The sequence below is a fragment of the Salmo trutta genome, unplaced genomic scaffold, assembly GCF_901001165.1.
Source record: "Salmo trutta unplaced genomic scaffold, fSalTru1.1, whole genome shotgun sequence".
NCBI classification, from domain to species: domain Eukaryota; kingdom Metazoa; phylum Chordata; class Actinopteri; order Salmoniformes; family Salmonidae; genus Salmo; species Salmo trutta.
This window is the reverse complement of record NW_021822696.1, coordinates 104,160-176,086: the sequence shown is the minus strand read 5'-3', so window position 1 is coordinate 176,086 and position 71,927 is coordinate 104,160. Positions and strand designations below refer to the sequence as shown.

The window sequence follows — 71,927 nt, the reverse complement described above, 5'->3', positions numbered from 1 at the left end:
TATAAAGACAAGGATGGTGATTTACTGCCCCCTGGAGGGTGTTGTCTGAACAGGTATAAAGACAAGGATGGTGATTTACTGCCCCCTGGAGGGTGTTGTCTGAACAGGTATAAAGACAAGGATGGTGATTTACTGCTACCTGGAGGGTGTTGTCTGAACAGGTATAAAGACAAGGATGGTGATTTACTGCCCCCTGGAGGGTGTTGTCTGAACAGGTATAAAGACAAGGATGGTGATTTACTGCCCCATGGAGGGTGTTGTCTGAACAGGTATAAAGACAAGGATGGTGATTTACTGCCCCCTGGAGGGTGTTGTCTGAACAGGTATAAAGACAAGGATGGTGATTTACTGCTACCTGCAGTTATGGTATGTTTCCTCACCAGTATAATTCATTGGCTGATCCCTCCTGGTGACCTGGATGGAGTTGTGTTCCTTCCTTAAACTTTCAGATGCATGTAATTGTACCACCGCTCTCAACGCCTGTGTGGTGCACCGGCACAATCTCATGAGTCTGATCGTTCCACGTTGTAGCCCCTCCCACCTCAAAATAATTGACTTTGTTTGACTTCCGGCTTGTCGCGAAGAATCACTTACTCAGGGAGGGAGGAGATGTTTCTAACAATGGATCAAATTGTTCAAATTAGTCAATCACATTTACAGAATGTAAACGCTACAGCAAATTATTGGTGAGAAAAATGAAGGAAATAATATAAACTACTTTTTCCACATAGCATTAGAACAACTAGCTGACGCTGGCTAGCAAGCTTCTTTTCATTGAAATAGTATGGCTGGTTAGCTAGCTAGCAATAGTCTTCTGTCTAGCCTCTAACTAATGGTTGTTACGTTGTGGAACAGAATAGTTATTTGTACTTGTAATTTGGTTGAGACTAACATTAGTTTAGAAAGTCATTGTTTACTTTGTGTATATTTGTTGTTTAATTGGTTGGCTTTTCCAGTTAGGAAGCTGAGATGTATTTGCTCAAGTTGGCTATCTTAGCTATTAGCTAATGTTTTAGTAGAACAGGCTAGCTCCCTGCAGAATCTAGACAATGGAGAATAAGATCTTAAAAAGTTATTCTGCTGTCCCCATTGGATAACTTTCTGAAGAACCCTTTTGTTTCCAAGTAGAACCCTTTTGGTTCTAAGTAGAACCATTTTGGGTTCCATGTAGAACCCTTTCCACAGAGTGTTCTACATGGAACCTAAAATGGTTCTACCTGGAACCAAAAAGGGTTATACTATGAGGACAGCTGAAGAATCCTTTTGGAACCCTTCTTTCTAAGAGTGTATCTAGTTGTTGTTCTGATGGAACGTCCATATGACAGCCACAACATGATGATCATGTATTCAAGCATCTGAAGTGGAGGACAAAAGCCTGCTTTGAATGAGCAAGCTAGAACAATAATAACTAGCTATATCAAATAAACATGTTCAGGAAAAGCAGGGAGAGGGCAAGCTAGTAGTAGTAACATTATTTGAAACCTCACATGCTCATAATCTGTATCTGTTATGTTTAAGCAATAAGGCAGCTCAGGGGTTTGTTGTGTTTGAACAATATACCACGGCTAAGGGCTGTTCTTAAGCACAACACAACGTGGAGTGCCTGGATACAGCCCTTAGCCGTGGTATATTGGCCATATACCACAAACCCCCAAGATGCCTTATTGCTATTAAAAACAATTGCTATTGCTATTACAACAGTAAACAAGTAATATTGACTCATACCCGTGGTATACGGTCTGATATACCGTGGCTTGCTATCTGTCTCATGTTGTAACTATCATCAACATGAACAAGACTTGAGTTCTGTTGAATTGTCAACTGGTCTAAATTCTTATTAGGAAGATGTTGCTGTTCAGAATGACATGTTTATGACTGTTGATTTTCACAGGAATCTCCAAATGCTATGTTGAACGAGCACAACGGATGACTCACTTATTATTTTATGTTTGTGAAAATAACGTGTTGTGCAGTTACTTTTTACATACTGAAACAGTCTCATTAGTTCTGAGCTAGACTGATCGAGGAAATGTCTACTGTAAATGTCTACTACCCTTTTTAAAATGTTGAATGAAATCAGCACCGTTTTTTAATAGTTTGTTGCTACTGTCTAGTGACGAAGTGGGCAATATGGAATACATTGGAGGAGGAAGAGAGAATTAATGAGAAATCAGAACTTGGACAATGTCAAGGAATGAGTAGGTAAATGTACATCCTATCAAAAGAAACGGTGCATAGGTAGCCTTAAGATAACATTAGATATGTGCATGTTATGTACTGGACAGACAGCTAGCTAGCTATTCTCAAAACATTGGATTACCAACTTGAGTGGTGACGTCTCAGTTTGCAGCACATTGTCACATGGACGTAGTAATACACTGAACAAAAATATAAATGCATCATGTAAAGTGTTGGTCTCATGTTTTATGACCTGAAATAAAAGATGGCCGACATTTTCTATGTGCACAAAAAGCTTATTTCACTCAAATGTTGCACCCTGGTCCTTCCTCCGCTGCCTCCTTAACAGTTTATAAATTCCTTTTAAGAAAACATTTTAATTCAGCCTTTGTGGTTTGGAAAGTTTAGTGACTATTATTGCTTTATTTTATTTATCAAACAAATGGGGTTTTGGAAAAGTAGGTACTTTTCTCATCTGTGGATGGGAAGTGTCACAATTTTTCATGGACTTAGTGCTTGATACTTCAGACAAGGAAAAATTATGGATAGCTAATTAAAATAAGAAAATACCTTTATGAACTATGAAGCCTTTATGTGAGTTTTTCCGATTACATCAATTTTTTTTTTAAATCACAAAATGTGACATTAGCTACAAAAAAAATTGTTTTCGGCAATTATCCAAAAACAACTCCAAAATCGCCATTCCTTACCCAACAGGCTGAACAGGTGTAATGAACGCGTGTAAAAGTGACCACATGCGTTCTAATCACCTGTACATGAACACTGAACAGGTGTAATGAACACTGAACAGGTGTAATGAACAGGTGTAATGAACACTGAACAGGTGTAATGAACACTGAACAGGTGTAATGAACACTGAACAGTTGTAATGAACACTGAACAGGTGTAATGAACACTGAACAGGTATAATGAACACTGAGCAGGTGTAATGAACACTGAACAGGTGTAATGAACACTGAACAGGTGTAATGAACAGGTGTAATGAACACTGAACAGGTGTAATGAACACTGAACAGGTGTAATGAACACTGAACAGTTGTAATGAACACTGAACAGGTGTAATGAACACTGAACAGGTATAATGAACACTGAGCAGGTGTAATGAACACTGAACAGGTGTAATGAACACTGAACAGGTGTAATGAACACTGAACAGGTGTAATGAACACTGAGCAGGTGTAATGAACACTGAACAGGTGTAATGAACACTGAACAGGTATAATGAACACTGAACAGGTGTAATGACCACTGAACAGGTGTAATGAACACTGAACAGGTGTAATGAACACTGAACAGGTGTAATGAACGGTGTAATGAACACTGAACAGGTGTAATGAACGGTGTAATGAACACTGAACAGGTGTAATGAACACTGAACAGGTGTAATGAACACTGAACAGGTGTAATGAACACTGAACAGGTGTAATGAACACTGAACAGGTGTAATGAACGGTGTAATGAACACTGAACAGGTGTAATGAACACTGAACAGGTATGATGAACACTGAACAGGTGTAATGAACACTGAACAGGTGTAATGAACACTGAACAGGTGTAATGAACGGTGTAATGAACACTGAACAGGTGTAATGAACACTGAACAGGTGTAATGAACACTGAACATGTGTAATGAACACTGAACAGGTATGATGAACACTGAACAGGTGTAATGAACACTGAACAGGTGTAATGAACACTGAACAGGTATAATGAACACTGAACAGGTGTAATGAACACTGAACAGGTATAATGAACACTGAACAGGTGTAATGAACACTGAACAGGTGTAATGAACACTGAACAGGTGTAATGAACGGTGTAATGAACACTGAACAGGTGTAATGAACACTGAACAGGTATGATGAACACTGAACAGGTGTAATGAACACTGAACAGGTGTAATGAACACTGAACAGGTGTAATGAACGGTGTAATGAACACTGAACAGGTGTAATGAACACTGAACAGGTGTAATGAACACTGAACATGTGTAATGAACACTGAACAGGTATGATGAACACTGAACAGGTGTAATGAACACTGAACAGGTGTAATGAACACTGAACAGGTATAATGAACACTGAACAGGTGTAATGAACACTGAACAGGTATAATGAACACTGAACAGGTGTAATGAACACTGAACAGGTGTAATGAACACTGAACAGGTGTAATGAACTGAACAGGTATAATGAACACTGAACAGGTATAATGAACACTGAACAGGTGTAATGAACGGTGTAATGAACACTGAACATGTGTAATGAACACTGAACAGGTATAATGAACACTGAACAGGTGTAATGAACACTGAACAGGTGTGATGAACACTGAACAGGTATAATGAACACTGAACAGGTGTAATGAACACTGAACAGGTGTAATGAACTGAACAGGTGTAATGAACACTGAACAGGTGTAATGAACACTGAACAGGTGTAATGAACACTGAACAGGTGTAATGAACACTGAACAGGTGTAATGAACATGTTTAATGAACACTGAACAGGTGTAATGAACACTGAACAGGTGTAATGAACACTGAACAGATGTAATGAACACTGAACAGGTGTAATGAACACTGAACAGGTGTAATGAACACTGAACAGGTGTAATGAACACTGAACAGGTACAATGAACACTGAACAGGTGTAATGAACACTGAACAGGTGTAATGAACACTGAACAGGTGTAATGAACTGAACAGGTATAATGAACACTGAACAGGTGTAATGAACACTGAACAGGTATAATGAACACTGAACAGGTGTAATGAACGGTGTAATGAACACTGAACATGTGTAATGAACACTGAACAGGTATAATGAACACTGAACAGGTGTAATGAACACTGAACAGGTGTGATGAACACTGAACAGGTATAATGAACACTGAACAGGTGTAATGAACACTGAACAGGTGTAATGAACTGAACAGGTGTAATGAACACTGAACAGGTATAATGAACACTGAACAGGTGTAATGAACACTGAACAGGTGTAATGAACACTGAACAGGTGTAATGAACACTGAACAGGTGTAATGAACATGTTTAATGAACACTGAACAGGTGTAATGAACACTGAACAGGTGTAATGAACACTGAACAGGTATAATGAACACTGAACAGGTGTAATGAACACTGAACAGGTGTAATGAACACTGAACAGATGTAATGAACAGGTGTAATGAACACTGAACAGGTGTAATGAACAGGTGTAATGAACACTGAACAGGTGTAATGAACACTGAACAGGTGTAATGAACACTGAACAGGTGTAATGAACACTGAACAGATGTAATGAACACTGAACAGGTGTAATGAACACTGAACAGGTGTAATGAACACTGAACAGGTGTAATGAACACTGAACAGGTGTAATGAACACTGAACAGTTGTAATGAACACTGAACAGGTGTAATGAACACTGAACAGTTGTAATGAACACTGAACAGGTATAATGAACACTGAACAGGTATAATGAACACTGAACAGGTGTAATGAACACTGAACAGGTGTGCATTTACCTTAGAATGCTTTTTTACTCTTTTAGTTATAAAATTGTAATACTTTTGTTGTTTTTATATCCTTTTATGATTCTAGTGTAGTAAATATTCCGCTTTTATTTTTATTGTTTTTTCCTATGAAGTGCATTGTGTTTCATTCATGTCTGAAATGTGCTATATATTAAAGCCTGATTTGATGTATTACTCTGTTCCAGAATAAATTGCCTTTGGAATGACCCAGGTTCTTCCTCCTCTGCAGATTCCTTAACAGTTTATTAATTCCTTTGTAGAAACAATATTTTCATCCAGGCTTTGTGTCTTGGAAAGGGAAGTGACTATTAATTGATGAATCTAATGATCAAACACATGGGGTTTTAGAAAAGTAGGTACTTTAGTCAAAACACCCCCATCTAGTGGATGTATTGTGTCTCTAGAATGAGTAGGTACTTTAGTAAAAACACCCCCATCTAGTGGATGTATTGTGTCTCTAGAATGAGTGGGTACTTTAGTCAAAACACCCCCATCTAGTGGATGTATTGTGTCTCTAGAATGAGTAGGTACTTTAGTCAAAACACCCCCATCTAGTGGATGTATTGTGTCTCTAGAATGAATAGGTACTTTAGTCAAAACACCCCCATCTAGTGGATGTATTGTGTCTCTAGAATGAGTAGGTACTTTAGTCAAAACACCCCCATCTAGTGGATGTATTGTGTCTCTAGAATGAGTAGGTACTTTAGTCAAAACACCCCCATCTAGTGGATGTATTGTGTCTCTAGAATGAGTAGGTACTTTAGTCAAAACACCCCCATCTAGTGGATGTATTGTGTCTCTAGAATGAGTAGGTACTTTAGTCAAAACACCCCCATCTAGTGGATGTATTGTGTCTCTAGAATGAGTAGGTACTTTAGTCAAAACACCCCCATCTAGTGGATGTATTGTGTCTCTAGAATGAGTAGGTGCTTTAGTCAAAACACCCCCATCTAGTGGATGTATTGTGTCTCTAGAATGAGTAGGTACTTTAGTCAAAACACCCCCATCTAGTGGATGTATTGTGTCTCTAGAATGAGTAGGTACTTTAGTCAAAACACCCCCGTCTAGTGGATGTATTGTGTCTCTAGAATGAGTAGGTACTTTAGTCAAAACACCCCCATCTAGTGGATGTATTGTGTCTCTAGAATGAGTAGGTACTTTAGTCAAAACACCCCCATCTAGTGGATGTATTGTGTCTCTAGAATGAGTAGGAAAAACACCCCCATCTAGTGGATGTATTGTGTCTCTAGAATGAGTAGGTACTTTAGTCAAAACACCCCCATTTAGTGGATGTATTGTGTCTCTAGAATGAGTAGGTACTTTAGTCAAAACACCCCCATCTAGTGGATGTATTGTGTCTCTAGAATGAGTAGGTACTTTAGTCAAAACACCCCCGTCTAGTGGATGTATTGTGTCTCTAGAATGAGTAGGTACTTTAGTCAAAACACCCCCATCTAGTGGATGTATTGTGTCTCTAGAATGAGTAGGTAATTTAGTCAAAACACCCCCGTCTAGTGGATGTATTGTGTCTCTAGAATGAGTAGGTACTTTAGTCAAAACACCCCCGTCTAGTGGATGTATTGTGTCACTAGAATGAGTAGGTACTTTAGTCAAAACACCCCCATCTAGTGGATGTATTGTGTCTCTAGAATGAGTAGGTACTTTAGTCAAAACACCCCCATCTAGTGGATGTATTGTGTCTCTAGAATTAGCAGGAAATCACTGTTCAAGACGAAGGCTGGAGGAACATATTGTTTCTATAAAATAATGAATAAATGATGGAAGGGATTTGTTTTCACATGGACTCATAGAAACAATGCTATACATCAAAATAGTATAGAATGTTGATGTATAGAAATTTAAAAAGATAAACTGCATTTGTGGCATTGAGCTCTAGAATGGCTTTTGTTTGTCATCACGGGAAGTCTGTGTAGCATCAGTCAGTCAGTCAGTTTGACCCTTTTCTGATATCAATGACGTTTAAGTCATTTACATTTAAGTCATTTAGCAGACGCTCTTATCCAGAGCGACTTACAAATTTGTGCATTCACCTTATGATATCCAGTGGAACAACCACTTTACAATAGTACATCTATATCTTTTTTGGGGGGGGGTTAGAAGGGTTACTTTATCCTATCCCAGGTATTCCTTAAAGAGGTGGTGTTTCAGGTGTCTCCGGAAGGTGGTGATTGACTCCGCTGTCCTGGCGTCGTGAGGGAGCTTGTTCCACCATTGGGGTGCCAGAGCAGCGAACAGTTTTGACTGGGCTGAGCGGGAACTGTGCTTCCTCAGAGGTAGGGGGGCCAGCAGGCCAGAGGTGGATGAACGCAGTGCCCTTGTTTGGGTGTAGGGCCTGATCAGAGCCTGAAGGTACGGAGGTGCCGTTCCCCTCACAGCTCCATAGGCAAGCACCATGGTCTTGTAGCGGATGCAAGCTTCAACTGGAAGCCAGTGGAGAGAGCGGAGGAGCGGGGTGATGTGAGAGAACTTGGGAAGGTTGAACAACAGACGGGCTGCGGCGTTCTGGATGAGTTGTAGGGGTTTAATGGCACAGGCAGGGAACCCAGCCAACAGCGAGTTGCAGTAATCCAGACGGGAGATGACAAGTGCCTGGATTAGGACCTGCGCCGCTTCCTGTGTGAGGCAGGGTCGTACTCTGCGAATGTTGTAGAGCATGAACCTACAAGATCGGGTCACCGCCTTGATGTTAGTGGAGAATGACAGGGTGTTGTCCAGGGTCACGCCAAGGTTCTTAGCACTCTGGGAGGAGGACACAATGGAGTTGTCAACCGTGATGGCGAGATCATGGAACGGGCAGTCCTTCCCCGGGAGGAAGAGCAGCTCCTTCTTGCCGAGGTTCAGCTTGAGGTGGTGATCCGTCATCCACACTGATATGTCTGCCAGACTTGCAGAGATGCGATTCGCCACCTGGTTATCAGAAGGGGGAAAGGAGAAGATGAATTGTGTGTCATCTGCGTAGCAATGATAGGAGAGGCCATGTGAGGATATGACAGAGCCAAGTGACTTGGTGTATAGCGAGAATAGGAGAGGGCCTAGAACAGAGCCCTGGGGGACACCAGTGGTGAGAGCACGTGGTGCGGAGACAGATTCTCGCCACGCCACCTGGTAGGAGCGACCTGTCAGGTAGGACGCAATCCAAGCGTGGGCCGCGCCGGAGATGCCCAACTCGGAGAGGGTGGAGAGGAGGATATGATGGTTCACAGTATCAAAGGCAGCAGATAGGTCTAGAAGGATGAGAGCAGAGGAGAGAGAGTTAGCTTTAGCAGTGCGGAGAGCCTCCGTGACACAGAGAAGAGCAGTCTCAGTTGAATGACCAGTCTTGAAACCTGACTGATTTGGATCAAGAAGGTCATTCTGAGAGAGATAGCAGGAGAGCTGACCAAGGACGGCACGTTCAAGAGTTTTGGAGAGAAAAGAAAGAAGGGATACTGGTCTGTAGTTGTTGACATCGGAGGGATCGAGTGTAGGTTTTTTCAGAAGGGGTGCAACTCTCGCTCTCTTGAAGACGGAAGGGACGTAGCCAGCGGTCAAGGATGAGTTGATGAGCAAGGTGAGGTAAGGGAGAAGGTCTCCAGAAATGCTCTGGAGAAGTTAGGAGTTGATAGTGTCAAGCGGGCAGGTTGTTGGGCGGCCGGCCGTCACAAGACGCGAGATTTAATCTGGAGAGAGAGGGGAGAAAGAGGTCAGAGCACAGGGTAGGGCGGTGTGAGCAGGACCAGCGGTGTCGTTTAACTTAGCAAACGAGGATCGGATGTCGTCGACCTTCTTTTCAAAATGGTTGACGAAGTCATCCGCAGAGAGGGAGGGGGGGGGAGGGGGAGGAGGATTCAGGAGGGAGGAGAAGGTGGCAAAGAGCTTCCTAGGGTTAGAGGCAGATGCTTGGAATTTAGAGTGGTAGAAAGTGGCTTTAGCAGCAGAGACAGAAGAGGAAAATGTAGAGAGGAGGGAGTGAAAGGATGCCAGGTCCGCAGGGAGGCTAGTTTTCCTCCATTTCCGCTCGGCTGCCCGGAGCCCTGTTCTGTGAGCTCGCAATGAGTCATCGAGCCACGGAGCAGGAGGGGAGGACCGAGCCGGCCTGGAGGATAGAGGACATAGAGAGTCAAAGGATGCAGAAAGGGAGGAGAGGAGGGTTGAGGAGGCAGAATCAGGAGATAGGTTGGAGAAGGTTTGAGCAGAGGGAAGAGATGATAGGATGGAAGAGGAGAGAGTAGCGGGAGAGAGAGAGCGAAGTTTGCGACGGCGCAATACCATCCGAGTAGGGGCAGAGTGAGAAGTGTTGGATGAGAGCGAGAGGGAAAAGGATACAAGGTAGTGGTCGGAGACTTGGAGGGGAGTTGCAATGAGATTAGTGGAAGAACAGCATCTAGTAAAGATGAGGTCAAGCGTATTGCCTGCCTTGTGAGTAGGGGGGGAAGGTGAGAGGGTGAGGTCAAAAGAGGAGAGGAGTGGAAAGAAGGAGGCAGAGAGGAATGAGTCAAAGGTAGACGTGGGGAGGTTAAAGTCACCCAGAACTGTGAGAGGTGAGCCATCCTCAGGAAAGGAACTTATCAAGGCGTCAAGCTCATTGATGACCTCTCCAAGGGAACCTGGAGGGCGATAAATGATAAGGATGTTAAGCTTGAAAGGGCTGGTAACTGTGACAGCATGGAATTCAAAGGAGGCGATAGACAGATAGGTCAGGGGAGAAAGAGAGAATGTCCACTTGGGAGAGATGAGGATTCCAGTGCCACCACCCCGCTGGCCAGATGCTCTTGGGGTATGCGAGAACACGTGGGTAGATGAGGAGAGAGCAGTAGGAATAGCAGTGTTGTCTGTGGTAATCCATGTTTCCGTCAGCGCCAAGAAGTCGAGGGACTGGAGGGTAGCATAGGCTGAGATGAACTCTGCCTTGTTGGCCGCAGACCGGCAGTTCCAGAGGCTGCCGGAGACCTGGAACTCCACGTGGGTCGTGCGCGCTGGGACCACCAGGTTAGAGTGGCAGCGGCCACGCGTGTGAAGCGTTTGTATGGCCTGTGCAGAGGGGAGAGAACAGGGATAGACAGACACATACTTGACAGGCTACAGAAGAGGCTACGCTAATGCAAAGGAGATTGGAATGACAAGTGGACTACACGTCTCGAATGTTCAGAAAGTTAAGCTTACGTTGCAAAGATCTTATTGACTAAAATGATACAGTACTGCTGGCTGGTGAAGTAGGCTAGCTAGCAGTGGCTGCGTTGTTGACTTTGAAAGTGTAGCTGGCTAGGTAACCTCGATAGTTTCAGTACTACACCTTATCATGATACAAAGGCAACTATGTAGCTAGCTAACATAACACTAGGTCATAACACTAGGTCATAACTGTATGCATTGTGGGGTATATTTATGAGACAGAATGGGCAGCTCTTTTATGTGCTTTATTATTCCATTGTACCATAGATGATAACTACAACAAACTTCCCACAGAACAAGGAGACCCATTGGAAAAGTTTCTTGTTCGACCTCAGCCCTCTCCCCTCATCTACCTGGTGCAGGGAGCTGGCTGGATGTACTGGTTCCCCCTGGTGGCCGTGAGCGGAGGTGCGCACACACACGTTTGGAGGTTGCGGTTGCACTACCAAGAATGAATAATTGGAGCGAATTCTGGACTCATGTTCTACCAACAATGAAACACTCACAGACGCCGACCCAGTATGGAATCCTGACATCAGCTGCTGTATTCACTCTAAAATCATTAATTGTATGCTTCTTTTTTCTTACCATGTAAATCTGGCAGGAGAAAACATCAGGTTTCTACCTATCCTCGCTCCTCACCATGTAAATCTGACTGGACAAAACATCAGGTTTCTAACTATCCTCACCATGTAAATCTGACAGGAGAAAACATCAGGTTTCTAACTATCCTCGCTCCTCGCCATGTAAATCTGACAGGAGAAAACATCAGGTTTCTAACTATCCTCGCCATGTAAATCTGACAGGAGAAAACATCAGGTTTCTAACTATCCTCGTTCCTCACCATGTAAATCTGACAGGAGAAAACATCAGGTTTCTAACTATCCTCGCTCCTCACCATGTAAATCTGACAGGAGAAAACATCAGGTTTCTAACTATCCTCGCTGCTCGCCATGTAAATCTGTCATTGTCATCCAGACCATAAATTCTGATATAAACCCCTCTATTTTTCTCATTCCACTCGTCAGGATTGGAACTTCACACGTTATACCCAGAAGGGTGAAAGTGTTAACAGGAGTTACGTTTGGTACTTCCCAAAGAGAAAGGGTTTGATCTATTCATTTAAGAACAGGTTTACATAGAAACCATAATGTTAGCCAAGTTGTTTTGATTGTAAATCCAGGAAAAAATTAAAGACAGAATTTGAGGAAGACGTGATAGGGACAACTATTGTCTAATTGTTTGAAATCGATGGATCCAACATGAATATAAAACATGAACATAGGAAAAATACAATAGTTTATACAATGGAGCATTCAAAAACTGGTCCACTGACAGTGGGGCAATCTTAGCTTTTTCTGATTGGTCAATTCTTGGAAGCAATACCATCTGTTTATTGGCTAGCCAGAGCAATTCTTCTGATTGTGGAAGAGCACAGCAATGTGATTATCTGTGTAATATTCATATTGCAACACCCATAAGAAAATACAGTTTTACATTTCACGCTGTTTCATTCTATGATTTTATTACCTAAATAGTTTTTTATTTTATTGTAGCTCCTTTGTTGACAATTATTAGATGTGTACATTCATTCTGTTTTTGCATTAATACAGTTTAAACAGTAGTTGTTGGGGGGGAAGTTTCAAACATAAAAGTGACATATTGGAATATGTCTGACAAGAGGAACAGTCCTGCCCAGTGTGAAAGCCAACACACACAGCCATACACACACAGCTCCCTGTATTCTACAGCTGCACTGCTACAGCTTCACCTAGAGAAGAGAGACAGAAACAAACAGATTTAAGGAACAGGACAAACAAGACCAATGAACGATAACACATTTTATCTGTAAGACTCTCCTGACATAGCTGTCCCAATAGAGTCACTATAAACCAGAAACGAACTGGCCATAAGAAAGTTTGGGGCCAGATGGTCCGGTCCATCTTTAAGCACAGTGGGCTGGTCTAAATTGGGGGTTTTGCAAACAATAACTGTTTTGGGAGGGGGGGCAGTGTGTTAGAAAATACATGTAAATGTTGAAAAGAAAAACAGTCACATTATCAATCATCACAGATCACTGCACCTGTATATAGCCCATCTGTAAATAGCCCATCCAACTACCTCATCCCCATACTGTATTTATGTATTTATCTTGCTCCTTTGCACCCCAGTATCTGTACTTGCACATTCATCTTTTGCACATCTATCCCTCCAGTGTTTAATTGCTACTTTGTAATTATTTCGCCCCTATGGCTTATTTATTGCCTTACCTCCCTTATCTTACCTCATTTGCACACACTGTATATAGACTTTTCTACTGTATTATTGACTGTATGTTTGTTTATTCCATGTGTAACTCTGTGTTGTTGTATGTGTCGAACTGCATTGCTTTATCTTGGCCAGGTCGCAGTTGTAAATGAGAACTTGTTCTCAACTAGCCTACCTGGTTAAATAAAGGTGCATTTTCTTTTTTTTAAATGTGCACAATCCTCGACTGATTTCAATACAAGATAAATATGTCACTCACCCTAACGTCAGGTCCAGACTCCACAGACCACAGGTTGGGTTGGTCTTCCACTTCCTCCTCGTCACCAGTGGGAAACCAACTAGGATAACATTACACAGACGGATTAGATTACATAAGATATTCATTGATTTATAGAATTGATTTGATATTTAAAAGTATTAGGACGCTCCATCCGGAGAACACATTATATATGACCTCAGATATATTACGCTGCCAGCTAGTAATACAGAGATGAACATCACAGAGATATTTAACATTAATACAGAGATCACCTGGTTAATGTGATACACGTGTTCTACTGTAGTGTTTCACTGAGAGCCTGAAATCCAAACCTGTTTTGTGCTAACATCCCAGCTAGCGCACAAAGTTGCGCCCCTTGTCCTATTTGTGCTTGGACTTTAAAAAAGTTAAGCTTAAAAAAGCTAAAACTTTTGTTAAAAGTATTATTGAAACATTCAGTGAACGTTTTAAAGAACTAAAAAAAAAACTCCAAATAACCTATAATTCCGTTTCTCTGAGCATTAAAATTAAACCTCACAGGAAAATGTTCGGGGAACCATGGTAAGACGTTCTCAGAAACGTCCCTGGAACCATTGTTAGACGTTCTCAGAACCTCCCTGGAACCATAGTAAGACGTTCTCAGAAACCTCCCTGGAATCATAGTAAGACGTTCTCAGAACCTCCCTGGAGCCATAGTTAGACGTTCTCAGAAACCTCACTGGAACCATAGTAAGACGTTCTCAGAAACCTCCCTGGAACCACAGTAAGACGTTCTCAGAAAACTCTCTGGAACCATAGTAAGACGTTCTCAGAAACCTCACTGGAACCATAGTAAGACGCTCTCAGAAACCTCCCTGGAACCGTAGTAAGACATTCTCAGAAACCTCACTGGAACCATAGTGAGACGTTCTCAGAAACCTCACTGGAACCATAGTAAGACGTTCTCAGAAACCTCCCTGGAACCATATTAAGACGTTCTCAGAAACCTCCCTGGAACCATAGTAAGACGTTCTCAGAAACCTCCCTGGAACCTAAAACTTAACGTTCCCAGAACAGGCTAAGTTTTCAGAATTCCGTTTTACCGTTCAGTAAAGTTATTGCTTCCTGCCCAGAACCAATGGTAAACCAAAAATGTACGTTCCCACAACTTCAACAAACCAAATTCCCTGGTTGGGATTCCACTTCCTGTACTCCATGTCATATGCCAAATTATGTTGACAAGGAGTAGAATGATATCACAAATTAGACTGGCACCCAGGCTATGGAGATCCGTAGGGTTGAGAGCCTGTTTTGAGAGGGAGACCTGGCAAGACTTGTTTAGCAGGACCAAGCTAACTGTAGAATTTGATAGCAGGACCTGGCTAACTGTAAACTTAGATAGCAGGACCTGGCTAACTGTAAACTTAGATAGCAGGACCAGGCTAACTGTAGACCTAAGTCAGGCTAACTGTAGACCTAAGTCAGGCTAACTGTAGACCTAAGTCAGGCTAACTGTAGACCTAAGTCAGGCTAGCTGTAGACCTAAGTCAGGCTAACTGAAAACCTAAGTCAGGCTAACTGTAGACCTAAGTTGGGCTAACCGCACCTGGAGGTGAAGAGAGCCTTCTCGTTGATCATCTGGACTCTGAAGATGTTGACAGCCTTATAGACATCTATCACATCCTGGTACTTCTCCAGTAGAGGCCTGGAGAGAGAGACAAGGTAAGAAAAGCGACACTCCACAATATCACGACACTTGACAAGATTAAACACAACAATGTGTTGTGAGTTGAGTTGAGACACATTAAACCTCCATAGGCTATAAACTTCAAGATACCTGTAATATGTCCCTGACTTGTCTTTCTGGTTCCTCTGGTCTGACTTCATGTCCTCTCCCCCCCACTGGTAGCAGGGGCAGGGGAAGAGGCTTAGCCAGGGGTAGAGGCAGGGCCTGGGGCCTGGTCTGGTCCTCTCTCCCAGGGGCAGGTTCTTTGCCAAGTAAGGTCTGAGCAGGGCTCTGGGCAGCAGAGACACCAGCCAGTAGATGGGCTCCTCATTCACAATGTCATGGAAGCTCTGGAGGTACTGACGCACGGCTGCAGAGGGCTGGATGGAGGACAGGTTCTGTAGGCAGGAGGAGGAGGAGGAGATGGAGGAGGAAGAGAGACAGGGAGTTTACTATGTGGTTATGGAAGGTCTGAAGGTACTGAAGCACAGCTGCAGAGGGCTGGATGGAGGACTGGTTCTGTAGGCAGAAGGAGGAGGAGGAAAATCGAATTACATTTATTTGTCACATGCACTGAATACAACTGGTGTAGACTTTACTGTGAAATGCTAACAAGCCCTTCCCAAAGATGCAGAGTTAAAACATAACACAAATAAAAGTAACAGGAGGAATAAAATAAATGTGGAGCTAAAAACAGGAAGTACCAGTACCAGATCAATATGGAGCTATATACAGGAAGTACCAGATCAATATGGAGCTATATACAGGAAGTACCAGTACCAGATCAATGTGGAGCTATATACAGGAAGTACCAGTACCAGATCAATGTGGAGCTATATACAGGAAGTACCAGATCAATATGGAGCTATATACAGGAAGTACCAGTACCAGATCAATATGGAGCTATATACAGGAAGTACCAGTACCAGATCAATGTGGAGCTATATACAGGAAGTACCAGTACCAGATCAATGTGGAGCTATATACAGGAAGTAACAGTACCAGATCAATGTGGAGCTATATACAGGGAATACCAGTACCAGATCAATGTGGAGCTATATACAGGGAGTACCAGTACCAGATCAATGTGGAGCTATATACAGGAAGTACCAGTACCAGATCAAACATGGAGCTATATACAGGAAGTACCAGTACCAGATCAATGTGGAGCTATATACAGGGAATACCAGTACCAGATCAATGTGGAGCTATATACAGGGAGTACCAGTACCAGATCAATGTGGAGCTATATACAGGGAATACCAGTACCAGATCAATGTGGAGCTATATACAGGAAGTACCAGTACCAGATCAATGTGGAGCTATATACAGGGAGTACCAGTACCAGATCAATGTGGAGCTATATACAGGGAATACCAGTACCAGATCATTGTGGAGCTATATACAGGGAGTACCAGTACCAGATCAATGTGGAGCTATATACAGGTAGTACCAGTACCAGATCAATGTGGAGCTATATACAGGGAGTACCAGTACCAGATCAATGTGGAGCTATATACAGGAAGTACCAGTACCAGATCAATATGGAGCTATATACAGGGAATACCAGTACCAGATCAATATGGAGCTATATACATGAAATACCAGTACCAGATCAATATGGAGCTATATACAGGAAGTACCAGTACCAGATCAATGTGGAGCTATATACAGGGAATACCAGTACCAGATCAATGTGGATCTATATAACGGAAGTACCAGTACCAGATCAATGTGGAGCTATATACAGGGAGTACCAGATCAATGTGGAGCTATATACAGGAAGTACCAGTACCAGATCAATGTGGAGCTATATACAGGGAGTACCAGATCAATGTGGAGCTATATACAGGAAGTACCAGTACCAGATCAATGTGGAGCTATATAACGGAAGTACCAGTCTCAGATCAATGTGGAGCTATATACAGGGAGTACCAGTACCAGATCAATGTGGAGCTATGTACAGGGAGTACCAGTACCAGATCAATGTGGAGCTATATACAGGGAGTACCAGTACCAGATCAATGTGGAGCTATATACAGGAAGTACCAGTACCAGATCAATGTGGAGCTATATACAGGTAGTACCAGTACCAGATCAATGTGGAGCTATATACAGGGAGTACCAGTACCAGATCATTGTGGAGCTATATACAGGAAGTACCAGTACCAGATCAATATGGAGCTATATACAGGGAGTACCAGATCAATATGGAGCTATATACAGGGAGTACCAGATCAATGTGGATCTATATAACGGAAGTACCAGTACCAGATCAATGTGGAGCTATGTACAGGAAGTACCAGTACCAGATCAATGTGGAGCTATATAACGGAAGTACCAGTCTCAGGTCAATGTGGAGCTATATACAGGGAATACCAGTACCAGATCAATGTGGAGCTATATACAGGGAGTACCAGTACCAGATCAATGTGGATCTATATACAGGAAGTACCAGTACCAGATCAATGTGCAGAGGTATAAGGCATTTGAGGTTGATAGAGTATGTACATGAAGGCAGGGTAAAGTGACTATGCATCACGATAGATAATACTAAGGTATTTGAAGTAGGTACAGTTGAAGTCGGAAGTTTACATACACTTAGGTTGGAGTCAGTAAAACTCATTTTTCAACCACTCCACAAATTTCTTGTCAACAAATTATAGTTTTGGCAAGTCGGTTAGGACCTCTACTTTGTGCATGACACAACAGATTTATTTCACTTATATCTCACTGTATCACAATCCCAGTGGGTCAGAAGTTTACGTACACTAACTTGACTGTGCCTATAAACAGTTGGGAAAATTCCAGAAAATGATGTCATGGCTTTGGAAGCTTCTGATAGGCTAGTAGAAAGAGGAGGAAGGGAAGCGCTACTAAGGTCCACAATAGTACATTTTGGTAGACAGAAGGTGCTCTTTGGTGAAAGGAGTGAATTGGTCATCAGAAAGAAAGGAGGACCAAGGCACTCTTCATGTAAGTAATTAAAATACCTTTATATGTATGGCATGTTCAATAGAAACAAAGTTTTAAAAATCCGACATGTTTCGCCTGCATGGCCTTCGTCAGGGAGTACAAAGAAATAATACAATGTCCTATTTTGAACAGCTTTTCCAATTAGCCCTAATTTGAAGAGGGAGTGGTTACAAAATTGATTGGACACACCTAGTAAGCAATACTATACACATTAAAAAGTGAAATACCGTAGCTATGTTATCATAAAAATACAACTCCAAGCTGGAAGTATCAGAACACTTAGAAAGGTAGTTCTAACCTTAAATATGACTGGGAGAAGTGTGAAGAATAAGAAAGCAGTATATTCCATAGTACACTAGAACACAGCCAAACATGAACAACAACAGTCTAAACATAGCTGAGGGCAATTGAGCAAAATGTCCACTAGATGACAGCAAATGGACCTATCACGACCCTACAGGAAGGGTGAGAAATCCATATCTTCATTTAAACCAGGGTACTTAGTGGCCTGTAGTTTATAAATCCAAAAACGTTCCCTTTGGTTTAACTGTTTAAGACGGTCCCCTTTTCTAATAGAGGCCGGAACATGATCAATACCCATAGCTTGTAGGGAGGCAGGGTTGCCATGGTGTAAGGACTTGTAGTGCCTTGCCATGGGGTAGTATTTATTGCCTACCCGTATGGCATACTTGTGTTCCGCTAAGCGGTCTTGAAGGCGTCTCTTTGTCCGTCCAATTTAGAACACCTTGCACTGTGGACATTCCAATCTATAGATGGCATGAGTGGTTTTGCAGTTAATGAAATGCTTGGCGTAATACTCCATTTTGGAAGCAGTCTCAGCAAAACACTTTTTCTGTGCAATATTTCGGCAATGGTTGCACTGGTTACATTTAAAAGAGCCCTTGGGTTTGTGGTCAAGCCAAGTTTTTTGAGAGTCACCCAGAAGATAACTGTGGACTGATAGGCTAATTTACATCATTTGAGTCAATTGGAGGTGTACTTGTGGATGTATTTCAAGGCCTACAAACTCAGTGACTCTTTGCTTGACATCTATCCTGATGCCTTGTCACTTTACCCTGCCTTCATGTACATACAGTTGAAGTCAAAAGTTTAAATACACCTTAGCCAAATACATTTAAACTCAGTTTTTCACAATTCCTGACATTTAATCCCAGTACAAATTCCCTGTTTTAGTTCACTTAGGATCACAACTTTATTTTAAGAATGTGAAATGTCAGAATAATAGTAGAGAGATTGATGTATTTCAGCTTTTATTTCTTTCGTCACATTCCCAGTGGGTCAGAAGTTAACATAAACTCAATTAGTATTTGGTAGCATTGCCTTCAAAATGTTTAACTTGGGTCAAACGTTTCGGGTAGCCTTCTACAACCTTCCCACAATAAGTTCGGTGAATTTTGGCCCATTCCTCCTGACAGAGCTGGTGTAACTGAATCAGGTTTGTAGGCGTCCTCGCTCACACACACTTTTTCAATTCTGCCCACACATTTTCTATGGGATTGAGGTCAGGGATTTGTGATGACCACTCCAATACCTTGACTTTGTTAACCTTAAGCTATTTTACCACAACTTTGCAAGTATGCTTGGGGTCATTGTCCATTTGGAACACCCATTTGCGACCAAGGTTTAACTTCCTGACTGATGTTTTGAGATGTTGCTTCAATATATCCACATAAGTTTGCCATCTATTTTGTGAAGCGCACCAGTCTCTCCTGCAGCAAAGCACCCCCACAACATCATGCTGCCACCTTTTTTTATGGCGGTTTTGGAGCAGTGGCTTCTTCCTTGCTGAGCGGCCTTTCATGTTATGTCGATATAGGACTCGTTTTACTGTGGATATAGATACTTTTCTACCCGTTTTCTCCAGCATCTTCACCAGGTCCTTTGCTGTTTTGCGATTGATTTGCACTTCTCGCACAAAAATAAGTTAATCTCTAGGAGACAGAACACATCTCCTTCCTGAGCAGTATGACGGATGCGTACCTTCAGGCGTTTGGAAATTGCTCCCAAGGATGAACCAGACTTGTGGAGGTCTACAATATGTTTTTTGAGGTCTTGACTGATTTCTTTTGATTTTCCCATGATGTCAAGCAAAGAGGCACTGAGTTTGGTAGGCCTTTAAATACATCCACAGGTACACCTCCAATTGACTAAAATGATGTCAATTAGCCTATCAGATGCTTCTAAAGCCATGACATCATTTTCTGGAATTTTCCAAGCTGTTTAAAGGCACAGTCAACTTAGTGTATGTAAACTTCTGACCCACTGGAATTGTGATACAGTGAGTTATAAGTGAAATAATCTGTCTGTAAACAATTGTTGGAAAAATGACTTGTATCATGCACAAAGTAGATGTCCTAACCGTCTTGCGATAACTATAGTTTGTTAACAAGACATTTGTGGAGAGGTTGAAAAACGAGTTTTATATCGACATAACCTAAGTGTATGTAAACTTAAGACACACTCACACACCACAACAAGAGAGACAACACGACACTACATAAAATGAGACCTAAGACAGAAATTCTATGAATATTACCGCCGTTATTCCTTTTTCATCAATCAGAGAGGCATGTTTATTCTTGATCCTGCTGAACGCACCCCTAGGTAGTTAACTATAGCTAGCTAATGAGGTAACATGACTGATCAAGGTGTATCCTAAACAAATGGTTAACGGTCCGGTCCACAAGTAGCCTAGTTTTAGAACGGCCCGCGATATGCTTTATGAATGTAAAATGCGGCCAGCCAAATCATGATAAAAATAAAAAACCGTAGCATCGGGGTTATGGGTCATGTCTTTTGAACAGTAGAATCAAGCCATTTTCTCTGAGGAAAAGAGGGAGACTTGGCTACAGAAACTGTATATGAAATGCAGTGGTAAAAGTGGGAGGGTTGAGTGAGACTACAAATTCAAAGACTACCTACTTTTCTATAGTTTACGGGACAGATCTAAATTTACAGGTTAGGAGGGGGGGGGGGGTCCAAAATTGGGCAGGGTTGTCCATGTTTTTTTGCTTTGGGAAGGGTTGTATGGTATTTTATTGGGCACAGTGGAGGGAAGTGCATTTTTTCCCTGGTTTACATTCACTCTTCTGCCTGTATTTTCCCTATAAACAATGGCTTGATTTACTTGAGATATTACCTTAATAAAGTTAATAAACGTTTGTGAAGGTTTGGTATGGTGTGGCTATTATTAAGCTTTAGCTACTGCGTAATATACTGTATATTAAGATATGTTGTCTTAAAATATATATTAAGATATATTATCTTAAATTGCATATTAAGATATATTATCTTAAATTGTATATAAAGATATATTATCTTAAATGGTATATTAAGGGTGATTGTTATAACAGCTTCTTACCAGGTGTTGTGGAGTTTGGTTCTGGGCCTCCTTCAGAGACTCTTGGTAGCGTTGATGTGTTCTCTGGAGAAACTGCATGATGTCTGGAGGACCCTGGACTGTTCTGATCAGCACCTGGCTCATACACACATTTACACACACAGAGCAACTTATCTTCAGATAGCTAGGGATGACAACCACGTATCACAGTCATAGTAAGTAAAACGTTACGGTATTTGTTTTATTTAATGTATTTTCTTTTCACCTGCAGCATGGTGATGACTCTGTCCAGGTATAGCATCTCCTGGTGGCAGAAGTCAGCATAGCAGTGGGCAGGCAGACGTCTGGAATACATCCCTCTGAGGAAGGCTGAGTAGAGGGTCTCATCTGCTACTCTCTTACTGGTCTCCCACAGGACGTCATAAATACTCACCTCTTCAACCAGCTCTGGGCCGGGGGAGAGAGAGAGAAAGATATATATTTTTGTTTGTATTGCTTTGGTGCAGTTTTCACAAGTATGTGGTAAATTTTAGCAACGCTTTGTACAAAACTCAAAACAGTTCATCAAAAAGACAGTTGTTTCAAAACTCTAAGCACATTTTTTAATTGACTATTACAACACATACAATCATACAGTCACTTATTCACCCAACTTAGTCAGTGTTTCATCTAGAAATACATGTTTCACATTGCTAGTTATATAGCAGTTGATTCAACAGTGGGAAGTTAGCTACATTAAACTAGTTATATAGCAGTTAATTCAACAGTGGGACGTTAGCTACATTAAACTAGTTATATAGCAGTTAATTCAACAGTGGGACGTTAGCTACATTAAACTAGTTATATAGCAGTTAATTCAACAGTGGGAAGTTAGCTACATTAAACTAGTTATATAGCAGTTAATTCAACAGTGGGAAGTTAGCTACATTAAACTAGTTGATGCAGTTACCAAAACAGCTGTATAGTTTGACTGGTATAAGTTATTTCTGTTCTAATTTTAGATTTGAATAGCAGAGTAGACTAATAATATGCTCTACGTTTTTGTCGAAGCTACTGGGAAAGGGGTCAAAATAGCTGATTCGTGTCAAAGTCACATTGTTTAGAGTGAACAGAATGTTGGAAGTCAGATTTAAAATGGGAGATTTAAATAAAGGGAACTTTATAATGTTGAAGATATCCCATTAAAGAGGAACAGATTCTCTAGGAGGAAAAAAAGCTTAATAGTTTAAAAACAATTCCAGATCGGTCAACACGTTTTAAAGGGCAATGCGTTCACAAGTGTCATTAATCATCAGACAGCTGTCATCTTCTTAATGTCAGAGTGCCATTCAACAAGGAACTGTACCTGTAACTAACCACTATCAGACATCAGAAACTTCTTGATCTCTTAGATCTGGCAAGCCTAGGCAATGGGACAAAACATTCCTACCTCTCTCGTGTGCTTTTTTCTGACTTGGTAATGCTGCTAAACCAGATCTAAAAGAAAATGAAGAAAATAAATACATGAATGTAATTTAGTGTTAATATGGTCTCTGTGAAAACATGTCCAGATACAAGACAGTGTTATCCTGCTACCTTGTCTCCATCGAACACACATAGAACCTCAGCTCTCCACAGGACACGTCATTCCAGCCCTGCCCACCTGTTGTCAAGGCAACAACAAATCACACTTCAGTTATTTCAATGTACTCAGAGTGTGTGTGTGTGTGTGTGTGTGTGTGTGTGTGTGTGTGTACCTCCAGTGTGTAGCTCCATACAGTTCTCCCCCTGTCCAGAGTTACTGGGCTCATCCTCCTCCCAGTAAACATCGTCAACAGCAGAGCCGTCACTCCACAGCCACATCCCCTCCTTATCACAGAAAAACATTGATTGGTTGATTCCACGGCTTTTTGTTTTTAAACAGAAAGTACATTGAGCTTTTGCCTGTGTAACCTGTAGACATTTGACAGATTGATTGACAGACTGACTGACTGATGAATTATTGACCCAGTTTACCTGAGCTGCATCGTAGCCTCCTATCCAGACCGGCTGGTATGTGTGTCTCCTGACCAGATCCTGGACAAACATCTGTTGACCAGGGCTGTGAACCGACACCAGGTTCCCTCTGTGCTGGGAGCAGTACGACTAGAGGGACAGCCAGAGAACACTGTGTTAGCTCGCTGAGCTAAAGCCCAGGCAGTACCTCAGGGAGCAAAGATCAATGCAGGCTAGAAATTGACATTTCCTGAAGTAAATGTGTGCTTGCTAGTCTTGAAGTATCAATGGTTGTGAAATAGTAGTAGTAATTAGTAATTGTCTCTCCCTGTTACAAGTGTTACCTCTGCAGTGGCCCAGGTGGCCCAGACGGGGTAGAAGGAGAAGCAGCGATGCTCATTCTGATGCCACCCGGCTGGGCATGGTGACTGGGAGTCCACCCCTTCCACCTCCTCCTCTGTAGTGTTCACCACCCCCGAGGCAGCATCCACCCCTGGAAGAACAACAACACACACCGACAGTATGTACTGTTCAAGAGCTGTGGTTGACTTAGTTTACCTGGTACATTGAAGCAATTAATGGAATAATCCCAAAAGTGCAAACTAAGCTAGATCAAGTAGCACCTCAATTACTTTCTAGAATTTAAAGTTGTGTTTGACCAGATACCATGCAATTTTACAGTTAACAAATTGACAACAGACTTTCAGCACGCTTATAGAGAAGGACATTCAACATGCACGGCGCTTACAAAAATGGTTGATGATTGGCTGAGTGAAAATCATGATAAAAAGATTGTGGGAGCTGTTTTGTTAGACTTGTGTGTGGCCTTTGACGTTATCAATCAAAGTCTGATGCTGGAAAAATGTATGTGTTATGGCTTTACACCACCTGCTATATTGTGGATAAAGAGTTACCTGACCTTCCTAGTTAAATATAGGTTACATGGTTTTTTAAATTACAGAACACAGAAGGTGTTCTTTATCATTGAATTAAACTATTTACACACACACTGTTTCATTTCAAGTTTCAACTTTTATATTTACCTGTTGCGAGGTGCAGAGCCATCACTGCCCAACAAAGCAGCAGAGACATCCTAACAACCGATCTACAGAGGAAACAATGATATTATGTTACATAACATAACTTAACATTTAATAACCTTTAATAGTGTTAAAGGGATCATGAATACCATTTTAACGTCTCTGTGCGCATTATGAAGGAAGGTAGTGGTTGTTTCACGAGCAAATGCTATATAGCATTAGCACAATGACTGGAAGTCTCCAGGTACGGTAGCATTGCTAATGTACCTGTAGACTTCCAGTCATTGCGCTAGAATCGTACATTATGCATTTAACATAACTTAATTTAAAATTTTGCAATATTCTGAGTACATAGCCTGCCATCACGGCTAGCTAATTTGACACCCACCAAGTTTGGCCCTCACCAAACTCAGATTTACTATAAGAAAAATTGGATTACCTTTGCTGTTCTTCGTCAGAATGCACTCCCAGGAGTTCTACTTCAACAACAAATGTTGTTTTGGTTCCAAATAATCCATAGTTATATCCAAATAGCTCCGTTTTGTTCGTTCGTTCAAGTCACTATCCGAAGGGTGACGCGCGAGTGCATTTCGTGACATAAAATTTCAAAATATTCCATTACCGTACTTCGAAGCATGTCAAATGCTGTTTAAAATCTATTTTTATGCTACTTTTCTCTTAAAATAGCGATAATATTCCAACCGGGCGACGTTGTATTCATTCAAAGGCTGAAAGAAAAAAAAAGAGAATTCTCATGAACGCGCATCTCCAGTGTCACTGTTCTCAGCCTGACCACTCACAAATACTCCTGCTGTTCTTCGCCCAGAGACAGGAGACACGTCATTACACTTTCTGGCGCCTTCTGAGAGCCAATGGAAGCCTTAGAAAATGTCACGTTACAGCAGATATGCTGTATTTTCGATAGAGATGCAACAGAAGGAGAACAAATTGTCAGACAGGGCACTTCCTGTATGGAATCTTCTCAGGTTTTGGCCTGCCATATGAGTTCTGTTATACTCACAGACACCATTCAAACAGTTTTAGATATTTTAGAGTGTTTTCTATCCAAATCTACTAATTATATGCATATTCTCGTTTCTGGGCAAGAGTAGTAACCAGTTTAAATCGGGTACGTTTTTTATCCGGCCGTGCAAATACTTCCCCCTAGCCCCAACAGGTTTTAAGAGAGGTGTGTTTTCTGTTTCCCGTTCATGTAGCTTGATTTGATTGCCGTGTGTGTTTGTCTCCTGAGTGAGTTTCTAGCCCCATAGTTTGTTGTTTTCCCAGTGTTACTGTGATCCTTCTGTTACCGTTTCTCAGTAAAGTTTTTTAGTTTATCCTTAACCACTGATTCCTCGTCTGGTCTCTTCTCTGCTCCTGGGTCCAACCTCATATCGTCACAGGTAGGATTGGTATACAGAAGATAGCCCTTCTTGGTAAAAGACCAAGTCCATATTATGGCAAGAACAGCTCAAAGAGAAACAACAGTCCATCATTACTTTAAGACATGAATGTCAGTCAATACGGAACATTTCAAGAACTTTGAAAGTTTCTTCAAATGCAGTCGCAAAAACCATCAAACACTATGATGAAACTGGCTCTCATGAGGACGCCACAGGAAAGGAAGACCCAGTGTTACCTCTGCTTCAGAAGGTAAGTTCATTAGTTTCCAGCCTCAGATATTGCAGCCCAAATAAATGCTTCACAGATTTCAATTAACAGACATCTCAACATCAAGTGTTCAGAGGAGACTGCATGAATCAGGCATTCATGATCGAATTGCTACAAAGCAACCATTAGACCGGTGGAAACCTGTCCTTTGTTCTGATGAGTCCAAATTTCAGATTTTTGGTTCCAACTGCTGTGTCTTTGTGAGACGCAGAGTAGGTTAATGAAGGATATCTGCATGTGTGGTTCCCACAGTGAAGCATGAAATGGAGAAAGTGCTGTGGTGGTGCTTTGCTGTGACACTGTCAGTGATTTATTTACAATTTAAGATACACTTGACCAGCATGGCTACCACAGCATTCTGCAGCAATACACCATACCATCTGGTTTGATCTTAGTGGGACTATGATTTGTTTTCAACAGGACAATGACCCAGCACACATCCAGGCTGTGTAAGGACTATTTGACCAAGAATGAGAGTAATGGAGTGCTGCATCAGATGACCTGGCCTCCACAATCACCCACCCTCAACCCAATTGAGATGGTTTGGGATGAGTTGGACCGCAGAGTGAAGGAAAAGCAGCCAACAAGAGCTCAGCATATGTGGGAACCCAAGACTGTTGGAAAAGCATTCCAGGTGAAGCTGGTTGAGAGAATCTCAAGAGTGTGTAAAGTTGTCATCAAGACAAAGGGTGGCTACTTTGAAGAATCCAAAATCACAAATATATTTTGATTTGTTTAACACTTTTTTTACTACACGATGCCATATGAGTTATTTCATAGTTTTGATGCCTTCACTATTCTTCTACAATGTAGAAAACAGTAAAAAATTAAGAAAAAGCCTTGAATGAGGTGTGTCCAAACTTTTGACTTGTACTGTACATATTTACAAAAACATAGATGGGGTTTATGGGTGAGGAGAACGGAAACCATGTTTGAATAACAAGAACTGGCACACACTGCTCAGACTGACAGTGGAAATGGTTACGCCATTTGCTACAGTTAAAAGTGCTTGCTTCTCGCCCATCCTGGTCAAAACATCTTCCCCATATTGCAGGAGCAACATATTTATCTTAGAAAAGTGGACTGCCAGGACCGCATTTTACATTCATAAACCACGCCAATGGCTGTTTTAAAACTACTCGCGCGTCGAGGTTGCTGACCGTTTGTTTACACTTTGTTCAGTCACGTTACCTAATTGGCTAGCTGCAGTATCATTCATAACAATCTTCATAACACATTTAGTCAACATCATTCATAATGAGTTTTCAAAATAGAAGTCCCCTTAAAAAGATCTAAGTTTAGCATTTTCACTGCCACAGTAGCCAACCCTCTGAGACACTACTTACATAAAAGGCATTCACATTCACAGAGATAGCAGTTAGTGACTATGTGCGTTGAGTTTGTATGTTGCCTTTTCTGACAACAGTCCTTAGAATTATCATTAATAATCATATTGAATTAGACTTTTTATTTGCTAGTATCCAAGAAAAGGCAAATCGGACAGAATACCTGTCCTAGAGTGAGTTCTGGTCTAGAGCATCAATCATAAATGCCATGTTAGGCCTACAGTGTGTTCTCTGCCAAGATACTGAGAAACCAACCAAATTAGAAACCAAAACAACATGTGTTCTTAGGCTACTCTGGAACCAGTTAAAGTAGTTGGGAAAGGTTGATCGCCATATGCAATGACTAAAGTAAAGCTCCCTCTACTTTAACTTCATTTTTCTACAAGAGGTGGGGAAACGCATAGGTAAAATTATGGAAGGTGGATAAATGGTTTTTAAGTGCATTTACCCTCCACTTCATTACTGTCTGGAACCAAATAAGTTGGAATACACCATTGTTTGAATACCATGGCAACCATGTTTAAATTCCACAAACTGGAACACACTGCTTAGAGAGACAATGGAAAACAGGCTAAACAGTAACTCAGCAACAACCCAGAACAATCTGATCATAATCCTTTCAGGGAACTGAACTGGCTTCCATTTGATCTCTGGTTGATGCAGATCAAACTGTTAATGGTTTTTAAAGTAGTACATGACATTCAGTTACCTGTCTGGTCATTTTAATTTCATTACAGACTCTCATAGCATCACACCAGAGCCAGTGTTGCCAATATCAGACCGCTGCGCTATAGGAGCCTGGCTGGAAAAAGCTATTTCCTTAACACTGGTGCAGAGGAATGGAGTTGTGTACCAAAACAGATCAAAATCCATCCATAAGTTATGAAGTTAAGGCAAACCTTAAGGAATGTATTAAGACAGAACAGGCTAAGAGAAAGTATAATATTCTGAACAAAAATATAAACACAACATGTAAAGTCAAAGATCCCAGAAATGTTCCATACACACAAAAAGCTTATTTCTCTCAACATGTTGTGCACAAATTTATATACATCCTTGTTAGTGAGCATTTCTCCTTTGACAAGATAATCCATCCACCTGACAGGTGTGGCATATCAAGAAGCTGATTAAACAGCATGATCATTATACAGGTGTACATTCTGCTGGGGACAATAAAAGGCCACTCTAAAATGTGCAGTTTTGTCACAACAACACAATGCCACAGATGTCTCAAGTTTTGAGGGAGCATGCAATTGTCATGCTGACTGCAGGAATGTCCAACAGTGCTGTGGCCAGATAATTTCATGTAAACTTCTCAACCATAAGCCACCTCCAATGTCATTTTAGAGAATTTGGCAGGACATGCAACAGGTCTCACAACTGTAGAACATGTCTGACCACACCTGCACAGGAGCTTCATCTGGCTTCTTCACCTGCTGGATCATCTGAGACCAGCCACCCAGACAGCTGATGAAACTGTGGGTTTGCACAACCAAAGAATTTGTGCTCAAACTGTCAGAAACCGTCTCAGGGGAGCCCATCTGCGTGCTCGTCGAACTCGCCGATATTTTGACCTGACTGCAGTTCGGCGTTGTAACTGACTTCAGTGGACAAATGCTCACCTTTGATGGTCACGCTGGAGAAGTGTGCTCTTCACGAAAGAATCCCGGTTTCAACTGTACCGGGCAGATGGCAGACACTGTGTATGGTGTCGTATTGGTAAGTGGTTTGCTGATGTCAACGTTGTGAACAGAGTGTCCCACGGTGGCAGGGGGTTATGGTATGGGGCAGGCATAAACTACAATGAACACAATTGCATTTTATCAATGGTAATTTGAATGCACAGAGATACCGTGACGAGATCCTGAGGCCCCTTGTCGTGCCATTCATCCGCCGCCGTCACCTCATGTTTCAGCATTATTATGCACGGCCCCATGTCGCAAGGATCTGTACACAATTCCAGGAAGCTGTACATGTCTCAATTCTTCCATGGCCTGCACACTCACCAGATATGTCAATCAGTGAGCATGTTTTGGGACGCTCTGCATCAACAGAATTCCACCTGCCACAATCAACAGCCTGATCAACTCTAGGCAAAGGAGATGTGCGATGCACATGATGGTTACACCAGATACTGACTAGCTGTCTGATCCACACCCATACCTTTTTTAAAGTTATCTTTGACCAACAGATGCAGATCTGTATTTCCAGTCATGTTGAATCCATAGATAAGGGCCTAATGAATGAATTTACATTGACTGGTTTCCTTATAAGAACTGTAACTCAGTAAAATCTTTTAAATTGTTGCATGTTGAGTTGATATTTTTTGTTCAATGTAGTATTAATGAAACTATTTGTTTTCATATTATAATTTTGTGTATATATTTTGTTTTCATGTATTTTCAATTTTAACTTGTCATCTTCAATCATTTTAAATGGATTGTATACATCTGTGGTTGTATTGTGTTTTTACATTGTCAAATCTAATCCTCTAGCGGGTCACTGAACACACCTTCCACGTCGTTCATTATTATCCATTGAACCCATAGCCCCTCGTTGATTATCCCTCACATAACATTGATTAGATGGTATGACTTGAATTGAAGGATTTTCCCTTTTGCCTTGACATTGGCAGGATGTTTTTACACAAGGAAGGGAATCCTCCATATTACCTTTTTAAAAGGGTATTTTTCTTTGTTTTCTTACAGTTTACAGTATATGTATTGTGGTTAGGGGTTGTTTCTGGACTGGAATGCCAGGTCCACTTTGACATTATGCTGAAGTTTTTCTAAATGGAAATTCAGTCCACCACTGTGTCTTGTCTGATGTACAAATCTATAGATGGAATCCTTGCAACATTCCCTATTTCTCCACTAAACCACTGGTTTGTTACTCATACACCGCATATCGTTGTAACAGGGGAGATGTTGTTTTTAGTTAGGCTATAGAAAATATAACAAGTAGTGAAATAACACAAACATTCTGAAAGCGGTTAAATATTTATTTCAAGAAAAATACACAGCCAAGCTGTCTTCCTCAGGGTATAAAGCAAAGTGTATGTATTTCACCAAGAGAAAATGAATGGCGCCAGACATCTGTATACCCAATGTGACATTTTATGCCTTTCCCTAACCTTAACCCAAACCTCAGTGAAGCAATACCTGAAATTAACCTAACATTAAGCATAATCAATAAAGTTTTTTTTCGGCCGGTTGAATATCCAATTCCTAGTCCTATACATTGGGACGAATTTCAGCATAGTTTTTAATGACAGTAGAGAAGCGAATGACTTTGACCTCTTTGGTTTTGGTCTTCTTGTCATCCCACTGGTACTCTGGAGACAACAGCTTGCTGGGCTTGTTGTAAAGCAGGTACCTGTTGAGGTGACTCTCCTCCTGCCAGGCAGCCTCGATGGAATTCCTCGCGTCCTCTTCAAGCTGGTTCCGACATACCTTTGTTAGTGTGTACACATCCTCCACGAACCCTCCGAACACAGCCCCGGTGTAGTAGTAGTCTCCCTCATCCATGGGGATGTAGGCTGTCGAGGCTGGGCGCCGTTCGTATGTGAAGTGGTCACGGGTCGCCTGGTAAAACCATGGGTGAATCACAGCAACCAGCCTGCCCAGAGACTCGGCCCCCCAGCGAGCATGGAACTTGCTGTCCACGTCCAGACAGAAGATGTAGTCGGCCTCCCTGCTGATCTGACGTTCGATGGCTGTCTGAATGGTCTTCATCTTCCGGGCTGATATCTCCTGCCAGCTGTTTGAACCTGGGACCTGGATCACACTCAAATGTCTCCCCTGAGACATGTTCACTGATGGAACATCGTCGGGACGATCAGTGAAAACGTAGTAGCGCACGTTGAAGTCGACCATGAAGTGCTTCTCTGCTGTTTCCAGGAAATCTTGGAGAAAGCGGACGTATCTGTCAGAATTTAAAGACACACAGGTAACTGACAAAATATAGGAAACATAAACATAAAGGGTACTTAATAGAGAGTTGGGCCACCACCAGCAACCTTGGGCCACCACCACCAGCAACCTTGGGCCACCACCACCAGCCACCTTGGGCCACCACCAGCAACCTTGGGCCACCACCAGCCACCTTGGGCCACCACTAGCCACCTTGGGCCACCACAAGCCACCTTGGGCCACCACCAGCAACCTTGGGCCACCACGAGCCACCTTGGGCCACCAAGAGCCACCTTTGGCCACCACCAGCCACCTTGGGCCACCACCAGCCACCTTGGGCCACCACCAGCCACCTTGGGCCACCACCAGCCACCTTGGGCCACCACCAGCAACCTTGGGCCACCACGAGCCACCTTGGGCCACCACGAGCCACCTTGGGCTACCACCAGCCACCTTGGGCCACCACCAGCCACCTTGGGCCACCACCAGCCACCTTGGGCCACCACCACCAGCCACCTTGGGCCACCACCAGCCACATTGGGCCACCACCAGCCACCTTGGTCCACCACCGGCCACCAGAACAGCTCTAATGCACTTTGGCAAAGATTCTACAAGTGTCTGAAACTCTGTCGGAGGGATAATTTGCTGTTTTGTTGATGGTGGTGGAAACACTATCTCAGGCTCATTTGGATTGAGATCTGGTGACTGGCATATGGTTTACATCGTTTTCATGCTCATCAAACCATTAGGTGACCACTTGTGCCCTGTAAATGGGGGCATTGTTGATCTGGGGGCATAGCCATGGTAGCAAAAAGAATGACTGAAATAATGGTCAGCCCAGCCTTTTTATACATGACCGTTAGCATAATGGGATGTTCATTGCTTAATTAACTCAGAAACCACACCTGTGTGGAAGCACCTGCATTCAATATATTTGTATCCCTCATTTACTAGTGTTTTCCACTATTTTGTCAGTTACCTGTACATAACATAAGGGTTTAAAACCTCTTACATCTAGACGTTCCGCTAGCGGAACACCTGCTCCATTATCCAATGGTGGGCGGGGCGCGAAATACAAACTCCTCAAAAATCCCAAAACTTCCATTTTTCAAACATATGACTATTTTACACCATTTTAAAGACAAGACTGTCCTTTATCTAACCACACTGTCCGATTTCAAAAAGGCTTTACAACGAAAGCAAAACATTAGATTATGTCAGCAGAGTACCCAGCCAGAAATAATCAGACACCCATTTTTCAAGCTAGCATATAATGTCACAAAAAACAAAACCACAGTTAAATGCAGCACTAACCTTTGATGATCTTCATCAGATGACAATCCTAGGACATTATGTTATACAATACATGCATGTTTTGTTCAATCAAGCTCATATTTATATCAAAAAACTTTTTACATTAGCATGTGACGTTCAGAACTAGCATACCCCCCGCAAACTTCCAGTGAATTTACTAAATTACTCACGATAAACGTTCACAAAAAACATAACAATTATTTTAAGAATTATAGATACAGAACTCCTCTATGCACTCGCTATGTCCGATTTTAAAATAGCTTTTCGGTGAAAGCACATTTTGCAATATTCTGAGTACATAGTCCAGCCATCACGGGCTAGCTATTTAGACACCCACCAAGTTTAGCCCTCACAAAACTCCGATTTACTATAAGAAAAATGTTATTACCTTTGCTATCTTCGTCAGAATGCACTCCCAGGACTTCTACTTCAATAACAAATGTTGGTTTGGTTCAAAATAATCCATAGTTATATCCAAATAGCGGCGTTTTGTTTGTGCGTTCAAGACACTAACCAAAAGGTAAATAAGGGTCATGCGCACGGGGCATATCGTGACAAAAAAATTCTAAATATTCCATTACCGTACTTCGAAGCATGTCAACCGCTGTTTAAAATCAATTTTTATGCGATTTTTCTCGTAAAAAAGCGATAATATTCCGACCGGGAAACCCTGTATACGTTCAAGGAGAGATAAAGTAAACATGGATCGGCCCGTGCACACCGTGCACGCCCATCCATTCTCATTGTCCACTGATCGACCACTTACAAAAGGCGCTAATGTTTTTCAGCCTGGGGCTCCAAAGCAACCAGTCAAATTTCTGCCGCCTTCTGAGAGCCTATGGGAGCGTTAGAAAATGTCACGTCATGCCAGAGATCCCCTGTTTTTGGTTAGAGATGATCAAGAAGTCAAAGAAATGGTCAGAGAGGGCCCTTCCTGTTTTGAATCTTCTCAGGTTTTGGCCTGCCAAATGAGTTCTGTTATACTCACAGACACCATTCAAACAGTTTTAGAAACTTTGGAGTGTTTTCTATCCAAAGCGAGTAATTATATGCATATTCTAGTTTCTGGGCAGGAGTAATAATCAGATTAAATCGGGTACGTTTTTTATCCGGCCGTGAAAATACTGCCCCCTATCCATAACAGGTTAAGGTGCCTTGCTCAAGTGCACAATGGCAGTATCAGGCTCCTGCGATTCTGATGCCAGAAACCCTCTGTAGCTGTATGGTCATTCTCATAGGACTGTATAGGACATACTCAACCGTTTCTGAACAGAAATTACAGTTTACCAGGAAATAAACAAAGTACAGTTATTCAAATCTTAGCCAAGCTGTGAATCATGACATCATGATATTGTATTACCTGCCATGTGACATTAGCTGGTTATGTCCTCATACACTGAGTGTTTTTTTGTTGTCTTGCCCATTCACCATCGGAATGGCACACATACACAATCCATGTCTCAAATGTGTCGAGGCTTAACAATCCTTATTTAACCTGTCTCCTCCCCTTCGTCTACACTGATTGAAGTGGATTTAACAAGTGACATCAATAAGGGATCGTAGCTTTAACCTGGATTCACCTGGTCAGTCTGTTATGGAGAAAGCACGTGTTCATAATGTTTTGTACACTCAGTGTAGTTTTAATGTTGTAAAAATATTGATAGTTTAACTTCCCTTTTGAATATTTGGGAAAAGTTGTACGATACTCACTTTCCAACGGCAAACACTGTGGTTGCTATGGTGAGGTTCATGGACTTGTAGATTATGTCGACGAGGTCAGGGTCAAAGGTTCCTTCCCAGACAATGGGTGCCAACCATGGGGTGACTGCCACCACATCAGTACGACTAAAGAAACAGAACAAGATCAAACCTGACTGTGTGGTACTGATTATGATCTCAATGTTTACAGATATACAGATCAAGCTGGAATGTGTTGTACTGATTATGATCTCAATGTTTACACATATACAGATCAAACCTGACTGTGTTGTACTGATTATGATCTCAATGTTAACAGATATACAGATCAAGCTGGAATGTGTTGTACTGATTATGATCTCAATGTTTACAGATATACAGATCAAGCCTGACTGTGTTGTACTGATTATGATCTCAATGTTTACAGATATACAGATCAAGCCTGACTGTATTGTACTGATTATGATCTCAATGTTTACAGATATACAGATCAAGCCTGACTGTGTTGTACTGATTATGATCTCAATGTTTACAGATATACAGATCAAGCTGGAATGTGTTGTACTGATTATGATCTCAATGTTTACAGATATACAGATCAAACCTGACTGTGTTGTACTGATTATGATCTCAATGTTTACAGATATACAGATCAAACCTGACTGTATTGTACTGATTATGATCTCAATGTTTACAGATATACAGATCAAGCTGGAATGTGTTGTACTGATTATGATCTCAATGTTTACAGATATACAGATCAAGCTGGAATGTGTTGTACTGATTATGATCTCAATATTTTTGCAATTAAAGGCCCATGAAAAGGTGTATATACGTGTGGTATACCAGGCTACACGCTGATGTGGAAGATAACAGTAATAAGTAACTAACATAAGATAACAACACTACTCACCCCACCAAGACACTGGGCTGCTTGTACAATAGCCTGGGAGAACAAAACGTAATTCATTACTTAATGAAGATATGGGCTGATGTTATTGCTCTCTCAAAAAAAGGTGCTAATACCAAAAAGGAGTTTTAACTTCACTGTAAGGGAAACCTTTTTTGGGCTGTGGAGAACCTTTTGATATCTGTTTTTTGGATAATAATTCATAAAAAAATGGAATAATAGGATAGTAGTTAATCTAGGTTGCTTTCAAAAAAAATGTATAAGGGTGGTTGCGATAATAGTAATTTCCGTGTAGTTTTTTAATCCACGTGGTTTCACCCTTGGATGTAAACATGAGGTTTGTGGAGAACTGATTTGGGGGGGTTGGTAATTAGGTAGTGGTGTGTTCTCCAGAGGCTGTGAGATTTAGTTACGTTAAGACTCTTTAAGTTAGAGTGATTGAGGTTTGTGTGTGGGGTTTTCTGTGGTCATTTTTTTTTTAAACAATGTTAAATGATGAAATGTCAGGTAGTGATGTTACGTTTGATACTGGAGCTCTGTGGCAGTACCCGTCCAGAGCTTCCGACGACAGTGCCCCGTCCAGAGTGTCCGACGACAGTACCCCGTCCAGAGCTTCCGACGACAGTGCCCCGTCCAGAGTGTCCGACGACAGTACCCCGTCCAGAGCTTCCGACGACAGTGCCCCGTCCAGAGCTTCCGACGACAGTGCCCCGTCCAGAGTGTCCGACGACAGTACCCCGTCCAGAGCTTCCGACGACAGTGCCCCGTCCAGAGTGTCCGACGACAGTACCCCGTCCAGAGCTTCCGACGACAGTGCCCCGTCCAGAGTGTCCGACGACAGTGCCCCGTCCAGAGTGTCCGACGACAGTGCCCCGTCCAGAGTGTCCGACGACAGTACCCCGTCCAGAGCTTCCGACGACAGTGCCCCGTCCAGAGCTTCCGACGACAGTGCCCCGTCCAGAGTGTCCGACGTGTCCGACGTCTCCAGTCTGGTATGTGGGGCTGGTTTTCAGTGTTCTATATTAAAAGTTAACATGAGCACTCAACCAGCTGCACCTTGGTCCCTTTCATACGACGACCGTTAAACCTGCATCGAAATCGCTAAGCAGTTTATTTTGAAGCAGTGTGCCGATGCTTGTATCGCTTTATCGTAAACATGTGTTCAATGACGTCCAAAGCTTCGAAAACAACCACCTGATTGGTTTGGTATTGGTTTTGGTGGAAGACCAAAAGTCTGCACTACGGCGTGTGCCACTTCATTTATAATCATTTGACGATTAAACGATGAAATGTTTGTGGAGGACTGATTTGGGGTTGGTAACTTTTGACTAGTAATTCATTTGATTAATATTACGGTGTTTTCTATTCCATGAAAAATGAAAAAACCTCTGGGTTTCTGTTAGGATGGAACGGAAAATGTGGCGCTGTACAACGTGACGGTCGGCAGTTCAGTACTGGGCTATTTAGCTAAAGAATCCCTGTGTAGTGCGGACAGGAAACCGGGGTTCAATTCCCTGACGGGGAAGAAGGAGTAGGCTGTCCTTGTAAATAATAATTTGTTCTTAACTGATTCCATATGTGTTATTTCATAGTTGTGATGTCTTCACTATTATTCTACAATGTAGAAAATAGTAAAAATAAAGACAAATCCTGGAATGAGTAGGTGTGTCCAAACTGGTACTCTAAAGCTACATTCAAATCTTTTAATTTGACAAGTTAATTAATTTAACTCGTACATTTCTTCCCAGTATGTCTTTAGTCTTTTGGCCCGTTGTCATCCCATCCCTCCTGACAGTCCCACTGCATGCTTCCAGAGGGAGGAGAGAGAGGATTGGACTGAACTTCAAAGATAAGAGAATAATGAATCTCAGCAGCGTGCCACCAAATCTGCCTTTACTCTTTTGGACAGTAATGGTCATTTTCTTGTAGTTGTGGTCTGCTTTTTTGTATTTTGGACTGTATGTATGGCCTACATACTAGTATAGGCCTATGTAACTGTGTCATGTTGGTGCAATATTTGAAATTAGTTTTCAACTGGGAAGCCATTCCTCTTGTGGCTCCTTTGTCTCTGTGTCCAATTGTTTGCATTGTTTGCATTGTGTGTGTGTGTGTGTGTGTGTGTGTGTGTGTGTGTGTGTGTCCAGACATTGTCCAAATAATTGTATTCATTATGGTGGAAAACTGCTCCTATCTCCTAATCTGAGATGCTTTGTGGACAGAGTTGATCTTGCTGCTGCTGTCTCTCACCTGGCCAGTTGTGAAGGGCCAGTTTACAATGCCCTTGACCTGCTACGTCCAGTATGGGAAGGGAGCTCACTGAAGGAGTTACGACATTTACAGAGTTTGTTTCTGAGAGAGGGCTGTGAGATGATGTGCTTAATGTCACCAGCAGGGAATTTGTAACAAAGTGTTATTTTTTGGTGTATTTATTTTGCATTACAGTAATGTAGATTTGTAAAATGTGTCAACTGTAATGATCTTACAGCAATATTGATCCCTTTATATTCATTTATGTTATTCCCCACAGAGAAGATGAGGATTCCCCCCCCACTGCTGTCTCTAATGCTGCCTGTACTGAAGGTTCAACCTCCATCACTCCACAAAGACCCCAGTCCTCTTCCACTACCCTCACCGCGGGCACTGGCACCACTCCCCTCTCAACCAGTTCATCTCAACCCTCAGTTTCCTGTAATCCACAATCAGCTCCTTTGTCTTGCTGATGTTGAGGGAGAGGTTTTTGTCCTGGCACCAAACTGCCAGGTTTCTCTAAGCTGTCTCGTCGTCGTCAGTGATCACCGCCGTGTCATTGGCAAACTTAATGATGGTGTTGGAGTCATGTGCAGCCACGCAGTCCTGGGTGAACAGGGAGAACAGGAGAAGGCTAAGCACACACCCCTGAGGGGCCCCCGTGTTGAGGCTCAGCATGGCGGATTTGTTTTTGCCAAACCTCACAACCTGGGTGCGGCCCTTCAGGAAGTCCAGTGGTCGATTTCAGAGGGTGGTGTTTATTCCCAGGGTCCTTAGATTAGTGAGGAGCTTGGAGGGCACTATGGTGTTAAACACTGAGCTGTAGTCATTGAACAGCATTCTCACATAGGTGTTCCTTTTGTCCAGGTGGGAAAGGGCAGTGTGGAGTACAATAGAGATTGCGTCATATATGGATCTGTTGGGACAGTATGCGAATTGGAGTGGGTCCAGGGTGTCTGGGATGATGGTGTTGATCTGAGCCATGACCAGCCTTTCAAACGATTTCATGGACACAAATGTGAGTGCTACGGTGCAATAGTCATTTAGAAGGAAAAGGGGATACTTAGTCGGTTGTACAACTGAATGCATTCAACTGAAATGTGTCTTCCGCATGTAACCCAACCCCTCTGAATCCGAGAGGTGCGGGGGCTGCCTTACTCAACATCCACATCATCGGCACCCGGGGAACAGTGAGTTAACTGCCTTGCTCAGGGGCAGAACGACAGACGGCTTAACTTGGCGTTCTTGGGTACGGGGATTATGGTGGTCTGCTTGAAACATCTGGACATTACAGACTGGGCCATGGAGAGGTTGAAAATGTCAGTGAAGATACTTGCCAGCTGGTCAGCGCATGCTCTGAGTACACGTCGTGGTAATCCATCCCGGTCCTGCAGCCTTGTGAATGTTAACCTGTTTCAAGGTCTTACTCACATTGGCTATGGAGAGTGTAATCACACAGTTGTCCGTAACAGCTGGTGCTCTCATTCATGGTTCAGTGTTGCTTGCCTCGAAGCGAGCATAGAAGGCATTTAGCTTGGTTGTTAGGCTCGCGTCACTGGTGCAGCTTGCGTCTGGGTTTCCCTTCGTAATCCGTAATAGTTTCCAAGCCCTGCCACATCTGACGAGCAACAGAGCCGGTGTAGTAGGATTCAATCTTAATCCTGTATTGATGCTTTGCCTGTTTGATGGTTCGTCTGAGGGCTTTGTGAGATTTCCGGATTAGTGTCCCACTCTTTGAAAGCGGTAGCTCTAGCCTTTAGCTTAGTGCAGATGTTGCCTTTAATCCATGACTGTTGTTTAGGATATGTACGTACGGTCACTGTTGGGACGACGTTGTCGATGCATAATCCAATCGGTGCAAAACAGTCCTGAAACTTACTGTCAGCTATGGACAACTTCCGTATCGCTGGTACATCCTATTTGAGTTTTTGCTTGTAAACAGAAATTAAGAGGATGGTGTTATGGCCAGATTTGCCAAATGCAAGGTGAGGAAGAGCTTTGTATGTGTCTCTGTGTGTAGAATAGCGGTGATCTAGAGGATTTTTTTGCATGTTGTCTGTTGATAAATGGATTTCGTCTGCTTGAGATTGGAGTCTGCGGTTTGATGGCTGGTCTGGTGGAATAGTTAACTGTTTGTCTGTGTCCTTGTGTTTGGGGAAGGGGTTGGGTCTGGGCTGGCAGTTGCTGGGTGGAGCTGGTATTTGTAGTTGGCCTGTATCCTTGTGTTGTGGGAGAAGTGGGATCTACTGTACCCCAATGAGTGAAAATACATTTCCAAAAAGTATCTAATCCCCCCCAACCCCATACCCGCTTCAACTTTACCCCCAACACTTTTAGAGTGATCTATTTACATGCTGGTAACAGATAGTCATGTAGCGTTAGTAAGACTTTGATCAGGACTAAGTGGCTGACATGATCTTCACCGACCACAATGAGAATAGATTGTGTTTGTGATGTATCATTGCTTATCAGACAATTTCCATCACATAAATATTCTTACAAATCAGATGTCTGCAGCATCAGAGGATATCATTATGTTTAAATGTGCAAGAGATTTTCATCCATGTGGATAAAAAAACTACATTAAAATTCCACTAATTGTTTTGTTCTAGAAATTGTTGCTGATGTACTCAGAGCCAGATTCATTGCGGTGAAGAAACTAACGTCCATGGGCGTGGCGTAGAGTTTGGCCAGGAGCATGGAGTTTGGCTAGCCAGCCAAATGGTTAATGGATGGTACAGTAAAATACTGATACGCACCTTTCTGGAGAGACGATGTTCTGTACTCTGCTCCTCAATATGGGCTTACTCAGGCTGTATGAATAGAAAGACATAGTACAATGATTAATGACAGCTATGGCTGTACAGTATACATAATACACATACAGTATCTGTGTAGCTCTTAGTGATGGGCACCGATATGGAAACTCTATATCGATGTCAGTTGCATTTTTTTCAAACTGATATTAATGTCATATCGATTTTATGAATAACCAATTTATACATCATATTGGTTTTATGAATAACCAATTTATACATCATATTGGTTTTATGAATAACTAATTTATACATCATATTGGTTTTATGAATAACCAATTTATACATCATATTGGTTTTATGAATAACTAATTTATACATCATATTGGCTTTATGAATAACCAATTTATACATCATATTGGTTTTATGAATAACTAATTTATACATCATATTGGCTTTATGAATAACCAATTTATACATCATATTGGCTTTATGAATAACCAATATATACATCATATTGGTTTTATGAATAACTAATTTATACATCATATTGGTTTTATGAATAACCTGAGAGTGTGCTAGCGAATCCGATGCCTCTTCCATAGAGCTAAAAACCATTGATGTTACAGATGCTGTGAGACATGCAAGCTGAGAACGGATCAAAGACTGTTGTGTTCTGGACAAACAATTTCCTCTATGTTTTTTTATTTAAATTCCAAATAGAATAGCAGCCTTTATGAGAATTATAATAGTTATAACATTGTATCTAAAGATGATTAAAAAACTAAATCCATCCTGAACACTTAACTAACTCTCCCAACTTCACACACACACACACACACACACACACACACACACACACACACACACACACACACACACACACACACACACACACACACACACACAGGAGGGGGAAGCGGCAGGAGAGGGAGAAAAATATTATAAAGTAGAGAATCCCACACACGTGCAGAAGGTTAATTTGTTTTGCCACCAGGAAGAAGAGTCCGATGTTTTCAGCAACTCAGCCAATCAATTGGGAATAACATTGCAACTTTGTTAATGTTTCATTGTCTGTTCACTTCCATGGCTTTGTGAAGTCCAGACAACTGCATGCTGATTTCCCATCAGGACAACTGGGAATCTTCTGTCGGCATAACTTTATTTCAACAAACATAGTTGTTAATGGATAGTTCATGGATAGCCTACTCACAGACACAATGAGACAACCAATACATGATGCTTTAACCTTAATACACATTGGAAACTGTTGAGCATGAAAAACCCAGCAACGTTGCAATTCTTGACACAAACCGGTGAGCCTCTCACCTACTACCAAACCCCGTTCAAAGACACTTAAATCTTTTGTTTTTTCCATTCACCCTTTGAATGGCAAACATATGCAATCCATGTCTCAATTCTCTCGAGTTTTATAAATCCTTCTTTAACCTGTCTCCTCCCCTTTCATCTACACTGATTGAAGTGGATTTAGTAAGTGACATCAGTAAGGGATCATAGCTTTCATCTGGATTCACCTGTCAGTTTATGTCATGGAAAGACACAGTGTCCTTAATGTTTTGTACACTCAGTGTGTAAACGCAACATGTGAAGTGTCGGTCCCATGTTTCATGAGCTGAAATAAAAAATCTCCGAAATGTTATTTCTCTCAAATGTTGTGCACAAATGTGTTTACATCCCTGTTGGTGAGCATTTCTCATTTGCCAAGATATCCATCCACCTGACAGGTTTGTCATATCAAGAAGCTGATTAAAGATCATTACACAGGTGCACCTTCTGCTGGGGACAATAAAAGGCCACTCTAAAATGTGTAGTTTTGTCACACAACACAATGCTACAGATGTCTCATGTTTTGAGGGAGTGTGCAATTGGCATGCTGACTGTCCACCAGAGCTACTGCCAGAGAATTGAATGTTCATTTCTCTACCATAAGCCGCCTCCAACGTTGTTTTAAAGAATTTGGTAGTATGTCCAACAGGCTCCAAGTGTGAGCCAAGTCAGGAAGAACTGGTACTCACTAAGCAAGTAGTGTGATGTCCGATACACACATATGGTTTTGATTGAGTATTGTAGTTTGTTAAACCATTTTTTCACAATGTGAAAACAACCAAACCAAATGGGAAAAATACTATGGAACAAATAATCAAACCTTGATTTCACTATAGCAAACAAACTGTAAGAAAATGCCCCTTTTTATGCATGCCATTGTGATAACAACAGACTGATCCAAATTGCTAGTTGGGTCATGGGGTTGGGAATTACCGATGGTCTGGGTTTGTTGGAACCAAAGCTAATGGTTGTTGGTTTGCTCTTAGTGGGACTATAATCTGTTGGTTTCATCCAGTTGAACCTCTGAACCAGTTTGAAAGCAATGGGAAGCTTGTTGATGGCCCATCAGCAGGCCGTTAAGTATGCTACGTTGAAGGACTATGAGATGGTTTTGTTCCTCCAGGAACAGTCATGTATGCTCTTTTTCATAATAGTGTAGGGCAGTGCTTCTCAATTATTTTCTGTTACGCCCCCCTAGGAAGAAGTAAACATTTCGTGCCCCCCCAACTCTCCGCCGCGACTGTAAATAGTATAATTTGTCTATAAAATTGTTATAAGTACACCTCTGCATAATATTGTATCCTTATTAACATTAAAGAAAAAGAAAAAAGAAAAAAATATAGATCAACTTACAACAAAGAATAACTTTATTAACATTGTTTTTTTTAGTTTGTAACAGAAAAGACTTCAAGTGCATCAATTTGCCTGAAATGTAAAAAAAAATTCAACCCTTATTTACCCTGTAAACATTTTTTGACCATTTGATACTGAAAAATAAAATATCAATAAATAATAATAAATTCAAATTGATCAGCAACATTAACTCAGGAGCACAATATATGAAACATTTTGACCTATAAAACAAAAATGAATAAAACAATTTGTGCTGATTTTTTTTAAATCAAAATGAGGAAGTCAGGATTAATGGCTACAATGAGCACGTTTTGCAGAGCACAGCTTTTCGAAGTGGGGTTTGAATTATGATACATGATACTGCAACTCTCAGCTCCTGCTCAATGTTTAGCTGGTACCTGTACTTGGTCTTCAGTGCAGCAACAGCAGAGAAGCCAGTCTCACAAAGATAAGATGTTGCAAAAGGAAGAAGAATGCCCCTCTGCCCTAAGAGTGGATACTGCCTCTCTACACTCAGCCAGAATTCACTCAGTCGCTGTGATGTGAACCTCAGTCTCAATGTGGAGTCAGACGTCATATCAATAAACTGGTCCTCAGTTTTTATTTTTGCAGCACTTGCGTCGTCCAGCATGACAGAGACCATGTCTAATGCTGCAGGCAGTATCAGCTCCTCTGCTATGCAGTGGGGTTTTTTGCACTGAGCAGTTTGGTTCGCCACCTTATATGATGCTAACAGTGCTCGCTGGTTTACTGAAGTAGCATTCACAAAGCGGGACGATTGTTGACAATATTCGGCACGTTTTCGCTGAAAAAACTCAAGCGGCTTATCAGCGTGATTGGGGTGTAATGTCTTTAAGTGACGCCTTAATTTATTTGTCTTCATGCTGTCCGCTGCCAACATTTTTAGACACAGTAAACATACCGGTCTTTCCTCGTCTCCCACCGTAGTCACAGTGAAGCCAAGCGCTACATACGCTTCGTCATATTTCCTCGTCTTAGCTTTCGGGAGACTTACGTTTGTCTCATTATCGCCGTCTCTCTCCGCCTTTCTTTTCATCCCTGTTAAATATGTTTCCATGGTGTCTCTTAAGGGTTTGTTATCTGCACTTCATATCTCCTGCTCTGTGCTGTGTGCTCTTGTTCGGTAAAAAAAAAAAAAACTACTCCCCGCTGCAAGAAAAAGCATGTTCCCCGGGGTCACACGCCCCCCCTGGCATCGCTCCGAGCCCCCCCAGGGGGGCGCGCCCCACTATTTGAGAAGGACTGGTGTAGGGTAACAGCAACAATGAACCAATATCACAATGTGTCTTGTTCACATCCTTATTGGTGCTCACCATTAGTAACTGTGTACAGTACATCTCTGTTATCCTGTGTGGGCTAGGGGGCAGTATTTTCACGGCCGGATGAAAAACGTACCCAATTTAAACAGGTCACTACTCTGGCTCAGAGACTAGAATATGCATATTATTAGTAGATTTGGATAGAAAACACTCTGAAGTTTCTAAAACTGTTTGAATGGTGTCTGTGAGTATAACAGAACTCATATGGCAGGCAAAAACTTGAGAAAAATCCAACCAGGAAGTGGATTGTAGTTTTTCAAGACTGGGCCTATTCAGTATACAGTGACTTAGGGTTCAATTTGCACTTACTAAGGCTTCCACTATATGTCAACAGTCTTTAGAACGTGTTTCAGGCTTTTGCAGTCAACAGAGAGCGATCAAGACCTCCTGGAGTCTGATGACCGAGAGAATGACAGGCCACAATTACGCGCATTCACGTGAGGAGGTAGCTGTGTTCCAAAACGTTTTTCAAGACACTGGAATCGTCCGGTTGGAATATTATTGAAGTTCTAAGTTAAAAAGGCCCTAAAGATTGATGTTTTACAACGTTTGACATGTTTCGACGAACGTAAATATAACTTTTTGTCGTGAAATTTTCGGTGCGCTTCCTACATTTGGAGTAGCTTACTGAACGCACAAACAACAAGGAGTTATTTGGACATAAATTATGGACTTTATCGAACAAAACAACATTTATTGTGTAACCCTAACCCTTTATTGTGGACCTGGGATTGCTGGAAGTGCCTTCTGATGAAGATCATCAAAGGTAAGTGAATATTTCTAATGCTATTTATGATTTTAAATGACTCCAAAATGGCGGGCATCTGTATTGCCTGCTGTTGTTTTCTGAGCGCCGTACTCAGATTATTGCAAAGTGTGCTTTCCCCGTGAAGCCTTTTTGAAATCTGTCACAGCGGTTGCATAAAGGAGATGTTCATCTATAATTCTTTGAATAACAGTTTAATATTTTATCAACGTTTATGATGAGAATTTTTGTAAATTGCTGTGCTGATTCACCGGCAGTATTGGAGGCGAAATATTTTCTGAACGTCACGCGCCAATGTAAAATGCTGTTTTTGGATATAAATATGAACTTTATGGAACAAAACATACATGTATTGTGTAACATAATGTCCTAGGAGTGTCATCTGATGAAGATCGTCAAAGGTTAGTGCTTCATTTCGCTGTGTTTTGGGTTTTATTGACACATGTCCTTGCTTGGAAAATGGCTGTGATTATTTTTGTCTATGTACTCTCCTAACATAATCTAATGTTTTTCTTTCGCTGTAAAGCCTTTTTGAAATCGGATAATGTGGTTACATCAAGGAGACGTGTATCTTTAAAATGGTTTAAAATAGTCGTATGTTTGAGAAAGCTGAATTATGACATTTTGTTGTTTTTCAATTTGCCGCCCTGATATTTCACTGGCTGTGTCCCGCAGGTGGGACGCTACCGTCCCACCTAGCCCATAGAAGTGATGTCATCTCTGAAAATGATCTAACGGGTAACATTAAGGAAATAGAAAGGAGTGTTTATTAAAAGTATCAAGTACCATGACTTGTTGCGAGAATTTCTCAGTTTATATCAACTAACCAGGTGTTCCTCTGGTCCTCATCAACTGGGATATGTATTTTGGAAGTGTCAAACCAAACCCTGTGAATAAGAATCAATCAGAAAATCCATATCACATTATAGCTTCATTAGGGTGTAATAAATTAACAGAAACTTGAGCTTACATGTTTTGCCTTTCATTGAAGTGGTTGAAGACCACATACCTTTGGGGAGAGAGGAGAGAATCAGTTCAAGTCTGTCATGGAAACCCTTTCAGCCCACTATGCTATGAAACCACACGCTATTACAGAGACTGACATTATCCAAGGATTTAGGAACATCATAGTTTTCCCTAAATATTGCAAATCTTTGGAAGATACTATCTTTATTAAGACCAGAATTATGCTATTTACACTTTGTAGTCAACTTTGGCCCTTGAATCAATGTTTGACTAATATTGATGCCACAGGATGATTTCAACCAGTGAAGTTGTTTTTCTGGTTCAGATCCTCTATAAGGTGGGTATTGCAAGTATACTTTAAGGTGGGACAAATTAGCACGCAAAGTACACTTAGTTGACATGAAATAGTACAAAAACACTACTTGAATTCTACTTTAAATGTAGGTGTCCCAAAGTAACACCATTTAAGTAACATTAAATACATGCATAGTATATAAAAATACAATCATGAAAAGTATACTGACATAGTACACCAAAGCTAGATAAAGTGCACCTTTAGTGTACATGGGATATGCTAGCGACATTACTATTTGCAATTATCTTTCAGTGCCACTACAAATTCACCGAATGTATATAGAGAACACTCAAATAAAATCTTTCAAGTACAGTTTAAGGTGGGTATTACAAACACTTTCAGGTGGGTCAGTATACTTTACATGAAATTGTACTATAACATCACTTTAATTCAACTTCAATTTATTTAGTACAGATTTAGCTGTTCCAAAATAACACCATTTACATACACACATAGTACATGCATAGTAATTACATAAAATATAGAAAAACACATACCCCAGAAGCAAGAAGATTCCAACAATGATAAGGAGAACAAACTGCTTTGCATTTGAACTGAAACGCATTGTTCTTCCAATAGTGTCAGCAAATATTTAGTTTATCCTACACTAGAAGCAATGTCCAATCAAATGAAGATATCTCAAATGAAACTAGTGGATCTAATCAGCACGCCTAGTCAAATGAGGAGGAGGAGCCTCAGCCCTTTGAACTGTACCTCCATGGACATATACACACATCACCACGGTAACCCACACCCAAACCAGAAATAACCTGAAAATAGAGTCCTTTACCAACCAACCCTAACCAGTTGTACATGTAGTGTCCATCCAAATAAGAAAGTAGAGTCAAATATGACCAAATAAGGTCAAATAAGGTAAAATAAGGCCTCATATTTAGCTTAAATTAGGATTCCTAATGATCTACTCTTCTCGGGGACCAAACAGGAAACAACAACAAATACATAACCTACATAATATACATAGCACTAAATTTACATTACAATGTAGTCATTTAGCAGACACTCCCATGGATTGGCAACAAGTGTAATATTAAATAACTCTTTCAACAGTAAGTAAATCCTTGGCGAGAACTTAGGTCCTAGTTAAAGTTATTTGTTGTAAGTTAAAAAGTCAGATATCAAATGTACATTCTGTCCTTTGTTTGCAAATACAGGTTTCTCTATCTGGTGATCTCTCCCTTAACCCAGTCTCAGGGGCTCTTAAAGGGACAGACACCCATTTAACATGAACATCACATCCCTCCTAACTTCTCAAAGACAAAACCTTTTGGACATTTGTTCAACAGCAGTAATAATAATAATAATAATAATAATAATAAATAGATGGTAAAATGTACATGAAGTACAATTTATGAGACTTGCTTTAACTCTAAAAGTATTTCGTGGTAATGGTAGAAGTTTTTAAAATGTTTTAAATAACTATTTAAAGCGAAGCAGATTTAAGTATGTTTGGTTTTGTGTCTGCAGTATTAATGCTGGTGACTGGTTATAGTTGAAAAGGTAGGTAGATTAACATTATAGTAGTATTAGTGTCTGCAGTAGTAATTCTGGTGACTGGCTATAGTTGAAAAAGTAGGTAGATGAAAAGTTAAAATAGCCGGAACATATGAAAGCTGTTTCGGTGTTTCTAGCTTGAACAGTTTAAGACTTCCTGCTGCTGAGTTATTTCATGGAAATGTATGCACATATACAGTACCAGTCAAAACATTTGGACAGACCTACTCATTCCAGGTACATTTTTTTTTTTTACTATTATCTTCTTTGTAGAATAATAGTGAAGACATCAAAACTATGAAATAACACATATGGAATCATGTAGTAATTAAACAAATCAAAATATATTTTTTATTTGAGATTCTTCAAAGTAGCCACCTTAGCCACCAGTAGTTTGCCTTGATGACAGCTTTGCTCACTCTTGACAGGGGAAAAACCCTTGAATGAGTATACATTCATTCATACAGCCAGAAGAAGACTGGCCACCCCTCATAGCCTGGTTCCTCTCTTGTTTTTTTCCTAGGTTTTGATTTGATTTGAGTAGGTGTGTCCAAACTTGATTGGTAATGTAGTTATGTTTGATACAAGTTTTAAAGAATTTAAAGTTAGGATAGCCTGAACCTGTGAACGTTGTTTTGGTGTATCTAACGTGAACAGTTCAAGAGTTGCAATTATTGTTGGTAGGTAATATATGCTGATTTATGCACATTTATGTAGTTATAATTTATTGCGCAGACCAGAGCTAGTGTGAGCCAGACCTAGATAGCTACGCCCAGGACCAGAGCTAGTGCGAGCCAGACCCAGCTAGCTACGCCCAGGACCAGAGCTAGTGCGAGCCAGACCCAGCTAGCTACGCCCAGGACCAGAGCTAGTGTGAGCCAAACCTTGATAGCGATGCACAGGACCAGAGCTAGTGTGAGCCAGACCCAGCTAGCTATGCCCAGGACCAGAGCTAGTGTGAGCCAAACCTAGCTAGCTTTGCCCAGGACCAGAGCTAGCACAGAACAGAGCAGTACAGTGCATTTGGGAAGTATACTGTTCAAAAAAATAAAGGGAACACTAAATAACACATCCTAGATCTGAATGAATGAAATAATCTTATTAAATACTTTTTTCTTTACATAGTTGAATGTGCTGACAACAAAATCACAAAAATAATCAATGGAAATCCAATTTATCAACCCATGGAGGTCTGGATTTGGAGTCACACTCAAAATTAAAGTGGAAAACCACACTACAGGCTGATCCAACTTTGATGTAATGTCCTTAAAACAAGTCAAAATGAGGCTCAGTAGTGTGTGTGGCCTCCACGTGCCTGTATGACCTCCCTACAACGCCTGGACATGCTCCTGATGAGGTGGCGGATGGTCTCCTGAGGGATCTCCTCCCAGACCTGGACTAAAGCATCCGCCAACTCCTGGACAGTCTGTGGTGCAACGTAGCGTTGGTGGATGTAGCAAGACATGATGTCCCAGATGTGCTCAATTGGATTCTGGTCTGGGGAACGGGCAGGCCAGTCCATAGCATCAATGCCTTCCTCTTGCAGGAACTGCTGACACACTCCAGCCACATGAGGTCTAGCATTGTCTTGCATTAGGAGGAACCCAGGGCCAACCGCACTAGCATATGGTCTCACAAGGGGTCTGAGGATTTAATCTCGGTACCTAATGGCAGTCAGGCTACCTCTGGCGAGCACATGGAGGGCTGTGCGGCCCCCCAAAAAATGCCACCCCACACCATGACTGACCCACCGCCAAACAGGTCATGCGGAGGATGTTGCAGGCAGCAGAAAGTTCTCCACGGCGTCTCCAGACTCTGTCACGTCTGTCACGTGCTCAGTGTGAACCTGCTTTCATCGGTGAAGAGCACAGGGCGCCAGCGGCTAATTTGCCAATCTTGGTGTTCTCTGACAAATGCCAAACGTCCTGCACGGTGTTGGGCTGTAAGCACAACCCCCACCTGTGGACGTCGGGCCCTCATACCACCCTCATGGAGTCTGTTTCTGACCGTTTGAGCAGACACGTGCACATTTGTGGCCTGCTGGAGGTCATTTTGCAGGGCTCTTGCAGTGCTCCTCCTGCTCCTCCTTGCACAAAGGCGGAGGTAGCTTTTTGTGCGTATGGAACATTTCTGGGATCTTTTATTTCAGCTCATGGAACCAACACCTTACATGTTGCGTTTATATTTTTGTTCAGTGTACAAGGGCTGCATCTGCTCATCTCTCCTTTGAGCCTACGACACACCATTCTGAGTGCACACCAGGGGGGGACATAGTCAAAAACAACACATCTTACAAGTCCTACATTCACGGACTGAAACCTATCATTGGGGTTATGTTAAATGTATTATCGTGGACATAATAATCAATAAATATTTTAGTTCCTGCCACCTTTGGGCACTTTTCTCACAACGTGCTAATCTATTCCAAGCAGAAACAGTCTCACATACATTTACACGACAGTTATATGGTTTCAGGGTGGAATACTTTAGTCATTATCTTTAAACTTATAAATTCCTTTATCACATATGTGCGCTGAGACGTATCATACGCACAGCGTAGTTGGACAGGCTGGCCATAGCTAGCTGAAATACAAGAGGAAAGAGGAGCAGCAAACATTGGTCAAATAGTTAGGGTTAGTTGACAACGTCACGAAAACCACAAGCTCGCTTCAATGGGGAAATAAATCTGTATTGTCGTATTTCTGGATGGCCAGATATCGTTTCTATTGGCTTATATTGGACCTAAGCTTGTCGCCTTTGTGACAACGATTCCCAATGGTAGAGCAGAGGCATGAGCATCTCGTAATTAAAGAAGATCTCAGTTTTATCACCTACAACAGTGTAGGAACATAAAATCTAATCGGTTAATTCACCTGCTCTACCCAAAACGTAATAATATTCCACCTGCCCTACCCAGAACGTAATAATATTCCACCTGCTCTACCCAGAACGTAATAATATTCCACCTGCCCTACCCAGAACGTAATAATATTCCACCTGCTCTACCCAGAACATAATAATATTCCACCTGCTCTACCCAGAACGTAATAATATTCCACCTGCCCTACCCAGAACGTAATAATATTCCACCTGCTCTACCCAGAACGTAATAATATTCCACCTGCTCTACCCAGAACGTAATAATATTCCACCTGCTCTACCCAGAACGTAATAATATTCCACCTGCTCTACCCAGAACGTAATAATATTCCACCTGCCCTACCCAGAACGTAATAATATTCCACCTGCTCTACCCAGAACGTAATAATATTCCACCTGCTCTACCCAGAACGTAATAATATTCCACCTGCTCTACCCAGAACGTAATAATATTCCACCTGCTCTACCCAGAACGTAATAATATTCCACCTGCTCTACCCAGAACGTAATATAGATTCTTTCCAGACAAGGCATTTTTTCAGTTGTTTGCATCTTTTTATTCAGACCTTATTTGGAAGTACATAAAGGTCGTGACGGCAGTAATGATGATAGTTGCTCAGAGAAACTCCATTCTTTGGTAGCTAATTCCCAAATATATTTTGACATTATTAAGCTTGAAAAGCTGGTGAATGTCAAATTGAATGGCTGTTTCCTGGGTTTAAAGTGGAACTGACTGCGTTTTAGAAACATGAAATCATATTAAAATCTGTTCATTTACAACCCAGGAATTTCTGACAAGCGAGCACTTAGATTTGGTAATTTTCACGTTTTCATAAATTCATAGAATGTTTGGGAATTATGTATAGTAAGTCATTTGTGAAAATTCTATAGCAATATAGAGTGGGAAAGTGGCCTTGCGTTTGGACAATTTAATAGACACTGCAGTAAATAAACCATCTTTCTTGTCCAGGACCAGAGTCTACGCAGACTGGTGCACCATAGCCAATCAGAACTACAGTAGGACTATATACAAACATGCCATTTGCACAGAGGCCTGGCATCATTCACTATGAACTGGACTGTGTTTACAGGCAGTAGGGCCTGTCATCATTCACTATGAACTGGACTGTGTTAACAGGAAGTAGGGCCTGTCATCATTCACTATGAACTGGACTGTGTTAACAGGAAGTAGGGCCTGTCATCATTCACTTTGAACTGGACTGTGTGTTAACAGGAAGTAGCAACAGAGCGACTTTAGATCAATAGAACACATTCACCAAAAGCCACAAAATACACCTGAATGGATTTCTGTAAATATGTAAATACCATGGGAGTCCTCTTACATTTGGGAACTTTTATAGTCCTGTTGATCAAACAATCATGACAAGGTAGGCTCTTTTCCTATATGCACATCGACAACAAGATCAACAACTAATGCTAGTCAGAGCAAGATTATCTCAAATCTAATGGAGGAACATTAGATAAACCCTCTCAAACTGTTTCAGCGAGTTGGTCGTCAAACCTGCACTGATAAGCAACGGGGAATTGTAGCCTCCTCGTCCTTCTGCTGCTTGCCTGCCAATGCATGCTTGTCCCAACCAAGCACCCAGGCTAACTGGCTAAAGTTGGGCGGCAGGTAACCTAGTGGTTAGAGTGTTGGGCCAGTAACCGAAAGGTTGGTGGATCAAGTCCCTGAGCTGACAAAGTTAAAAATCTGTTGACAAGGTAAAAATCTGCCCCTGAACAAGGCAGTTAACAGACTGTTCCTAGGCCGTCCTTGTAAATAAGAATTTGTTCTTAACTGACTTGCCTAGTTAAATAAAGGTTAAATATAAAATAAAAGTTGGCTAGCTAGCTACACAAATGAGAGAACACCTCACTCTGCCCATTTGACTCACCCCAGAATGCAAACACCCTTGTTAGGCTGTTTGCATGTTATTTAGCATGTTTGTGACTAACTTACTTTCATTGCCTACATTTACTGACACCAGTCATATTCAGCAGGTGTTGCATTGGTAAATTCATCAGTTATTTTGCGCTCTGGCGAGAGTGCTCTGAAATCGAAGTAGATATTGTGAGATTTGGCCCTTCATAATGGGGTGCTAAGCTTTAAGCTATACTTTTAAGCTATTAAGTATAATGGAACTGTGTAGGGTAATAATAAACTGAGGAACTTGTGCTATGCATAGATATGAGCATGCGAGGGAATTGGGGTGCAATCAGGCGCGATCTAAACTGTGTTAAATGCAACAGCTTAAAGAGTGTGAAAGAACAATGGAAATACACTGAGAAAGAACATAAACAGGAAACTTCAGTGCAAACAACGAGAGCGCCAACACGAGACACTGATTCTGCAAAGATGACCACGGAGCTACAGCGCTAAGGCGCTGGACTAGTTTAAGCGCCAACACCAGCGATAGGCCAGTAAGTTTAAACCATGCTGAGCCTCTACTCTAACACTTCGAACACACCGACTGTGTTTTTGCGTTTTGATACACCAGAAGTACATTCATTTCCAATGTAACACTGCGTTTGCCTTGCAGCATTGCGTTGCAGAGGCAGTTGCAGTGCGTTCTGTGTGGTCGAACGTATGCGTCAAATTGTATGCGTAGACTTGACAGAAAGTAGCAAAATGTGAATGTTGAATTTTTGTTGCACACATCCAGTAAAGATAAGAGTGGGATTACATAATAAAAACAGTTTGACTGGAGAATTTCTTTACATTTTTTATCGATTTATTTGCCAAGTATATTATTTATTCGATGACATCCACAAATGAATTGTGAGAGCCTATAATATAATTTCCCTCCAAAATGCAGCTTTGGAGCGAAATGCATAATAAATAGTCAAGGTGGCAGAGTCGGCTCTTTCGACAATGAGACCAACGTTGAGGAAGGTGGTCTTGATCGCGCTGTTGGGCCGGGACCAGCCCCGCCGAAAGCGCAGGTCTGTGTGGGTCCAGAGATGGTTAAAGTCCCGAAAGCAGGCAGGGGAGTTCCATCGTCTCATTCAAGAGCTTCGACTGTTTGGAGAGGAATTCCGACGTTACTTTCGTCTGGACCGAAGCCAGTTCGATCACCTGCTCCAGATGGTTGGAGCCAGGATCGCCCGGATGGATACCAACTACCGGGAGTCCATCAGCCCAGTTGAACGCCTGGCGATTTGTCTCCGGTAAGATACATTCTTAAAGCCTTTGATACCATAATTGATTGATATTTGATACATTGTTTTTATGTGCAACCTAGCTAGCTAAAGGGCTCTCTAGTTAATAGTCCCTATTTGACATCAGATGTTCATTAGGACTATAACTTTTCCCAAAGTTGGTTTATAATCATTTTTTAATTATGCAATGTTACCAAATGAAAAGAAAATTGGGGTGCCTTCTGCCTTGATGAAGGTAGGCTAGTCTTCACCAGGACCCCTTGTTGTTCAACAGTTACAGGCCTTCTGCCCTGATGAAGGTAGGCTAGTCTTCTCCAGGACCCCTTGTTGTTCAACACAGTTACAGGCCTTCTGCCCTGATGAAGGTAGGCTAGTCTTCACCAGGACCCCTTGTTGTTCAACACAGTTACAGGCCTTCTGCCCTGATGAAGGTAGGCTAGTCTTCACCAGGACCCCTTGTTGTTCAACACAGTTACAGGCCTTCTGCCCTGATGAAGGTAGGCTAGTCTTCACCAGGACCCCTTGTTGTTCAACACAGTTACAGGCCTTCTGCCCTGATGAAGGTAGGCTAGTCTTCACCAGGACCCCTTGTTGTTGAAGACAGTTACAGTCATTCATTACATTCTTATTGGACTCACATACACTCTTAGAGAAAAAGGTTCCAAAACTGTCCTTCTGCTTTCCCCATAGGAGAACCATTTTTGGTTCCAGGTATAACCCTTTTGGAAAAATTTTATACATGGAACCCAATAGGGTTCTACTTGGAAACAAAAAGGGATCTCCTGGGGGGAAAGCCAGAGAACCATTTGAAGTAGATAGTACCATTCTTTCTAAGAGTAGAGTTGGCCTGGGCTATAGTTTAATGATATAGTCATAGACTGAATTGTACTGTTTCAAGGCATTGTTAATGATGGTTGATGAGTATTACAATGTAATTTGTAGAGCATAATAAACAGTAATGAGGTAGAAATATGAGTAGATAGAATATGTGGGTGGAATTCAAGTTACACACAATATTGATCATTATATTTCAGATTCTTGGCGACAGGGGACTCCTACAGGACCATCGGATTCAGCTTCCGAGTTGGACGGTCCACGGTGGCAGGCATTGTCCCCTCTGTGGCACAAGCCCTTTGGGACTGTCTGGTTGGTGAATACATGCCTGTCCCCAAGGAGGAAGACTGGAGGGCCGTCGCTGCCGAGTTCCTGGAGAGGTGGAATTTCCCCAACTGTCTTGACTCCATTGACGGGAAACGTAGTAATTCAGGCTCCACCGTGCTCAGGTTCGCAATTCTACAACTACAAGGGTACATATTCAGTTGTACTCTTGGCTGTAGTAGATGCCCTCTACTGTTTCCGTGTTGTCGATGTTGGTGCTTATGGGAAGTGATGGCGGGACCCTCCGGGACTCTACCTTTGGCCAGGCACTTCAGGATGGCACCCTGGAGATTCCACCACCTGCATCACTCCCTGGGTCTGAAGACCTGGGACCTGTTCCCCACGTCTTCGTCGGCGACGAGGCCTTCCCTTTAAGACCCAACCTCATGAGGCCCTACGCTGGACGCCAGCTGCCATTGCCAAAGCCTGTAAGGATCTTTAACAAAACGACTGTCCAGGGCAAGGTTAGTTGTTGAATGCGCCTTTGGGATTCTGGCAGCCCGGTGGAGAATGTATCGGAGAGTGCTTGGTCTCAGCCCCTCAAATGTCGATGCCTGCATGAAGGCCATGTGTTCTCCACAACTACCTGCGGAGGTCATTCCAGGAGCCGCTCCGGATGGAGACGGGCACGCCAAATGGTCACCTACCTGATGTCACCAGGGCAGGTGCCAACAACGCCCCCAGACAGGCACTCCAGGTGAGGGAGAAGCTGACCACCTACTTCTCATCGCCAGCAGGTGAAGTTCCATGGCAGTATGCCGTGGAGTGAAACAGCTCTTTGAAGAGCCCAATAACACAAAGGTTATTTTAAGAACCATCCACCATTGTCCATAAAATATAATTTTTTCCCCAGATTACTTTATGTATCATTGTCTCTCTTCATTTGGAAGCTATATTTAAGTGACATTTGGGAGTAAAGACCACACCTTAAAACCCCTTCCCTCTCTCATTAACGTCAGTATTATACACACCTGGCATGGTACATCAGGTGAGCAGGAGCACTAATTAAGGTTATACGACATACAGTTAGTATGATAACTAAGGGAAAGGGTAACCTAGGGTCCATACAAATAGTACAGTTTAACACCATGTTCACTGGCCTGACAAAATACAGGTGGGAAAAAAATGAATTAGGAAGAGAATGTGTTTTTACTGTCATCTTGTCTTAATCTGCTAATTTCTTCCCTACACCTTCGCAGATCTAAGTCTAAATGAGATATTAATAAACAACTGAAACTGACTATGAAAACATAATTTAATAAGTATTCAAGTACAGGAAAGAACATGACCGGTACGTGTAAAAAATGTTTTAAAAAAATACAACTATTGAAAGAGGTGTGTGTGCGTGTAAACATTTAAAAAAGAGCATCTGTGAATTCTTCAGTGTATGAGTTTCAATTCTGTCAATTCAGAAATCTATGTAACACTAATAATGAATGCTATCCCGAGACTTTATAAACAAATGACTATGAATTGACTGAATTTAAACGGAACGGACGTGTGTGAAAAGAAAGGTACAATGAGGGAGGTCAAAAACAACAACCAGACAACTCCTCTCCTCTTCCTGTCCTTCCTGTGAGCTGGTCGGCTAAATGGACTCCATCTCTGGAAGGGAAGAGAAAAACAACACATACAAGCTTAACATAAAAGAAAACCATAAAAGGTGAGATTACTGTTGTTTTGGGATATTTTCAACTGTTGTTTTGGGATATTTTCTAACCTAGAAACAGCTGTACATTTGCCTCATTAATACTTTGATCTGAAATACCAATTAGCCTACATGAGTATACTGTAAAGAATGACCTACTTCACTGTCGCAACACTTATGACACTACCTGTGATGTGGAGAAGAAAAAAAAGTACCATTGAACTGGGCTTGGAAAAGCAGCTGATACATTTTAACTTTGACTGCTGCTTTTCTTTGCTGAGGCAGCCTCTTCAGGGTTGGCACCAGGCTCATGGCAAAGAGGTGTCTCTTCATCCTCCTTCCTGTGAGCATCAGGTTGGGCTGCATCCCTCTCGACGGCTTGGAGGAGCCTCTGCTGAAATGAGTTGAGTGGATCTGGAGCCTTCGATGACGCCTGGTGTGACGTTGGTCCTCTTCGTTTCTCTCTTTGTCTCCACGGCCACATCCTGTTCAACGAGGTCCTCAGTGGTCACTTCCGTGAGGTTCATAATAATCTCAGGTGGTCCTAGATCCAGAGGTGCTTCCTCCATTTCATCGTCTTCCATGGCTGCCCCGATGGTGGTCATACTTGTGGATGATGTAGACATTGTAGAGGGTCTCGCTGCACCGGTGGAGGCGATGGTCTCACTTGTAGGTGACATTGAGGGTCTTGATGCACCGGTGGGGACAACACTTGTGGATGATGTAGTAGAGGGTCTGGCTGTAAAATTGCCACTCGTTGCCCTAGGCACAATAAATGGATCCAGAAAAGAAAGAATGTGTCAGAAGCGCCAAGGCTGCTGGCCTGAAGCTGCTGACCCAGACCTCTTCTTCTCTTTCTCTGCCCTTCTCTCTCTCTGATACCCGTCCCTGAGTCCTCTCCACTTCCTCCTACAGTCTTCTTCTACATAGACATGATAAGCCAAACCATTACCTAGCATACCTATAGTTATTAGATAGCTATCATGGATATGTCACCTACTGTACACAGACACACACGTTTATCTGACCAAATTATCAGGGGTACAGTAGTATCTACCATTTATGACTATTTATGACATACACACTCACTCTTTCAAACATGATTATTTGGTAAAGTTATCAGGGGTAGTAACTAGCATAATTTATTTGACTATTTCTTTCACACACACACACACACACACCCCTCATTGGCTAGGTTAGCTAGCTAGCTAACTAGCCACATCTAGCACGTGCTCACTACTAAACTGACCTGGCAATCCTACTATCGTGGACACTTGTCTCCAAGCAGCATTTTTTGTGTTTATGTCCCTGTAGCTGTCAGCAGTTGTGTCAAAAAGACACGGTTTTGAGGATACTGCGAAAATGATTCTCTCCTCCATGTGTACAACCGCATGCGACCATCTGCAAAAGGTTCCTGCATCAGTATCGTTGCCTAGCAGCGCAAAATGTTACGTAACAGTGATGCAATGACGCAGTCGGTGTGTTCGAAGCGTAACAGTCCTGTTCGCAAACAGGAACTATCTCTGTTAAGAGTATAAGTCAAGGGGATGTTGGGACTTCTCTGTTTTCATCCTGCGTGATGTTACAGTGAACCCGTATATACGGAATTTGCATTTACCATTTATTAACTGCTGAATAAATATTGACATTAGTATAAAATATAATTGACTCTTTGTTCCTATATCAGATTCGAACACATGCAGCCTTTTAACAATAGTCAAAAGTGAATTTGCAAAACGCAAGATATATGCTAACTGGATAACAGTCGTTCAATTTCAGAATAGCTAAACGATTAACATGTCTTACTAGCTAACCAAATGACACCTGCATCCCCATCTCTGTAGCCACCGGAAAATTCAGTCACTCCTCCGATGACATCCTCCGAGCAGCTAGCTATCTAGCTAAGTTCAGTCTGTGTTTTAGCTTGCTACATAAATAGATACGCTAGCCTATCAGCCACATTATAACTGACTTGTATTGTATTGACATTCCCAGCCTTAGTTACATTCGTCATATTCTGTCTGAAATATTGAGTCATTGAAAGTGAAACAGTATATATCGAATGGAGGCAGGAACAATGTACCAGGGCAGCTGTAATTTACAATGTGATAGCAATATGTTTTGGCCGACCAAAAACAATGCCTTCATGTGTGTCATGGTATGTTGAGTCAAATATAACCTCTTTTTTAAAACATGGTTTCTGAGCATAAACTGAGAATTTGATATTTTTGACTGCAAAGTAGTTAAAACGCTGTCAGTTCCCCTTTAAACAGTCCAAGGGACACTCACCAAAAATGTGTTGTTCCTTGACCCAAGTAACAAAACTGCAAAAGGTCAACAACATCCCCTAGATAATGTTCTGAATTTATACAACGGGTGGGTCTAATCCTGAATGCTGATTGGTTAAAAGCGCATTCCAGCCTGTGTCTATTTCACAAATTACCACCGGATAAATCTATCACGTTAAAATGCCTTTTTATGCTCTTAAATCTGTGAAGAAGGGCAAAGCACCTGGAACAGATGGTCTTTCTGCGGAATTTCATTTACACTTTTGGGAACATTTAGAGGGACCCGTATTCAACATGTTCCAAGAATGCCTAGCTAAGGGTGAGCTGATTACTATCATTAAACAAGGGATTATTTCCTTAATACCAAAACCTGATAAAGATCCCGTTTTCATAAATAATTGGAGACCTATTAGATTATTAAATACAGATTATAAACTGATAATTTTAGCATACGCTAATAGACTTAAAATGGGCCAAAAACCACCTTATTAATGAAACCCAAATTGGTTTCATGAAATGTCGCCACATCAGCAGTAACATTAGAATAGTTTTAGACTTGATTGTTCGCGCTGATTCAGTTGACTCCGACAGTAATATAATATTCCTCAACTTTTGTAAAGCATTTTATACAATCGAACACAAGTCCCTAATACATTCGTTGCACACGTTTGGTTTCGGTACTCGCTTTTCTCTGTGATCGATCTGTTTTTATAACGATATTAATTGTGCTAAGATGAATCATAATAGAACATCTAAAATATTTAATATTCACCGTAGTGTACGCCAGGGTTGCCCTTTTTCAGCTTTCTTATTCCTTTTAGTTGTAGAATTACTATTTATTAGCATTTTAAACAACCCTTGAATTACAAGGTATTTCAATATTTGGAAAATAAATACAAATATCTCAATTAGGAGACGATACAGCTCTGCTTCTAAAAGACAAGGATCAAGTTGCTATTGGACTTAATATTATCAAATCATTATCTTCTGCTTCTGGTCTGGAACTTAAATAAATGCGAAATATTGTCCCATAGTAACTCAAATTACCAATCTGTTGAGAATATTCCAGTGAAAGATAATGTGAACTATTTAGTGGTGCACATGGCGAAAAATCATATTGTCCGTCAACATCTCAATTTCTCTCTCTATTATTGGAAGGGTTTTACTGTCCAAAGCAGAGGGTCTGTCACGGTTTGTCTACCATGCTCTATCCCTATCTGATCAAACCAGCAAGGATATCAACAAAACTTTCCTAGACTTTATATGGAAAAATAAACAACGCAAACTTAATAAGTCTGTAATATCAAACCATAGAGCTTATGGTTGGCTTGATGTACTAGAATTCATTGATATCAACAATACCTTTTTTTAAAGGTAAACTGGATAAAAAAGATGTATGCTTAGCTCTGAATCTATATGGTTCTTCATTCCCTGTTATATTTTTATGAAATGGGGTGGTCTTCAATTTTTTTGTGGATGTGCAATTATTCTCCAGCAGAATTACCATCAAACTGTCCAAATTTCATGAACTGGCTCTTCTATCCTGGAAACTATGTTAATGTCTACAACTCTTCAACCACGCGAGGCACTTCTGTGGAACAACAAAGATATTGTTGTTAAAAAAACAAGTCTTTGTTCTTAAGTGTTTTGTGAAAAATATAATATTTGTGCATGATTTTTTTGATAAAGAAGGGAATATACTATCTTATAGGAAGGTCTTAGAAACATATAACTTACCAATACATTATAAATAATTTAAATTCTATATGCAAAGCAATACCTTCAGGATTTACTCAATTAGTTCAATCTGATTTGTGTTTTGGAGAACACGTCAAGATAGATGCACAATTTATGTTAGAAGGTTGCCCCCTGCTGGATAGGAAATGTAATAATACTTTTTCACTCCAACAACAAGATCCCTCCTTGATGGAAAATCTTCTGGAACGCATATATTACTGACATTTAATGGAAGAAAGCTTGGGTTGCTCCCTCACACATTTTTTTCAAATCAAATCAAATAAAGTAAAAGAAATTCACTTTAAAATCTTGCACAAAATATACCCTTGCAATAACTTGTCTACTCGTGGACTTACAAGAAATATGCCTTTTCTGTGATAAAGAAAGGGAAACTGTTTTACACATGTTTTTTATGAGTGTGACTCTGTGAAGTTATTTAGGAGCGAGTTAAGTATGTACAGTTTTTATTTAATCAATAAGACCCAGGTATTTACAATGAAAAATTTAATGTTATTATTCAAATGAAAACAAAACCACTGAATTAGTCATTCATTCCTCATTCTCTCTGGCAAATTTCATATACACAAAAACAAATATTTGAAATCTGTCCCCAAATTCAATACATTTTTTGTTGTTGAAATCCAATATTTAATAAAATCTCTAGAATTCATCAATAACATAAAAAAACACTGTATTCTTACAACTCTATCATATGTTTGTACAACTGTAACCCCTGGCCTTTATTTTATTTTAGTAACTTTAACTTTTGAAAGTACATTTTTGTGGGGTTTTTTATTTTTTTATTTTATGTTTCTTCAGAGAAAATATACGTGTATTGATGTCCTACGTTTGTATTGTAATTTGAAATGTTATAATAAAAAAATATATGAAAAATCTATTTAAAAAAATATATACTAAATAAAGATCTGACTGCACAATCAATCCACTGTCTCATCAACCCAGCCAGGCAATTTATAAACTTGATCTCCACTATAAAAAGCATCTAGACATTATCTCACATTTCTTTTAGACTACCATTTAGTTTTCAACAGCGGAGATTTGCAGCATGGAAATCATGGTGCATCTTGGGTTATTTCCCTAACAACGTTCCGGCGTTGCCGTTTTACCTTAGTAACTTTTGTTGCACACAGAACTATTTGTGCGTTCGGTGTCCGTCCTTGCAATAACTGAAGAAACATACGTTACCGATTTCATTTTGGCCCTTGAACTAAAATAAGAATCACTATATTGAACTTAGCCACATAGTTTCTAAACAACCAACCAGATTATCAAAAAGCTTCATTGGTCATGGTTTAATACCAATCAAATTTTTATTTCACCTTTTATTTAACCAGGTAGGCTAGTAGAGAACAAGTCCTTTATTTAACCAGGTAGGCTAGTAGAGAACAAGTCCTTTATTTAACCAGGTAGGCTAGTAGAGAACAAGTCCTTTATTTAACCAGGTAGGCTAGTAGAGAACAAGTCCTTTATTTAACCAGGTAGGCTAGTAGAGAACAAGTCCTTTATTTAACCAGGTAGGCTAGTAGAGAACAAGTCCTTTATTTAACCAGGTAGGCTAGTTGAGAACAAGTTCTCATTTACAACTGCGACCTGGCCAAGATAAAGCAAAGCAGTTCGATATATACAACAACACAGAGTTACACATGGAATAAACAAACGTACAGTCAATAATACAGTAGAAAAAAAAGAACGTCTATATACAGTGGGTGCAAATGGCGTGAGGAGGTAAGGCAATAAATAGGCTATAGTAGCAAGTAATTACAATTTAGTAAATTAACACTGGAGTGATAGATGTGCAGATGATAATGTGCAAGTAGAAATACTGGCGTGCAAAAGAGCATAGCCAACACATCATAAACGTTCGTGATCAGTTTCGAAACATGCTCATCTGTCCTTTGGTATGATGAGTCCAAATTTGAGATTTTTAGTTCCAACCACCATGTCTTTGTGAGACCAGAGTAGGTGAATGGATGATCTCTGCATGTGTGGTTCCCACCGTGAAGCATGGAGGAGGAAGTGTAATTGTGTGGGGATGCTTTGCAGTCTGTGATTTATTTAGAATTCAAGGCACACTTAACCAGCATGGCTACCACAGAATTCTGCAGTGATACGCCGTCCCATCTGGTTTGGGCTTAGTGGGACTATCATTTGTTTTTCAACAGGACAATGACCCAACACACCTCCAGGCTGTGTAAGGGCTATTTGACCAAGAAGGAGAGTGATGGAGTGTTGCATCAGATGACCTGGCCTCCACAATCACCCAACCTCAACCCAATTGAGATGGTTTGGGATGAGTTGGACCGCAGAGTGAAGGAAAAGCAGCCAGCATATGTGGGAACTCCTTCAAGACTGTTGGAAAAGCATTCCAGGTGAAGCTGGTTGAGAGAATGCCAAGAGTGTGCAAAGCTGTCATCAAGGCATAAGGTGCATCGAGGCATAAGGTGGCTACTTTGAAGAATCTAAGATATATTTTGATTTAACACTTTTGGTTACTACAGGATTCCATATGTGTTATTTCATAGTTTTGATGTCTTCACTATTAATCTACAATGTAGAAAATAGTACAAATAAAGAAAAACCCTTGAATGAGTAGGGGTTGTCCAAACTTTTGACTGGTACAGTATGCTTCGGTAAGATTGGATTTGTAGCATTTATAGCAATCAACTGTAATGTAGGGATGGAACGTAAGTCTCTGGATGTTGAGGTTGTGGTGGCGGCTGCAGTGAGCTATTTGAGTGTACAAGACTTTACCTCAGAAGAGTTACAGGGTGTGTTGAGTGGTGGTGTCCCGTCCTTTCAGGCTGTTGGTCTGAAGTAGAACTAGATAGATTTAAATAGTGGATTAAGGTGGTGGGTTTTTAGTGAGTGTAGGGGTATTTATTTGACATTTTCATGCCAGGTATAAGGGAGTTATACTCCAGTCTAGTAGGTGGCGGTAATGCAACATGTATTGGATGCCAACCCGCCGTTAAACCTCATCGAATAAGAATAGCAGTGGTGGCATGCTTGAAGGTTAGCGACATATTTAACGAAATACAATAACTACTACTAGTGACACACATACTGAGTAGCAAGGTATACCATTAGCGTGTAGAACATGGTAACATATCAACATTGGATATAACAAAGCCAGTCCACACGTCGCGGTGATTCCAGGTCTGTATTTGGCTGTGGACACAGTGAGCCATTTTGTTATTCAGTATGCGCTTTCCTCTGTCTGGTGCATGTTTTCACACTGATCATCAACTTTATGATGCGTTTGTTGGCTGTGATTTTTCCATTTGGTTTTAAAACCATGAAGCTGTTTCATTAACGGGTTGGTTGTTTAGCTACTATGGGGGGAAATACTGGGTTTTACACAAGACGTTCAATATGGCGATTATTATTTTAATCCAAGGGCCAAAAAAGACCGGTAACATGTGTTGTCAGTTTATATATATATATATATATACCGAACTCACAAATAGTTCTGTGTGTAATTAATAGTAACTAAGGTAAAACGGCAACACCGGGACGTTGTTAGGGAAATAACCCAATATGCGCTGGGATTTCGGTACAAGATTTAGACCCGAGATAACCGTTCTTCTCTCTTGTTTTGCTAGCTAGCCAACTACGGCTAACTTAGTCACGTCAAAAACAGTAACACTAGCTACATTTGGCATTTGTTTAATCAGTTTTCTAGTGACATTTTATTTAGATACGTCCATAACAATGAGCTAATGAGGTGCGGTTTCTCCTGGAATAGAAAATGTTCTCTCTGGTCAGGACCCTGTTGTTCAGAGCAGCTAGCAGACAACACCACTACAATCACTTCAAACACTGGAGCTGGAAAGACTGCTGCAATTAGACTGCTGCAATTAGACTGCTGCAATTCCTTTAGTTGGACCTTTTTATTTCAATTGAAATTTCTTTTTATATATCCATAAAAATGATGACAGCTGATTCATGATTTCTGAGAAACGCTGTCTGTCTCGTCCCAACTCCCCCGTTCATTACTATGATATGGGACAGCTGGAGGTGGAATTTGAATATTGAAACAATTTAGCAAATGTCTGAGAGACAGCAAGGTTTATACACATCTCTGCTGTTTTGAAAACTAATTGTTAATCTAAAAAAAATGTGAGATAATGTCTAGATGCTTTTTATAGTGGAGATCAAGTTTATAAATTGCCTGGCTGGGCTGATGAAACAGTGGATTGCGTAGTCAGAAGGAAGGTCCAACACATTTTTGGTGGGTGGCACTTGGAACTGGCACTTGGAACTACTTTGCAGATATGAAACACACAGTGGTGGAAAAAGTACCCAATTGTTATACTTGAGTAAAAGTAAAGATTCCTTTTATAGAAAATGACAGCGGACCTGGTACCATTCGGAATGCAATGTCTCAGTTTCAATGGCTCAATATCTTTTGGACAAAAACGGACAAATGTAACTAAGGCTGGGATTGTCAATACGATCACCGAGAGATTTTAAAAACAACTTCTATCTCAAGGCCATCAGACTGCTAAACAGCAATTACTAACTCAGAGAGGCTGCCTACACTGAGACCCAATCACTGGACACTTTAATAAATGGATCACTAGTCACTTTATACAATGCCACTTTAATATTGTTTACATATCTTACATTACTCATATCACATGTATATACTGTATTTTATACCATCTACTGCATCTTGCCGATGCCGCTCGGCCATCGCTCATCCATATACTTACATGTACATATTCTCATTCACCCCTTTAGATTGGTGTGTATTAGGTAGTTGTTGGGGAATTGTTAGATATTACTGCACTGTTGGAGCTAGAAGAACATGCATTTTGCTACACTCGCATTAACATCTGCTAACCATGTGTATGTGACCAATAAAATTTGATTCAAACTAGTAAGGCCAAGGCCGATGATCACAAGTCAGTTAAAATGTGGCTGATAGGCTAGCGAATCTATCTATGTAGCAAGCTAAAACACAGAGACTGAACTTAGCTAGATAGCTAGCTGCTCGGAGGATGTCATCGGAGGAGTGGGTGAGTGACTGAATTTTCCGGTGGCTACAGAGATAGAGATGCAGGTGTCATTTGGTTAGCTAGCAAGACATGTTAATCGTTTAGTTATTCTGAAATTGAACGACTGTTATCCAGTTAGCATATCTCTTGCGTTTTGCAAATTCACTCCGATTATCTACTTCGATTTCAGAGCACTCTCGTCTGAGCGTGCCAGAGCGCAGAATAACTGATGATACCAACGTGCAACACCTGCTGAATATGACCGGTGTCAGTAAATGTAGGCAAAGAAAGTAAGTCAGTCATCAGCATGCTGGATAACATGTAAACAACCTAACCAGGTCTGCTAAGGGGAGTAAAATGGTCAGAGTGAGGTGTTCTCTCATTATGTGTCTGGAAGTAGCTAGCAAGCCAACTTTAGCCAGTTAGCTTGGGTGCTTGGTTGGGACAAGCATGCATTGTTGGAAGGCAAGCTGCAGAAGGGCGAGGAGGCTACAATTCTCCATTGCTTGTCAGTGCAGTTTTTGTATTTATTTATTTTTCTCCCCGATTTCTTGGTATCCAATTGGTAGTTACAGTCTTGTCCCATCGCTGCAACTCCCGTACAGACTCGGGAGAGTCGAAGGTCGAGAGCTATAGCGCACAATGCCCGCTTAACCCGGAAGCCAATGTGACGGAGGAAACGCCGTACACCTGGTGACCGTGTCGGCGTGCACTACGCCCGCACCGCCACAGGAGTCGCTAGAGCGCGATGGGACAAGAACATCCCTGCCGGCCAAACCCTCCCCTAACCCGGCCAACTGTGCGGTGTCCCATGGGTCTCCCGGTCACGGGCGTCTGCGACAGAGCCTGGACTCGAACCCAGAATCTCTAGTGGCACATCTAGCACCGCGATGCAGTGCCTTAGACCACTCGGGAGGCCCTAACAGTGCAATTTTGATGGCCAACTAGCTAAAAAAAAGTTTGAGAGGGTTTTGCGCTAATCTTGCTTTGACTAGCATTAGATGTTGATCTTGTTGATGTGTGTGTGTGTGTGTGTGTGTGTGTATATAGTGAAAAGACAGCCTACCTTGTCATGATTGTTTGATCAACAGGACTGTGAAGTTCCCAAATGTAAGAGGACTCCCTGGTATTTGCAGAAATCCATTCAGGTGTATTTTGTGGCTTTTGGTGAATGTGTTCTATTGATCTAAAGTCGCTCTGTTGCTACTTCCTGTAAACACACAATCCAGTTCATAGTGAGTGATGACAGGTCCTACTTCCTGTTAACACACAGTCCAGTTCATAGTGAATGATGCCAGGCCTATGTGCAAATGGCTTGTTTGTATGAAGGCCTACTGTAGTTCTGATTGGCTATGGTGCACCAGTCTGCATAGACTCTGGTCCTGGACAAGAGAGATGTTTTATTTACTGCAGTGTCTATTAAATTGTCCAAACGCAAGGCCACTTTCCCACTCTATATTGCTATGGAATTTTCGCAAATGCCCAAACATTCATGAAAATGGCCATATGACCAAGCGCTCGCTTGTCAGAAATTCCTGGGTTGTATATGAACAGATTTTAATAAGATTTCATGTTGCCAAAATGCAGTCAGTTCCACTTTAAACCCAGGAAACAGCCATTCACCAGCTTTTTTAGCTTAATTATGTCAATATATTTGGTAACTAGCTACCAAAGAATGTAGTTTCGCTGTGCAACTATCGTCATTACTGCCGTCACGACCTTTATGTACTTCCAAATAAGGTCTGAATAAAAAGATGCAAACAACTGAAAAAATGACTTGTCTGGAAATAATCTATATTACATTCTGGGTAGAGCACGTGGAATATTATTACGTTCTGGGTAGAGCAGGTGAATATTATTACGTTCTGGGTAGAGCAGGTGGAATATTATTACGTTCTGGGTAGAGCAGGTGGAATATTATTACGTTCTGGGTAGAGCAGGTGGAATATTATTACGTTCTGGGTAGAGCAGGTGGAATATTATTACGTTCCGGGTAGAGCAGGTGGAATATTATTACGTTCCGGGTAGAGCAGGTGGAATATTATTACGTTCCGGGTAGAGCAGGTGGAATATTATTACGTTCCGGGTAGAGCACGTGGAATATTATTACGTTCTGGGTAGGGCAGGTGGAATATTATTACGTTCTGGGTAGAGCAGGTGGAATATTATTACGTTCTGGGTAGAGCAGGTGGAATATTATTACGTTCTGGGTAGGGCAGGTGGAATATTATTACGTTCTGGGTAGGGCAGGTGGAATATTATTACGTTCTGGGTAGGGCAGGTGGAATATTATTACGTTCTGGGTAGGGCAGGTGGAATATTATTACGTTCTGGGTAGGGCAGGTGGAATATTATTACGTTCTGGGTAGGGCAGGTGGAATATTATTACGTTCTGGGTAGGGCAGGTGGAATATTATTACGTTCTGGGTAGGGCAGGTGGAATATTATTACGTTCTGGGTAGGGCAGGTGGAATATTATTACGTTCTGGGTAGAGCAGGTGGAATATTATTACGTTCTGGGTAGAGCAGGTGGAATATTATTACGTTCTGGGTAGGGCAGGTGGAATATTATTACGTTCTGGGTAGAGCAGGTGGAATATTATTACGTTCTGGGTAGAGCAGGTGGAATATTATTACGTTCTGGGTAGAGCTGGTTGGAATATTATTACGTACTGGGTAGAGCTGGTTGGAATATTATTACGTTCTGGGTAGAGCTGGTTGGAATATTATTACGTTCTGGGTAGGGCAGGTGGAATATTATTACGTTCTGGGTAGGGCAGGTGGAATATTATTACGTTCTGGGTAGGGCAGGTGGAATATTATTACGTTCTGGGTAGGGCAGGTGGAATATTATTACGTTCTGGGTAGGGCAGGTGGAATATTATTACGTTCTGGGTAGGGCAGGTGGAATATTATTACGTTCTGGGTAGAGCACGTGGAATATTATTACGTTCTGGGTAGAGCACGTGGAATATTATTACGAGAAGGTAGAATATTATTACGTTCTGGGTAGAGCAGGTGGAATATTCTTACGTTCTGGGTAGAGCAGGTTTAAACAACCAATTTATATTTTATGTTCCTACACTGTTGTAGGTGATAAAACAGAGATCTTCTTTAATTAGGAGATGCTCATGCCTCTGCTCTAACAATGGGAGTCGTTGTCACAAAGGTCGACAAGCTTAGGGCCAATATAAGCTCGTAGAAACTTATTGGGCTTTTTCTTTTTTGATAGATTTTTGTAAAGAGTGAAACCTCTTGCTCTGTGTTTGTTCCTCTCTGGATATAATCAATGACCTTTCCATCTGCTGGATCAGCCAATCTGTGCGTGGCAGTAATAAGGGATTTTATTGGAGGTGCAGAAAAGGTGGATTTGATGCTTATTTCGACATTAAGTTCGACAAGCTGTTAAATGGCTGCTTCTTGGGCTTAAAAGAGAATCCCTGTATTCAACATCTCCTGTAAGCCCAGATTCTTGTTCAGTTTAGAGTGTTGACAACATGTAAACTATATTTCGTCTCTGATGCTTATTGAAAATATATACATCTGCACAATGAGCACTTGTTGTGTCAAATACATCGTTACAGTTGTTGGCAAGGTAGCGGGCGAATTTTAGCCATATTAGCGTAGACCAGACATCAGTCAAAACACTTCATAACAAGACGTGGTATCAAGAAGAAGATGAAACTAGCTGAAACGAGCCACCTACGATTCCCTACATGCCAGCTTCCTGTCATTGTTGCTAGCTATCTGGCCATCCAGAATCACAACACAGATTTCTGCCCCATTTGAAGCGCTCGTGTTTTGTGACGTTGTCAGCTAACCCGTCTATAGAAGTTGGTTATTCTTTAGGACATATTTTAACTGATATTTGCTGCTCCTCTTTCCTCTTGTATTTCCAGCTAGCTATGGCCAGCCTGTCCAACTACGCTGTGCGTATGGCACGTCTCAGCGCACGTATCTTTGGGGATGTGGCGCGTCCGACGGACAACAAGTCCATGAAGGTGGTCCAGCTGTTCAAGGAGCCGCCCATGGCCCAGAAAAAGGAGGTGTACGACTGGTACCCTCAACACAAGATCTACTATGCCCTCACACAGAAGCTACGATACATGGGACTCTTCAGGTAGACATGACGTGGCGATGGGCTGAATAGATCCATAGGTCTATTCATGGGGAAAGGGATCTGGGTTCTTTTGGCATGTCTGTGTTTGGCATTGTTTAATAATGTATACAGCCCTACTCTAGCCAGAACCACTGCTAGAGGCTTTAGAAGGTTCATCTGGCTAACCACGGACAGTGAAATTACAGTTTTCTAGACCCTGTTTGTCTCTGTGTTCTAACCAGACAGTTTTCTAGACCCTGTTTGTCTCTGTGCTCTAACCAGACAGTTGTCTAGACCCTGTTTGTCTCTGTGTTCTAACCAGACAGTTTTCTAGACCCTGTTTGTGTTCTAACCAGACAGTTTTCTAGACCCTGTTTGTGTTCTAACCAGACAGTTTTCTAGACCCTGTTTGTGTTCTAACCAGACAGTTTTCTAGACCCTGTTTGTGTTCTAACCAAACAGTTTTCTAGACCCTGTTTGTGTTCTAACCAGACAGTTTTCTAGACCCTGTTTGTGTTCTAACCAGACAGTTTTCTAGACCCTGTTTGTGTTCTAACCAGACAGTTTTCTAGACCCTGTTTGTGTTCTAACCAGACAGTTTTCTAGACCCTGTTTGTGTTCTAACCAGACAGTTTTCTAGACCCTGTTTGTCTCTGTAGACCCTGTTTGTCTCTTCTGAACACGTACTTTTAGTTTAGTACTAATGTTGCTTACCTCAGTAACACCATTTCCTCCCTGTTTCCCCACCAGAGATGAGCACGAGGACTTCAAGGAGGAGATGCGTCGGCTGAGGAAACTACGAGGCAAGGGGAAACCCAAGAAGGGCGAAGGAAAGAGAGCCACCAAGAAGAAATAAGCACTTCCTTTCCCTGTCATATAGAACCTATGGGGGAATCACAACAGGCCTCGTTTGCTTTGGGACACCAGAGGAATGGCCTCCCTAACTGTGTTCACAACGGTAACATGTGACCCCACTCAGGATGTTCATATTAAATGGACCCTTGTAACAGCTGATGATGATGATGATGATGATGATGATGTGTGTTGAGAGAATCCTTTCATATCCCATCACAGAACGTCCTGTCTGACAAGTGACCAGTCTTTGACCGCTGTGTGTTTGGTACAGAAAACATTTCTGTTCATTGCTTTACAAGATGTTTCATTTAGGTTTAAATTGTATCCGCGTTGTTAGCAGCTTTCCGTTCTCGTACCATCTGTACAGTGAATAGGTGAAGGAGACCTGGAGGGCATCAGTACATGTCATTGTGATGCTAGTATGTTCCTATTGGCTGAGACAAAGCTGCTGATTTTACATCTGTTCTGAGTAACATCAGGTGTCATGAATAAAATACTGACAACAAATCTGCTGAAATGTGTAGGAGGAAACTCCATTTTGTGACTGGTTTATTGCCATGTAATTACTGTGTTATACAATGTTGTTACTAGTGACTTAGTGTAACTGCAGGAAACCCATTAAAACCTGTTCTGACCTGATCCCTTGATGACTTGATGCCCAGGGCCCAGTTTTTCAAAAGTGATATGTATTTGTCTTATCGGATAGGACTGAATAGATAGAAATAGAATGTCTGAATCCTTGACTTGAATGGAGACTCTGGTTCTATTCATTATATTTCTATGTATTTAGTCTGACAGGAGAAACTCCTAACTGTTGAAAAACTAGTCTCAGAGGGTGGTTGGATTTGGATGTCACTCAATACGTGGATATCTTTTAATGTTGCTGCTACACACTGTTCATAAAGCCATGTGTGTGTTCAGACCACCTTGATACACATGTTAACTGGTGTAGTGGGTCTTGTCCAGAGACTGACTGGTTACGTCCAACAATGCCACCCTATTCCCTATATAGTGCACTACTATAGACCAGAGCCCTATTCCCTATATAGTACACTACTATAGACCAGAGCCCTAGTCCCTATATAGTGCACTACTT

At 41.5% G+C, this 71,927-nt stretch overlaps 3 protein-coding genes and 2 long non-coding RNA genes across 8 annotated transcripts; 2 read left to right on the top strand and 3 right to left on the bottom strand.

The window, feature by feature from the left end:
* Window positions 1-12,404: 12,404 nt before the first annotated feature.
* Window positions 12,405-29,144, bottom strand: LOC115183717 (uncharacterized). The gene is made up of 13 exons (XM_029744789.1): window positions 29,131-29,144; window positions 24,495-24,556; window positions 23,796-23,944; window positions 23,473-23,601; window positions 23,214-23,325; window positions 23,053-23,119; window positions 22,907-22,953; window positions 21,743-21,924; window positions 21,499-21,612; window positions 15,252-15,538; window positions 15,021-15,119; window positions 13,436-13,514; window positions 12,405-12,679 (listed from the first exon to the last, which is right to left on the bottom strand). Exons 2-13 carry the CDS (start codon window positions 24,541-24,543, stop codon window positions 12,668-12,670), a joined length of 1,326 nt encoding a protein of 441 aa, XP_029600649.1. The 5' UTR covers window positions 24,544-24,556; window positions 29,131-29,144; the 3' UTR covers window positions 12,405-12,667.
* Window positions 29,145-30,488: 1,344 nt separating this feature from the next.
* On the bottom strand, window positions 30,489-47,317 carry LOC115183718 (globoside alpha-1,3-N-acetylgalactosaminyltransferase 1-like). 2 transcript variants are annotated; one of them, XM_029744790.1, is made up of 8 exons: window positions 46,969-47,317; window positions 46,121-46,159; window positions 45,978-46,037; window positions 40,348-40,401; window positions 35,345-35,377; window positions 34,444-34,578; window positions 34,314-34,322; window positions 30,489-31,432 (listed from the first exon to the last, which is right to left on the bottom strand). In XM_029744790.1, the coding sequence occupies exons 1-8, from the start codon at window positions 47,034-47,036 to the stop codon at window positions 30,742-30,744; spliced, it is 1,089 nt and encodes a 362-aa protein (XP_029600650.1). In that variant the 5' UTR covers window positions 47,037-47,317; the 3' UTR covers window positions 30,489-30,741. The 2 variants fall into 2 exon arrangements, with proteins under 2 accessions (XP_029600650.1, XP_029600651.1); XM_029744791.1 differs by lacking the exon at window positions 34,314-34,322 and having other exon boundaries at window positions 46,969-47,257.
* Window positions 47,318-53,540: 6,223 nt separating this feature from the next.
* On the top strand, window positions 53,541-56,309 carry LOC115183723 (uncharacterized). The gene is made up of 2 exons (XR_003874047.1): window positions 53,541-54,034; window positions 55,849-56,309. It is a non-coding gene; the product is annotated as an uncharacterized LOC115183723 (long non-coding RNA).
* Window positions 56,310-56,420: 111 nt separating this feature from the next.
* Window positions 56,421-57,152, bottom strand: LOC115183713 (uncharacterized). The gene is made up of 2 exons (XR_003874045.1): window positions 57,047-57,152; window positions 56,421-56,788 (listed from the first exon to the last, which is right to left on the bottom strand). It is a non-coding gene; the product is annotated as an uncharacterized LOC115183713 (long non-coding RNA).
* A 2,262-nt stretch (window positions 57,153-59,414) lies between these two features.
* On the top strand, window positions 59,415-71,348 carry LOC115183711 (28S ribosomal protein S33, mitochondrial-like). Of its 3 annotated transcripts, none has more exons than XM_029744784.1 (3): window positions 59,415-59,438; window positions 69,777-69,997; window positions 70,727-71,348. In XM_029744784.1, the coding sequence occupies exons 2-3, from the start codon at window positions 69,783-69,785 to the stop codon at window positions 70,830-70,832; spliced, it is 321 nt and encodes a 106-aa protein (XP_029600644.1). In that variant the 5' UTR covers window positions 59,415-59,438; window positions 69,777-69,782; the 3' UTR covers window positions 70,833-71,348. The 3 variants fall into 3 exon arrangements, with proteins under 3 accessions (XP_029600644.1, XP_029600642.1, XP_029600643.1); XM_029744782.1 differs by lacking the exon at window positions 59,415-59,438 and adding an exon at window positions 63,830-64,033; XM_029744783.1 differs by lacking the exon at window positions 59,415-59,438 and adding an exon at window positions 63,834-63,889.
* Window positions 71,349-71,927: the final 579 nt, after the last annotated feature.

Bases quoted from the DNA above. Each gene is read 5' to 3' on its own strand.
- LOC115183717 (XM_029744789.1), bottom strand. From the start codon at position 24,543: ATGTCTCTGCTGCTTTGTTGGGCAGTGATGGCTCTGCACCTCGCAACA. The intron at 21,613-21,742 runs GTGAAAAGAAAA...TGTATGAGCCAG, and splicing joins GAGTCATCACCATGCTGCAG to GTGCTGATCAGAACAGTCCA. The intron at 15,120-15,251 runs GTATCTTGAAGT...CTCTCTCTCCAG, and splicing joins AAGTCAGGGACATATTACAG to GCCTCTACTGGAGAAGTACC.
- LOC115183711 (XM_029744784.1), top strand. From the start codon at position 69,783: ATGGCCAGCCTGTCCAACTACGCTGTGCGTATGGCACGTCTCAGCGCA. The intron at 69,998-70,726 runs GTAGACATGACG...TTTCCCCACCAG, and splicing joins CGATACATGGGACTCTTCAG to AGATGAGCACGAGGACTTCA.
- LOC115183718 (XM_029744790.1), bottom strand. From the start codon at position 47,036: ATGCGTTTCAGTTCAAATGCAAAGCAGTTTGTTCTCCTTATCATTGTT. The intron at 46,038-46,120 runs GTAAGCTCAAGT...TCTTATTCACAG, and splicing joins TTCAATGAAAGGCAAAACAT to GGTTTGGTTTGACACTTCCA. The intron at 35,378-40,347 runs GTGCGTATCAGT...TTGTTCTCCCAG, and splicing joins AACATCGTCTCTCCAGAAAG to GCTATTGTACAAGCAGCCCA.